General features: G+C 37.6%; 1 protein-coding gene and 1 long non-coding RNA gene across 2 annotated transcripts; both read right to left on the bottom strand.

Annotated features, from left to right (window-relative positions):
- Positions 1–12,574: 12,574 nt before the first annotated feature.
- On the bottom strand, positions 12,575–16,176 carry LOC106081739 (eukaryotic translation initiation factor 4E-binding protein). Its single transcript, XM_013243916.2, has 2 exons — positions 15,671–16,176; positions 12,575–13,431 (listed from the first exon to the last, which is right to left on the bottom strand). The coding sequence occupies exons 1-2, from the start codon at positions 15,807–15,809 to the stop codon at positions 13,223–13,225; spliced, it is 348 nt and encodes a 115-aa protein (XP_013099370.1). The 5' UTR covers positions 15,810–16,176; the 3' UTR covers positions 12,575–13,222.
- Positions 16,177–17,765: 1,589 nt separating this feature from the next.
- Positions 17,766–58,872, bottom strand: LOC131995852 (uncharacterized). The gene is made up of 3 exons (XR_009397651.1): positions 58,748–58,872; positions 40,416–40,575; positions 17,766–17,976 (listed from the first exon to the last, which is right to left on the bottom strand). It is a non-coding gene; the product is annotated as an uncharacterized LOC131995852 (long non-coding RNA).
- Positions 58,873–72,089: the final 13,217 nt, after the last annotated feature.

Here is a 72,089-nt window from a genome sequence, read left to right as displayed (position 1 = left end):
AAAAATTTGGAAAAAATATTTAACAAAAATTTTACTCCGAAAATGCTGTATCTCCTTCAATTATTCGAATTTCGGAGAACACAATACAGCCATCGATTCGTGACGCTGCCTAGAATCGCTTTGAATACTAATTTTCTTAGAAATTCCACTTTCGATTTTTTGTGCATTTTCGACCATGGGCTATAGCCCATTAAAAATTTGGAAAATATATTTAACGAAAAATTTACTCCGAAAATGCTGTATATCCTTCAATTATTCGAATTTCGGAGAACATTGCACATCCATCGATTCGTGACGATGCAAAGAATCGCTTTGAATACTAATTTTCTTAGAAATTCCACTTTCGATTTTTTGTGCATTTTCGACCATTGACTATAGCCCATTAAAAATTTGGAAAAAATATTTAACAAAAATTTTACTCCGAAAATGCTGTATCTCCTTCAATTATTCGAATTTCGGAGAACACTGCACATCCATTGATTCGAGACGCTGCCTAGAATCGCTTTGAATACTAATTTTCTTAGAAATGCCACTTTCGATTTTTTGTGCATTTTCGACCATGGGCTATAGCCCATTAAAAATTTGGAAAAAATATTTAACAAAAATTTTACTCCGAAAATGCTGTATCTCCTTTAATTATTCTAATTTCGGAGAACACAATACAGCCATCGATTCGTGACGCTACCTAGAATCACTTTGAATTTTCGATCATGGGCTATAGCCCATTAAAAATTTGGAAAAATTATTTAAGAAAAATTTTACTCCGAAAATGCTGTATCTCCTTCAATTATTCGAATTTCGGAGAACACAATACAGCCATCGATTCGTGACGCTGCCTTGAATAACTTTGAATACTAATTTTCTTAGAAATTCCACCTTCGATTTTTTGTACATATTCGACCATGGGCTATAGCCCATTAAAAATTTAGAAAAAATATTTAACAAAAATTTTACTCCGAAAATGCTGTATCTCCTTCAATTATTCGAATTTCAGAGAACTCTACACATCCATCGATTCGTGACGCTGCCTAGAATCGCTTTGAATACTAATTTTCTTAGAAATTCCACTTTCGATTTTTTGTGCATTTTCGACCATGGGCTATAGCCCATTAAAAATTTGGAAAATATATTTAACGAAAAATTTACTCCGAAAATGCTGTATCTCCTTCAATTATTCGAATTTCGGAGAACACTGCACATCCATCGATTCGAGACGCTGCTTAGAATCGCTTTGAATACTAATTTTCTTAGAAATTCCACTTTCGATTTTTTGTGCATTTTTCGACAATGGGCTATAGCCCATTAAAAATTTGGAAAAAATACTTAACAAGAATTTTACTCCGAAAATGCTGTATCTTCTTCAATTATTCGAATTTCGGAGAACACTGCACATCCATCTATTCGTGACGCTGCCTAGAATCGAATGGGCTATAGCCCATTAAAAATTTGGAAAAAATATTTAACAAAAATTTTACTCCGAAAATGCTGTATCTCCTTCAATTATTCGAATTTCAGAGAACACTACACATCCATCGATTCGTGACGCTGCCTAGAATCGCTTTGAATACTAATTTTCTTAGAAATTCCACTTTCGATTTTTTGTGCATTTTCGACCATGGGCTATAGCCCATTAAAAATTTGGAAAATATATTTAACGAAAAATTTACTCCGAAAATGCTGTATATCCTTCAATTATTCGAATTTCGGAGAACATTGCACATCCATCGATTCGTGACGATGCAAAGAATCGCTTTGAATACTAATTTTCTTAGAAATTCCACTTTCGATTTTTTGTGCATTTTCGACCATTGACTATAGCCCATTAAAAATTTGGAAAAAATATTTAACAAAAATTTTACTCCGAAAATGCTGTATCTCCTTCAATTATTCGAATTTCGGAGAACACTGCACATCCATTGATTCGAGACGCTGCCTAGAATCGCTTTGAATACTAATTTTCTTAGAAATGCCACTTTCGATTTTTTGTGCATTTTCGACCATGGACTATAGCCCATTAAAAATTTGGAAAAAATATTTAACAAAAATTTTACTCCGAAAATGCTGTATCTCCTTCAATTATTCGAATTTCGGAGAACACAATACAGCCATCGATTCGTGACGCTGCCTAGAATCACTTTGAATACTAATTTTCTTAGAAATTCCACCTTCGATTTTTTGTACATATTCGACCATGGGCTATAGCCCATTAAAAATTTAGAAAATATTTAACAAAAATTTTACTCCGAAAATGCTGTATCTCCTTCAATTATTCGAATTTCAGAGAACACTACACATCCATCGATTCGTGACGCTGCCTAGAATCGCTTTGAATACTAATTTTCTTAGAAATTCCACTTTCGATTTTTTGTGCATTTTCGACCATGGGCTATAGCCCATTAAAAATTTGGAAAATATATTTAACGAAAAATTTACTCCGAAAATGCTGTATATCCTTCAATTATTCGAATTTCGGAGAACATTGCACATCCATCGATTCGAGACGCTGCCTAGAATCGTTTTGAATACTAATTTCTTTAGAAATTCCACTTTCGATTTTTTGTGCATTTTTCGACCATGGGCTATAGCCCATTAAAAATTTGGAAAAAACATTTAACAAAATTATTATCAATTATTCGAATTTCAGAGAACACTTCACATCCATCGATTCGTGACGCTGCCTAGAATCGCTTTGAATACTAATTTTCTTAGAAATTCCACTTTCGATTATATGTGCATTTTTCGACCATGGGCTATAGCCCATTAAAAATTTGGAAAAGATACTTAACAAGAATTTTACCCCGAAAATGCTGTATCTCCTTCAATTATTCGAATTTCGGAAAACACTACACATCCATCGATTCGAGACGCTGCCTAGAATCGCTTTGAATACTAATTTCTATAGAAATTCCACTTTCGATTTTTTGTGCATTTTTCGACAATGGGCTATAGCCCATTAAAAATTTGGAAAAAATACTTAACAAAAATTTTACTCCGAAAATGCTGTATCTCCTTCAATTATTCGAATTTCAGAGAAAACTACATATCCATCGATTCGCGACGCTGCCTAGAATCGCTTTGAATACTAATTTTCTTAGAAATTCCACTTTCGATTTTTTGTGCATTTTCGACAATGTGCATTTTTTTGTGCATTTTCGTTAAAAATTTGGAAAAAATATTTAACAAAATTATTATCAATTATTCGAATTTCAGAGAACACTACACATCCATCGATTCGTGACGCTGCATAGAATCGCTTTGAATACTAATTTTCTTAGAAATTCCACTTTCGATTTTTTGTGCATTTTTCGACAATGGGCTATAGCCCATTAAAAATTTGGAAAAAATATTTAACGAAAAATTTACTCCGAAAATGCTGTATCTCCTTCAATTATTCGAATTTCGGAGAACATTGCACATCCATCGATTCGAGACGCTGCCTAGAATCGCTTTGAATACTAATTTTCTTAGAAATTCCACTTTCGATTTTTTGTGCATTTTTCGACAATGGGCTATAGCCCATTAAAAATTTGGAAAAAATATTTAACAAAAATTTACTCCGAAAATGCTGTATCTCCTTCAATTATTCGAATTTCGGAGAACACTACACATCCATCGATTCGAGACGCTGCTTAGAATCGCTTTGAATACTAATTTTCTTAGAAATTCCACTTTCGATTTTTTGTGCATTTTTCGACAATGGGCTATAGCCCATTAAAAATTTTGAAAAAATATTTAACAAAAAATTTACTCCGAAAATGCTGTATCTCCTTCAATTATTCGAATTTCGGAGAACACTACACATCCATCGATTCGAGACGCTGCCTAGAATCGCTTTGAATACTAATTTCTTTAGAAATTCCACTTTCGATTATATGTGCATTTTTCGACCATGGGCTCTAGCCCATTAAAAATTTGGAAAAAATATTTAACAAAAAATTTACTCCGAAAATGCTGTATCTCCTTCAATTATTCGAACTTCGGACAACACTACACATCCATCGATTCGAGACGCTGCCTAGAATCGATTTAAATACTAATTTTCTTAGAAATTCCACTTTCGATTTTTTGTGCATTTTTCGACCTTGGGCTATAGCCCATTAAAAATTTGGAAAAGATACTTAACAAGAATTTTACTCCGAAAATGCTGTATCTCCTTCAATTATTCGAATTTCGGAGAACACTGCACATCCATCGATTCGTGACGCTGCCTACAATCGCTTTGAATACTAATTTTCATAGAAATTCCACTTTCGATTTTTTGTGCATTTTCGACCATGGGCTATAGCCTATTGAAAATTTGGAAAAAAATATTTAACAAAAATTTTACCGCGAAAATGCTGTATCTCCTTCAAATATTCAAATTTCGGAGAACACTACACATCCATCGATTCGTGACGCTGCCTAGAATCGCTTTGGATACTAATTTTCTTAGAAATTCCACTTTCGATTTTTTGTGCATTTTCGACCATGGGCTATAGCCCATTAAAAATTTGGAAAAAATATTTAACAAAAATTTTACTCCGAAAATGCTGTATCTCCTTCAATTATTCGAATTTCGGAGAACACTGCACATCCATCGATTCGAGACGCTGCCTAGAATCGCTTTGAATATTAATTTTCTTAGAAATTCCACTTTCGATTTTTTGTGCATTTTCGACCATGGGCTATAGACCATTAAAAATTTGGAAAAAATATTTACCAAAGATTTTACTCCGAAAATGCTGTATCTCCTTCAATTATTCGAATTTCGGAGAACACTGCACATCCATCGATTCGTGACGCTGCCTAGAATCGCTTTGAATACTAATATTCTCAGAAATTCCACTTTCGATTTTTTGTGCATTTTCGACCATGGGCTATAGCCCATTAAAAATTTGGAAAAAATACTTAACAATAATTTTACTCCGAAAATGCTGTATCTCCTTCAATTATTCGAATTTCGGAGAACACTACACATCCATCGATTCGAGACGCTGCCTAGAATCGCTTTGAATACTAATTTCTTTAGAAATTCCACTTTCGATTATATGTGCATTTTTCGACCATGGGCTCTAGCCCATTAAAAATTTGGAAAAAATATTTAACAAAAAATTTACTCCGAAAATGCTGTATCTCCTTCAATTATTCGAACTTCGGACAACACTACACATCCATCGATTCGAGACGCTGCCTAGAATCGATTTAAATACTAATTTTCTTAGAAATTCCACTTTCGATTTTTTGTGCATTTTTCGACCTTGGGCTATAGCCCATTAAAAATTTGGAAAAGATACTTAACAAGAATTTTACTCCGAAAATGCTGTATCTCCTTCAATTATTCGAATTTCGGAGAACACTGCACATCCATCGATTCGTGACGCTGCCTACAATCGCTTTGAATACTAATTTTCATAGAAATTCCACTTTCGATTTTTTGTGCATTTTCGACCATGGGCTATAGCCTATTGAAAATTTGGAAAAAAATATTTAACAAAAATTTTACCGCGAAAATGCTGTATCTCCTTCAAATATTCAAATTTCGGAGAACACTACACATCCATCGATTCGTGACGCTGCCTAGAATCGCTTTGGATACTAATTTTCTTAGAAATTCCACTTTCGATTTTTTGTGCATTTTCGACCATGGGCTATAGCCCATTAAAAATTTGGAAAAAATATTTAACAAAAATTTTACTCCGAAAATGCTGTATCTCCTTCAATTATTCGAATTTCGGAGAACACTGCACATCCATCGATTCGAGACGCTGCCTAGAATCGCTTTGAATATTAATTTTCTTAGAAATTCCACTTTCGATTTTTTGTGCATTTTCGACCATGGGCTATAGACCATTAAAAATTTGGAAAAAATATTTACCAAAGATTTTACTCCGAAAATGCTGTATCTCCTTCAATTATTCGAATTTCGGAGAACACTGCACATCCATCGATTCGTGACGCTGCCTAGAATCGCTTTGAATACTAATATTCTCAGAAATTCCACTTTCGATTTTTTGTGCATTTTCGACCATGGGCTATAGCCCATTAAAAATTTGGAAAAAATACTTAACAATAATTTTACTCCGAAAATGCTGTATCTCCTTCAATTATTCGAATTTCGGAGAACACTGCACATCCATCGATTCGTGACGCTGCCTAGAATCGCTTTGAATACTAACTTTCTTAGAAATTCCACTTTCGATTTTTTGTGCATTTTCGACCATGGGCTATAGACCATTAAAAATTTGGAAAAAATATTTACCAAAGATTTTACTCCGAAAATGCTGTATCTCCTTCAATTATTCGAATTTCGGAGAACACCATACATCCATCGATTGGCGACGCCGCTTAGAATCGCTTTGAATACCCATTTTCTTGTGCATTTTTCGACCGTGGGCTATAGCCCATTAAAAATTTGGAAAAAATATTTAACAAAAATTTTACTCCGAAAATGCTGTATCTCCTTCAATTATTCGATTTACATTCATCGATTTGTGACGCTGGCTAGAATCGCTTTGATTAGTAATTTTCTTAGAAATTCCACTTTCGATTTTTTGTGCATAGCCCATTAAAAATTTGGAAAAGATACTTAACAATAATTTTATTTCGAAAATGCAGTATCTCCTTCAATTATTCGAATTTCGGAGAACATTGCACATCCATCGATTCGAGACGCTGCCTAGAATCGCTTTGAATACTAATTTTCTTAGAAATTCCACTTTCGATTTTTTGTGCATTTGTCGACCGTGGGCTATAGCCCATTGAAAATTTGGAAAAAATATTTAACAAAAATTTTACTTCGAAAATGCTGTATCTCCTTCAATTATTCGAATTTCGAAGAACACTACACATCCATCGATTCGTGACGCTGCCTAGAATCGCTTTGAATACTAATTTATTTAGAAATTCCCATTAAAAATTTGGAGAAAATATTTAACAAAAAATTTACTCCGAAAATGCTGTATCTCCTTCAATTATACGAATTTCGGAGAACACTGCACATCCATCGATTCGAGACGCTGCCTAGAATCGCTTTGAATACTAATTTCTATAGAAATTCCACTTTCGATTTTTTGTGAATTTTTCGACCATGGGCTATAGCCCATTGAAAATTTGGAAAAAATATTTAACAAAAATTTTACTTCGAAAATGCTGTATCTCCTTCAATTATTCGAATTTCGAAGAACACTACACATCCATCGATTCGTGACGCTGCCTAGAATCGCTTTGAATACTAATTTATTTAGAAATTCCCATTAAAAATTTGGAGAAAATATTTAACAAAAAATTTACTCCGAAAATGCTGTATCTCCTTCAATTATTCGAATTTCGGAGAACACTGCACATCCATCGATTCGAGACGCTGCCTAGAATCGCATTGAATACTAATTTTCTTAGAAATTCCACATTCGATTTTTTGTGAATTTTTCAACCATGGGCGTATGTGGCGTATGATTTTTGTAAACTGAAATATTATGTATACGCTTAGTTGCCAGGCCCTCTATAATGCACTCGTTTTGTTGAAACTTTAAATTGCCACATAGTGGAGTGTGGCGGATAAATGTCCACATCCTCTTTTCGACCTTACCAAAATTCCCAAATTATACATTTATAAACCGTCCCAATATAACTTTACAAAATTCAGTAACGGATATGGTGTAGCACCAACTCAACCATGCTATGTGTAATAGCAAAAACAATCGACAACAGATATTCAGACAAAGCAAACACTAAAAATGGAACTCTTATCAATTGCTGCTGTTACTTGTTGTCTTTTGTATGGTTAACGAGTAGAAGGAAACAGACAACTTGATAAGTGATAAAAGGTTCTCAAGGCTGTTGGCAACATTTATCATTTGCCACAAAGAAAATCGTTGTCATTTTTAAGCTTGAGCGAACTTTGAATAAGTCTTCATTTATTTTAAATGAGAGATTTTAAGGAGTCTTTGATTTTTTTGAACAAGTTCAATAAACTTTCTTTTTGTTTGAAATTTTCACCAAAAAAATGGGGTCTATTTTCTGATGCTGTTTAATTAGAGTTAACCTTATCAATCATGGGCAGCAATGATAAGAAGCATGACATTGTTTGTCATATAGAACAAGTTGGAGGCAAAAATGTCTTACTTCGAGGAGATGTTTTTGGGAAATTGGGAGCACTTTGTAATGATAAAAAAACACAAGAAAAACCAAGAAACAAAAATTTAATAAAATTAAAAATTTAAAGGAATTTTCCATGTTAATCGAATTTGAAATAATTTTTTTACAAACCAAATTAAGTCGGTTGAAAATTGTAGCTACTACGGCCATTTAAGTGCCAATCGGGCGAAACATATATATGGGAGCCATACCCAAATCTAAACTAATTTTGATGAAATCTTGCAGGTATGTTGAGATCAGTAACAAAACATTCCATGCCAAATTTTGTGCAGATTACTTGAAAATTGTACGGCCATTAAAGTGCAAATCGGGCGATACATATATATGGGAGCTATATCTAAATCTGAATCGATTTTGATGAAATCTTGCAGATATGTTGAGATCAGTAACAAAACAATCCGGGCCAAATTTTGTGCAGATCGGTTGAAAATTGTAGCAACTACGGCCATTTAAGTGGAAATCGGACGATACATATATATGGGAGCTATATCTAAATCTGAACCGATTTCGATGAAATTGTGCAGATATGTTAAGATCAGTAACAAAACAATCCGAGCCGAATTTTGTGCAGATCGGTTGAAATTTGTAGCTACTACGGCCATTTAAGTGGAAATCGGGCGATACATATATATGGGAGCTATATCTAAATCTGAACCGATTTCGATGAAATTGTGCAGATATGTTAAGATCAGTAACAAAACAATCCGAGCCGAATTTTGTGCAGATCGGTTGAAATTTGTAGCTACTACGGCCATTTAAGTGGAAATCGGGCGATACATATATATGGGAGCTATATCTAAATCTGAACCGATTTCGATGAAATTGTGCAGATATGTTAAGATAAGTAACAAAACAATTTATGTCAAATTTTGTGCAGATCGGTTGAAAATTGAAGTTACTACGGCCATTAATGAGCAAATCAGGCGATAAATATATATGGGAGCTATATCAAAATCTGAACCGATTTTGATGATATCTTGCAGATTTGTTAAGATAAGTAACAAAACAATCCACGCCAAATTTTGTGCAGATCGGTTGAAAATTGCAGTTACTACGGCCATTTAAATAGAAATCGGGTGATACATATATATGGGAGCTATATCTAAATCTGAACCAATTTTGATGAAATCTTGCAGATATGTTAAGATCAGTAACAAAACAAACCGGGCCAAATTTTGTGCAAATCGGTTGAAAATTGTACTTACTACGGCCAGTTAAGTGCGAATCGGGCGATACATATATATGGAAGCTATATCTAAATCTGAACAGATTTTCATGAAATCTTGCAGATTTGTTAAGATCAGTAACAAAACAATCCGGACCGAATTTTGTGCAGATCGGTTGAAATTTGTAGCTACTACGGCCATTTGAGTGGAAATCGGGCGATACATATATATGGGAGCTATATCTAAATCTGAACCAATTTTTATCAAAGACAATAGAGTCCAACCTTGGCCTAAAAAAGTGGCATGTGCAAAATTTTGTTATAATTGGACAACAGAGACAGAGTTGTTGAAAGTCATAACAGAACACTACATGCAAGATTTCAGTCAAATCGGACAAAAAATGGCGACTTGTAAGGGCTCAAGAAGTCAAATCGGGATATCGGCTTATATGGGGGCTATATCAGGTTAAAGACCGATTTGGAACGTACTTGGCACAGTAGTTGGAAGTCATAACACAACACTACGCGCACAATTTCAGCCAAATCAGATAAAAATTGCGGCCTGTAAGAGCTCAAGAAGTTAAATCGGGAGATCGGTTAATATGGGGGCTATATCAGGTTTTAGACCGACTTGGAACGTACTTGGCACAGTAGTTGGAAGTAATAACAGAACACCGCATGCAAAATTTCAGCAAGTTCGTCCGCTTAAAAATTCCCTGGGATATCTCTGTGGCCCGGCACCCAGAACAGATGCATTTTCAACTGTTCAGCCATCTCATTAAGTGATCTGCGATAGTCGAGGGCGGACCATAGTCAAGGCCAGATCACAACACCATATAGCATTATAGGTCGGACAACTGTAGTATATACCCAATGCATGATGCGCGGTCAAAACCCACAACTTTTGCCCATGGCTCTCTTGCAGATGTATAGGGCAAGATTTGCCTATTTGGATGTTGGATTTGAAGTTCAGTTTCCTGTCCAGCAAAACACCCAGATATTTTGCGCTTTCTGCAAATGGAACATTCTCTCCTCCCAAGGAGACAGGTGGCACTGGAGGTAACTTGTATATACTGCTGAAAAGAACTATTTCTGTCTTCTATTGGGTTGCCCAAAAAGTAATTGCGGATTTTTTAAAAGAAAGTAAATGCATTTTTAATAAAACCACACACCCATGGTTCCAGGATCCAAGAACCAAGTCAAATCCCCCTGCCATCAGCAGGACCTTTAGTGCCGCCGAAGCGGCCTTAAAATGATGGAGATTTATCTGTAGAAATCGGATCATAGTCAGGATATAGATCTTCCACCACTATTGAGTTAGCCTCGTCTTCTGATTCCGCCAGAAGTTCATCCTCACAAGATTCGTTTGATTCTGTCATGATGAGCTTTCGTACGCATCCAGGGGCAGGTGAGAAAGCAGTGGAACAACTCTTTCTCAGGACACTGGACACTTGCGGTGTGGACGATTCCTCCTTAGATGCTTCACTAGCTGATGCTGTCGGAGTACTTTTTGGGTTTCGTCCTTCCCCGCTGGCCTATGAGCCCAGTCCAAACGGATGACCCACCCACACAGGGCTTGGCAGATAAAAGTACCTTATATCTGGAGATCGGCCTATATCCAAACATGGTCCGATCTGAACGATATTCAACATAAACTCGCTGTGCCAAATTTCATCGAAATAGGATGAAAGATGCTTCTTTTAGAGCTCAAAACTCTATATCGGTTTATATGGCAGCTACATCCAAATATGGTTCGATCTGAACGATATTCAACAAATGGGTTAAGAGGGATACCAAAACTCGCTGTGCGAAATTTCATCGGAATAGGATGAAAAATGCTCCTTCTATAGGCTCATTACACTATATCGGGAGATCGGTCTATATGGCAGCAATATCCAAAAATGGTCCGATCTGAAGCACATTTGCGAGGAATGGGTAGGGGTCTACCAGAACTCACTGTGCAAAATTCATCAAAATCGGGTAATAAATTGATCTTTTATGGCCTGAATACCCTAGAAGAATGCCCGAGAGAAGAGAGTTTGGTCTGTACGACTTCCACTCTGCCCATCTACCAGACACCGAATACTATGAAAGTGTTCAAAGACCGGTTGAGGACAGTTGTATGGTATTCAACTCCAGTTAGATCCAGAATCTTCAGCAACAGTGTAGAGATTCCATCGGGGCCCAACGACTTGGATGATTTAGCAACATAGATGACATTCGTGATGGCTGTCCATCGGCTCGAGTTAAGGTGGCCCCGCGGCATAAGGTGGCCCCCAATCGTTTTCCCAAAAATTTGGCATTTTACTCCTTCTTAGGCCAGCGTAGCGCAAAGGTTAGCATGTCCGCCTATGTCGTTGAACGCCAGGGTTCGAATCCTGGCGTGACCATCAGAAAAACATTTTCAGCGGTGGTTTTTCCCTCCTAATACTGGCAACATTTGTGAGGTACTATGTAAAACTTCTCTCCAAAGAGGTGTCGCACTGCGGCACACCGTTCGGACTCGGCTATAAAAAGGAGGCCCCTTATCATTGAGCTTAAACATGAATCGGACTGCACTGATTGAAATGTGAGAAGTTTGCCCCTGTTCCTTAGTGGAATGTTCATGGGCAAAATTTGCATTTACTTCCTCTTATCCCAGTTTTTGTTATTTAACAAAATTAAATAAAAAACAAAGGCAATTTATTAAATAAATATTATTTAATTTTTATTTTTAATTAAATTTTTTTAATTTTTTTTTTGTATTAAATTTTTTCGAAATTTTTTACAAAATTTTAGTTAACTAATTTTTATTTTAATTAAAAACAGACTAATACAGAGTTTTCTCTACAGTTTTAATATGTTTGACTAACAGTTTTTCAAAAAAGAGAGAATTGATTTTTTGTTTAATAAATATTTAATTTTATTTTTCTTTAATTTTTTGTTTTTAATAATTTTTTAATTTTTTTTTTGAATTTTTACAATTTTTTATAAAAAAATATTTTCTTAAATTCTAAATATTAAGCCATAATAATAATGATGATGTTTTATTTATTTGCAAATAAGGAAATAATATTTAATTTCAATTTAAAAAAAAAAATAAAAAATTTTTACAACAAAATTTCTCAAATAAAAAAAGGAACAAATTAAAAGTACAAAATATAACTTGGATTCGATGATTTTTTTTAGGGGGAGGCGGGTTTCAATACACAAACGGAGTCCAGTCAATATGACCGAAAATAACAAATTATATTAAATTTTTCTTTTAAACGAATAAAAAGTTTAAAGTTATTTAAAAAAAAAAAAGGAAATAAAAAAGAAACACAAACTTAAACTAAATGCTTTTTGTTTTCTTCAGGATGGTTGGGGAAGGCGGCGCAAACTTATTAACTAATTAATATGATGATGACTACAAAAGGAGACGGCATACCAAAAAAAAAGTTTTGAAAACTTTTTTTTTTTGGTATTTTTGTGTATTTTATGTATTTTTGTATTCTTTGAAAAAAGGAAACTGTTTTCTGTTTTTTTTTTGCTTTTTTTTTTGTAGTGAACACAACACTGGTATAAATGGGAATTTACACCTATCCTTGTGTAGAAATATTGAGAAAACAGTTTTGGAATTTTTAGCGAAGTACAAAGTTGATGGTTGTTCATGTTCCATAGTTAAACAGTAGGCGCATATATGTGGTTGTTATTATTTGGAATTATTGGTTACCAATAATCCATATCATGGGGTTTCTTTCTTTGTTAGTTCCTTAAAGCATCTGGGCTTAATTACAATTAGTCTGTTGACCCCCCTTTTGGTGTTGTTAGAGGTGCGGGGGCCATTGGTGATGGTGATGATCATAGTTTGTGATGAATTTTGGTTTTCCTTTTCTTTACTAATTGGCAGGGATTTTGTTTTTATGCTTAAATGTATACCCCATATATTCATGTATATGAGAATTACAATTCCAATTGGAATTGTTCTTGATCCTCGATCTTCATGGATTCTGTCTTCTTCACCAAATCCGATGGTGGTGGCACACACTTGCGGAAGGGAGTTCTGGGGGTACCCTTCAGCAAGCAGCTGGGAATATTGGAGGGTGGTGATTGACTCAAAGGTGACTGGCGGAGATTTTTGAGGAAAGTACGCTCATAAATCAATTTGGTGCCTAAAAAGAGAAGGAAAAGCAAAAAATAGTTATTAAAAAAATTTAAAAAAATTAAAAAAAATAAAAGTCAACGGAGCTCAATTTTACTAAAATGTGTATTTCACCACCATTGTTGACCTTGCCCAATAGTTTGCTAAAGACTCTTGTCTAATTTTCTTATATAATTCCTAACCATAAGCACCACTGACCCCGATAACTACTAATTTATTTATTAGTCAGAAATTTTGCAATTGCGACACCTTTTCACTATCTTATCAACAATTTTTGTGTTCCACAAACAACAAAGTGACTCATATCTTGAGTAAGGTTAGGACCCTAGCATGAAATAAGTGTTTCTTAGAGAGGTATCAGGCCCCTTAATTAAAAAAAATGTGATTAATAATGCGATTGGTGTTTTAGCCTCTGAATTTGACGTCAATTTCCTTATAGTGATACAAATTTAAAAAAAATATTGCATCATTTTATTGCCAAAATTTCACAAGGTCATTAAAAGATTTGATAACAAAAATGAAAAAAAAAAATTGCTCGAGCCGGACTTATTTCGCTTATTTATAGTAAATGGAACATGAAATAAATTATTGGACTGCATTATCTAGAATTTAGAAAATAATGTTAATAAGGAAATGGCATGGCGAAAAATTAAAAAAACCCACAAAAATTGCATCAGATTTTTCGTCAAACTGTGATGACATTTAATAATTTTAGGTATTTTTTCCACATTATAGTCAAAGCAAAAGCATTGGAAACTAATTTCCCTCAAACTGTAGAGGAAAACTGAACATTTTAGGATTTTTCGAGATATTCACCACATTTTTTATATTCACCACTATAAGTGGTGAATTTGGAATAAGTCAAGTTTTGGTACCAAACATGAGGTGTCACAACAAATTTGAAATTTTGTGATTATTTAACATATTCTCCACATTTTTTATATTCACCACTCTGTGGTGGATTTGAAATTTATTAAGGTTTACTACAAAATATGTTGTGATATGAAAATTTTAACATTGTTTTATCAAATGTTAGGGGAAAACTGGACATTTTGGAATTTTTTGACACATTCACCACCATCATATGTGGTGAGTTTGAATTAAGTTAAATTTTGGTAAAAAATTTTAAAATTTATGATTATTTAACATATTCTCCACATTGTTTATATTCACCACTGTGGTGGATTTGAAATTTATTAAGATTTACTACAAAATATGGTGTGCTTTGAAATTATTAACTTTGTTTTATCAAATGTTAAGAAAAATATATTTTGATCATGCACACCACACTGCATGTGGAATATATTAATATTTTTTTTAACTTCGTTATTTTTAGTTATTTATGTAAAAAACACTTCACTGTTTTTTATTGAGGTTATTTGTATATTTTTCATACACAAAATCTTTTGGCTGAAAATCTTTTTCCTTTTACTATTTTTTTAAGCAATTTGCATTAATTACCAAATGTTACCACAAAAATTTAAAAAATTTTGTAATATATATCACTATACTTTAAAATATAATGAGTTTCAAATATACTATGTTTGTTTTAGTAAAAATTGTTTTTACCACTCAATGTGCTGGCTACAAAAAAAAAATCTTGAAAAAATTTTCAATGTATCAAATTTAGGCAAATTTTCAAATTTTTTAAACTTTCTTCCATTATTTATCAATAAAATATATTCACCACTCAGTGAACTTGAAAAGTTTAGATATTCGTGATTTTAAATTTAAAAAAAAAAAATCCTAAACAAATTTGGCCAATTTACAAATTTCACCACAAAAACTGAACTTTTTATAATTAAACTTTTTCTATGTCTTCAAAAGTTTTCCAAATTATCTGTTTGCCTCCAATATTGAATATTTAATAATTTTTCACCACATTTCACCAAAACTTTATATTCACCATTCCATATGTTGGCTACATAAAAGCCTTGAAATGCACAAAATGTGTTGGACTTTGATTGTCTTTTATAGTTTTGTTTATATTCTAATATAACATATTAATTCACCATTCCATGTGGTGGCTTTTGGCTATGGTAGCACTTTTTTAACTTTATTTTATCACTTCTTAAAATTCTATAAACTTTTACCTAGAGCACATCTTTGCTTTATTTTATTTTCACCTCACCTTAAAAACTGACCTTGGCTAAAATGTTCTCCCTAACCTTGAAATTTACATTTGAAAAAACTGAACTCCTTTATGTTTTTATTGAAAATTGCCTATAATTTTTGTTCAAAATACTTACCACCAGGAGTAGTTGAGTACAAGGTACCACCGGGTGTTGATGAATAGACTTCCGGCATTTGAATGGGATCGGAAATGGTGATTCTCTTGGTCTTCTGGGGCACATTCATGGCTTGACGGGCAGTGGGTGAAGCAGACATGTTGACTTAGTTTGGTTTTGTTTCTTTTTTTTAACAATTAGAAAATACTAATTTTTTCCTTTCACTAAAGGTTTCACTTGGTGAATTAATTGCTAGTTTTTTGGTATATCACTTTTTTTTAAGATCTTTTTTTAAAAGAATCTTTTCTTTAGGGCTATTGATTTTCTTTTTTCAAGAACACTATTTTCACTTCAAATTCTTTTTGAGAGAATTGAAAAACGCTATGAATTTCCTTCTGTTTAGAACTGACTGACGGTTGAGTACACAACAATAATATCAGAGGGTTATATTCTGCTGCTTGTGTGCTAAGCGCGCTACAACTGACTGTTTTGAAAGTCGTTGGTGAAATGTTGTTCTGTGGGGTGTTTCATGCCGGTATTTATATGGCTGGCGAACGTGCCAGAAAGCACCGGCAAAATGTGGCGAGCATAAGAAATGAGTGGGTATGTGTGTTTGTGTGCGCGCATATACGCCGCCAAACAAACAATTCTTCACCCATATTCTAAGCAAGGGAGAGACAGCAGAGCCGAGGACAATAGCAGAGACGTGTACTTTCTTTTTACTCTCTCTCAACAGGCATGCTGACTGGGTTTCTTTCTCTCTCTCTCTCGCTCTTTAGCTCACACTTATTTCTTTCTCCCCTTTTGTTTGAAATAACAAATGTAAGGTAGTGTTAGATTTTCAATGGCGTGTTTTTTTGTTATTGGCATATACATACTTACCTACTTAATGAATGCATGGTGAGATGGTGTTGGAGGGATACGAGTATTGTTGTTTTTCAAAGAGTTGTTTTTGTTGATGGCTTGGCTTGTTGATGTTTATATTTTCGTTTCTCTGTTGCTGCTGCTGCGGCTGCGGCTGCCTTTGGCTCTGCTCCCCCTGTTTAGTAGGTTTTTTATACCATTTGTTGAGCATTTTTTTGATGATAAAAACAAACGTCAACGTCAACGTACTACGTACAACGTGTTTATTAGGCCCCAAATACATATAAAATCTATTGCGCACTCTTTTTTTGCTAGCTGAAATATTTTAGAAGCATTGAAAAACAACAACAAATTCTGCTTGCTGGTGGCTGTTTGTTGTTTATATGTTCTTGATGAGTGTTGCGGTTTGTAAGGCTTCTCTCAAAAAACAAATTTTTGAACTTAGAACGCTTAGAGTATACACAGATAGGTATTATGGAGAAAAACATGTTTTCCGCCCAATTCTATATTCTAAAGTTTAATAACAATTACTCACAGTTAATAATATTGTGGCATCGATATCGGTAGTGAAAAATACAGCAGATGTGTCAAGTGTTGAAAGAAATTGAAAATCCTTTGCTAATTTGTTAAATATTTCAATTTTTCCAAAATTAAAAGAAATAGATTTTTGTTGAAAAAAATCATTAATTTTTAATTTTTTGTTTATATAAATCTATTGCTTTTTTTTTCTAATAATCATTAACTGTGTGACTGTGTTTGCTTAAATTTATTTCCATACCGGCATTTGTGTATTTTTCACCCAATTTCGTGCATATGAAATGTCACTGCCCCCTGTATGGTATCGTTGTATTTGGCCCCAAGGTCATTTTTCCATTCATTGACTTTGGTAAAAAAAATAGCGAAAAATAACCAAAAAACCCGATATTCGTATTCTATGACATGTGGAGGGAAACCAAACCAACAACAACAACCAAATGTGAAATTATTGTTTGTAAACAATTTGTTTTTCTCATTATTTACCGTTATCGCTGCTCAACAAACAAATTGTTGTTGCTTTTGTTTGTGTGGTTCTCTTTCAAATAAATTTTATGCAACATATACCTACAAATATATATAGAAATGTGAATTAGCTTAACCAAAATTGTAAAACGTAATAATTTTATGGACTTTTTTAACGATTTCGCAAAATTTTCCAAACCAATCAACTGTTCTCTGTACACGAAAACAATGAAAAAAAAAATGCTAGAATGTATGAAAGATTTTCTTATTTTAAATAAAAATTATAAATGGCATTAAAGTGTTAATAAGAGTAACGGTAGATTTCCTAGTGCGTTCAAAGCTCGGCAAGCCAAGTTCTGCTTGAGTGCAGGGCACCTTTTCTCCGATGCTATTGTAGAAGACCTTGTATCAACATATCAGGGAATAATCAGCACGTTTAAAGAAATAAATCGGCAGTTTCGGCACTACAATTCAAAAAATCGGCAAAATATTGAAAATTTTTTTTAACAAAATAACGCCAAGTTGTGCTTAAAAAAACTATTAAAAACGCCTTAATTTCGGCGGAACTATATCCAAAGCGGGAAAGAAACTTTTTGTCAGCTCAATCGTAATCAATCAATCGTTTAAAATCTACGTTATGTTTTTGATCAAGAAGTTCCAAGGGGAGATCGGTCTTTATAGCAGCTTTATCTAAATATGGACCGATTTAGACCTATTTGGCATGGATTTCAAGGGTCTAATACCGGCCTAAGTACTACATTTTTGCAATAAGAAATCGAATAAGGAGATTTATATACAAGGCAGCTATATGCAGTGGCACGGAAAAGTCTACATACCCCACTGCAAAAACACGTTTTAGTAAACGATTTTTATGCCCACCACCATAGGATGGGGCTATACTAATCAAGACATTCCGTTTCTAACACCTCGAAATATTCATCTAAGACCCCATAAAGTATAAATATTCTTGATTGTCTCGACATTCTGGGTCGATCTAGCCACGTCCGTCCGTCCGACCAAGCGTCCGTCTGTCGAAATCATGATAGCGGTCGAACACGTAAACTTAGCCGATTGAAATTTTGCACAGGTACTTAAGAGTAGTGTAGGTTATTTGGGACTGCAAATGGGCCATATTGGTTCAGATTTGGATATAGCTCCCATGTTAACCGATCTCCCGATTTGACTTCTTGAGCCCCCGAAGCCGCAATTTGTGTCGGATTTGGATGAAATTTTGCACATAGTGTTCTGTTATGGCATTCAACAACTGCGCCTAGTACGGCTCAAATTGGTCAAAAACATGATACAGCTCCCATGTGTACCGATCTCTCGGTTTGAATTCTTGAGCCCTTACAAGCCGCAATTTTTGTCATATTTGGCTGAAATTTTGCTCATAGTGTTCTGTTATGACTTCCAACAACTGCGCCTAGTGCGGTCGAAATCGGTCAAAAACATGATATAGCTCCCATATAAACCGATTTCCCGATTTAATTTTTTGAGACCCTGGAAGCTGCAATTTTTGTCCGATTTGGATGAAATTTTGCACATAGTGTTCTGCTATGACTTCCAACAACTGTGCCAAGTATGGTCCGAATCGGTATATAACCTGAAATAGCTGCCATAAAAATCGATCTAGGGTCTTGACCTCTTGAGCCACTAGAGGGCGCAATTCCTATCAGATTTTGCTGAAATTTAGCATGACGTGATACGTTATGATTTCCAACAACTGTGCTAAGTGTGGTGCAAATCATTCCATAACATGATATAGCGGCCATATAAACCGATCTATAATCTAGACTTCTTGAGCCACTAGAGGGCGTAATTTCTATCCGATTTAGCTGACATTTGGTAAAAGGTGTTTTCTTATGATTTCCAACAACTGTGCTAAGTTTGATTGAAATCGGTCTATAACCTAATATAGCTGTCATATAAACCGATCTGGGGTTTTGACTTCTTGAGCCTCTAGAGGGCGCAATTCTTATCCGTTTTGGTTGAAATTTTGCATGACGTGTTTCGTTATGATTTCCAACAACTGTGACAAATATGGTTCAAATAGGTCCATAAACTGTTATAGCTGCCAAATAAACAGATATGGCATCTTGATTTCTTGAGCCTCTAAAGAAAACAATTATTATCCGATTTATATGAAAGTTCGCATCAGGTGTTTTGGTTTCATTCCCAATAACTGTGTCAAGAATGGTTCAAATCGCTTCATTACCTTATATGATCTCCCGATTAGACTTCTTGAGCCTATAGAGGGCGTAATTCTTATCCGATTTGCCTAAAATTTTGTACAACGACATTCCTATAACCTTCAATTGTTAAATATGCTAAATGCGGTCTAAATCGGTCTATAATCTGATATAGCTCCCATAAATCGATCTCCCGATATTACTTCTCGAGCTCCTATAGGGCGCAATTCTTATCCGATTTGGCTGAAATTTTGCACAATGACTTCTACTATGGTTTCCAAACCAAGTATGGTTTGAATGATTTCTTGAGCCTCTAAAGAAAACAATTATTATCCGATTTATATGAAAGTTCGCATCAGGTGTTTTGGTTTCATTCCCAATAACTGTGTCAAGAATGGTTCAAATCGCTTCATTACCTTATATGATCTCCCGATTAGACTTCTTGAGCCTATAGAGGGCGCAATTCTTATCCGATTTGCCTAAAATTTTGTACAACGACATTCCTATGACCTTCAATTGTTAAATATGCTAAATGCGGTCTAAATCGGTCTATAATCTGATATAGCTCCCATAAATCGATCTCCCGATATTACTTCTCGAGCTCCTATATGGCGCAATTCTTATCCGATTTGGCTGAAATTTTGCACAATGACTTCTACTATGGTCTCCAAACCAAGTCTGGTTTGAATCGGTCCATTACCTGATATGGCTTTAATAGCATGGCAATTTTTATCCCTTATCCTTTGTTTGCCTATAAAGAGATACTGGGCAAAGAACTTGACAAATTCGATCCATGTTGAAGGGTATATAAGATTCGGCACGGCTGAATTTTTTCATCCCAATTTTTTTTCATTCAGTCTTGAAAATAACATCGGGGTAATGGCAACCTTCTTGAGGTGCGCTATGGTCCTTGGTCGATCAATATAAACCGGGGATTTCAAATAACCCAATTAAAAAAAATCGCATGAGCTCAAATCTGGAGAGAGTGCCGACCATTGGAGATCGCCTCTGAGAGAGATGAGACAGTCGAGGAAATGTTGTCGTAACAAATTCATTGAGTGTCGTGCTGTGTTTGCAGAAACCACATCTTTCAAACGACAGAGGTCTCATAAATTACCGCGGAGAATACACACCTATCTGCCTCACTCTTTTTAAAGTTCCAGATTTCTGACAGTCCGTTGAAGTCCAATTAGCGACACATTCACAATCCCGAAATGGGTTAACCCACGACAGAATCGAGTTACTGCCAGGAACGAAACTGTGGGGAATTTCACAGTGAACGTGGAAGGCACGTTGCGGAATAACAGGAGAGCGACCGTTAGAAAAGAAGCTCTCTACGGCGAAGGCCCAATGCTCCCTAGACCAGAATATGATGGCAAGTAACTGGAAAGAGAAACAAACTTGGCGACTTGCAACTCCAGATGTGCCCGCTCTCGACTCCTTGCTCGGGAATTTTTTCGAATAAGTAAGTTTCTCTGGATGACCCTATGCTATGCAAATTGGCCCATGAACATTCCATTAAGAAACAGGGACAAACTTCTCACTTTTCAATTAGAAGTTTGCCCCTGTTTAGACTCAATGATAATGGACCACCTTTTTATAGTCGAGTGCGAACGGCGTGCATTGTGACACCTCTTTGGGGAGAAGTTTTTACATGGCATGGTATACCACAAATGACGCCAGCATTAAAAGGGCATAACCACCGTTTAGAATTTTTCTGATATTCACGGTGTGATTTGAACCCAGGCGTTAGCGTCATAGGCAAACAAGCTAACCTCTGCGCTACGGTGACCTCGGATCCTTCCGTTGGCCAATATGGGACTTTATTTATTAATCTAAAATTGTTGACCATTTTTATCTACGACTGAATTTTTTCAAATTTCATCGAAACGCCCACTTTGTTATTGTTTTGCACATTAATACGTCCTTATATCACAGACACACACACACACACACATGCACACAAACCCTCTTGAGCTAAAGCACCAGCCAAGAGGGTATTAACAAAACAAATTTAACGATATTTCGTCATTTTATTTTAAATTCACAATATTTGTTTTTTTTTGCTTTTTTCGTGTGTATTTTATAAACAAACGTAATTTGCAATTTATGTAACAATGTATTTTTTGTTATTTTTTTTATACCAATCACCGAATGATGGAGGTATATGCATATTGTCATTCCGTTTGTAACTCCCCCAAATATGCGTTTAAGGCCCCATAAAGCATATATATTCTTGATCGTCTTAAAAATCGAAGACGATCTAGCCATGTCCATCCGTCTGTCTGTTGAAATCACGCTATAGTCCTTAACAGTAGAGACATTGAGCTGCAGCTTTACACATTTACTTATTTTGTCCATAGGCAGTTTAAGTTCGAAGATGGGCTATTTTGGACTATATCTTCATATAGGCCCCATATATTGTATACCGATCTGCCGATTTAAGGTCTTAGGCCCATTAAAGCACATTTATTATTCGATTGTGCTGAAATTTGGCCTAATGTATTGCCGTAGGCTCCTCGACATTAGTACCGAGTATGGTCAAGATCGGGATATATTTGAATATAGTCGCCATAGAGACTGATATCCCGATTTAAGGTTTTGGGCTCATAAAAGGCTCAGTTTTTATCTGATTTCACTAAAATTGGCGAATGTCAGGATTTTCGAAATTCGTGCCCTATAAGGTTCAGATCTTTCCATATTCGGATATAGCTGCCATATAGACCGATCTCCCGATTTCACTGAAATTTGGCACAATGTGTTGCCTTAGGCTCCTCGAAATTCGTACCGAGTATGGTCACTCATATTAAGGTCTTGGGCCCATAATAGGTGCATTTATTATGCGATTTCGCTGAAATTTGGCATAATGTGTTGTCTTAGGATCCTCGATATTCGTACTGAGTATGGTCAAGATCATGGTAGTTTTGGATATAGCTGCCATATAGACCGATCTCCCGATTTAAGATCTTAGGCCCATAAAAGGCTCAGTTTTAATCCGATTTCGCTGAAATTTGGCATAATGTGTTGTCTCAGGGTCCCCGATATTCGTACTGAGTATGGTCAAGATCATGCTAGTTTTGGATATAGCTGCCATATAGACCGATCTCCCGATTTTAAATCTTAGGCCCATAAAAGGCTCAGTTTTTATCCGATTTCGCTGAAATTTGGCATAATGTGTTGTCTCAGGCTCCTCTATATTCGTACCGAGTATGGCAAAGATCGCGCTATATTTGGATATAGCTGCCATATAAACCGATCTCCCGATTTAAGATATTGGGCTCATAAAAGGCTCCGTTTTTATCCGATTTCGCTGAAATCTAGCATAATGTGTTGCCTTAGGCTCCTCGACATTTGTACCGAGTATGGTCAAAATCGGGCTATATTTGGATATAGCTGCCATATAAACCGATCTCCCGATTTAAGGTCTTAGGCCCAAAAAAGGGACATTAATTATCCGATTTCGCTGAAATTTGGCATAATGTGTTGCCTTAGGATCCTCGACATTCATACCGAGTATGGTCAAAATCGGGCTATATTTAGATATAGCTGCCATATAGACCGATATCCCGATTGAAGATGTTGGGCCCATAAAAGGCTCAGTTTTTATCCGATTTCGCTGAAATTTGGCATAATGCGTTGCCTTAGGCTCCTCGACATTCGTACCGAGTATGGTCAAAATCGGGCTATATTTAGATATAGCTGCCATATATACCGATGTCCCGATTTAAGGTCTTAGGCCCAAAAAAGGGACATTAATAATCCGATATCGCTGAAATCTAGCATAATGTGTTGCCTTAGGCTCCTCGACATTTGTACTGAGTATGGTCAAAATCGGGCTATATTTGGATATAGCTGCCATATAGACCGATCTCCCGATTTAAGGTCTTGGGCTCATAAAAGATACATTTATTATACGATATCGCTGAAATTTGACATAATGAGTTGTCTCAGGCTCCTCGATATTCGTACCGAGTATGGTCAAAATTGGGCTATATTTAGATATAGCTGCAATATAGACCGATGTCCCGATTTGAGGTCTTGGTCCCATAAAAGAGGCATTTATTATCCGATATCTCTGAAATCTAGCGTAATGTGTTGCCTTAGGCTCCTCGACATTTGTACCGAGTATGGTCAAAATCGGGCTATATTTGGATATAGCTGCCATATAAACCGATCTTCTGATTGAGGATCTTGTGCCAAAAAAGGCGCATTTACTGTCCGATATCTCTGAAGTCTAGCATAATGTGTTGCCTTAGGCTCCTCGACATTCGTACCGAGTATGGTCAAGATCGGGCTATATTTGGGTATAGCCGCCATATAGACCGATATCCCGATTTAAGGTCTTGGGCCCATAAAAGGCGCATTTATTTTCCGATATCGCTAAAATCTAGTATAATGTGTTGCCTTAGGCTCCTCGACATTCGTACCAAGTATGGTCAAAATCGGGCTATATTTAGATATAGCTGCCATATAGACCGATATCCCGATTTAAAGTCTAGGGCCCATAAAAGAGGCATTTATTACCCGATTTCGCTGAAATGTGGCATCGTGATGTAGGTTGGGCTCTTCAATATCCGTGTTCAATATGGCCTCGATCTTTCCATATTTGGATATAGCTGTCATATAGACCGATCTCCCGATTTCAGGTCTTGGGCCCATAAAACATCGTTTATTACTGAATTTCGCTGAAGTTTGGCACAGCTAGCTGTGTTAGGCGCTTCGATACTCTCGTTCATTATGGCCCACATCGGTCTATATTTGGAGTTGGTTTAAATTGGACCATATTTCGATACACCTGTTATGGGTTTATAAATGATAAATTTTTCACCGAATTTTGATGAAAGTTGGTCAACATATATACCCGAAATGAAGGGTATTCCAAATCCGATCCGGCCGAACTGAATGCCTTTTTACTTGTTTTGAGTACAAAACAATTCCTTGAAACGCAAATTTGTGTAAATAATTTTTGCAAACGCATAATTCATGAATTATACCAGAGTCTATTCTCATTGGCCAAAGGGTGGGCCAGAAGTAATGAAATTCAATTGCCATAACCTATACACCCACATAAAAATTCCCATTAAAAATTGCAAGGGGTACGTAAAGTTGCCATTATCATGCCATGATCCAGAGTACAAAGCTGAAGCATGCTATAGACACATTCGGTGTGTGTGTGTGTGTGGTGGCCCACATCCATCATTTCAAGCTCAATTGGGTTTGTCTGCGTGCCACTTAAACCAATCCCAAGTGACAAGGTCATCAACAGTTTGATGGTGTAACTTTACAGAATTTTGTTTTTTTGTAAAAATTTGAACAAAAATTTTGTAAGGCTACATCAACATAGTTTTGCAATGTGCATACATTAAATTGAGCTTTTACCACTCCTTTGCTTTTTGAAGTCATTGACATAAGGCGATTATGGAAGACCTTTTGCCATGATGCGTGAAGCATTCAATGTGGTGACAAAGGCAAGCAATGAAAAACACAAAATTCAAAACAGTTGGTAATCAACTTGACAGGGGAATTAGGTTTTATCTCAAACATTAATCTATTCGAACATATGACAATATTTTAGGTAAAGGCAAAATAAAAAAAAATATTTTTTAAAATAATAAAAAAACAACCAAACTGGAGATTAGTCTCAATGGAATTCTCTCAAAATATACATGATTTTTTTTTTTTTTAAACAATTGTTAACTAATATTTTAATGAAAAATTTATATGAATTTATTTAAAAAATAAATAAATGTAAAAAAAATTATAAAGACAAAATCCTAAAGAAATGTTCTAGAATGACAACATTTCTACCCCATTTTTCTAAAGACATTATTTCTAAGTAATTTTTCAGACAAAATGTTCAAAATATTTTCAATAAAAACAAAAAATTCAGATTTCATTGCAGGATATTGTCCGGCTTTAGACCATTGTTTAATGCATTTTATACAAAGGAAAGTAAAGCAAAAAACCTTTAAAAGTCAGCAAAAAGTGTGTTGTTGCTAGAAGCATTTGACTGGTTAACCCGTATCGCGAATTTAATTTCGACCAGGAAATATCATCAGCGGACGATGCCAAATGGATCGTGGTGCTTTACAACCATCTTAACTAGAATAGATTGTAAAGCACACATCTGAAAAAAGAAAGCGCAAAGCAAGGACTACAAAAAAATTTTTTTTTTTAAAAATTGCTACGAACTAACCACCCTCGACAACCCAGTCTATTAGCTGTACTTTTCCCATTGCATGTGTTTTTGTATAATGACAGATTTTTTGTCTACACAATTACACTACTCCCATGGTATACACATGATTCTGTGCATCTGTTGGAAGTTGCATTGATGGTTTCGAATGATACACAACGGCAACGGCTCACGCTGTGGCTCCGTGTGCCAGAAGCGAATCCCGGCTGGGTTCTGCGGAATTTTTTCATTTTCATACTTTTGCCTGTTAGGGCGAAGATCATTTAATTTTCAATCTTAGTTCGTTTCTCTTTCGAGACGAGCTCAATGATCGGAGATTTTTCTTAACAAATGGAAAAGGAAATCCAGTTGTTTGCCTGTCAGGGCGAAGATCATTTAATTTTCAATTTTAGTTCGTTTCTCTTTCGAGACGAACTCACTGATCGGAGATTTTTCTTAACAAATGGAAAAGGAAATCCAGAGATCGCAGCACACACCAACCACTATGGGATGCGTTTCGAAATTTGGTTTAGAATTACCCATAAGCCATATAAGGTGTGAATGCTTCAAGGGCCGTACTTTGATATGTTGTAGTTATATCGAATTCATTGCGAAATTGCCTTTATGATATAGGTACTACCCTCGATACCATGCTCGACACCCTGTCTGCTAGCGGTTCTTTTCCAAAGAATGTGTTTTAGTGTTGTAGTGGTAGATTTTTTGTCCACGCAACTACATGACTCCCATGCCACTCTGTATCTTTCGGAAGTTTTGTCAATGGCTTCGAACGCTAGGCAATGGCAGCTGCTCTTGATTTGGTTCCGAGCATCCAGGTTCGCATACGGGGCGGACTCCGCCAAATTCTTATTTTTCAATTTTTTTTTTTTTTGCCTATTAAGGCGAAGATCATTTTAGTTTATAATTCACATTTTTGTTCCTCTTTCGAGACGAGCTAAATATGTATACAGAGAAAGACCATAGTAAAAGTCATTGTGTTAAATGTCAGCCAATTCGAAAAAGAATTGCAGTCTTTACGGGCTCAAGAAGTATAATAGGGAGTTCGGTTTACATGGGAGCTGTATCAGGCTATTGACCGATTCAGATCATATTTGGCACGTATGTTAGAGGTCATGGGAGAAGACGTTGTATAAAATTTTAGGCAAATCGGATAATAATTGAGCATTCTAGAGTCTCAATAAATCAAGATCCCAGATCGGTTTATATGGTAGCTATGTCAGGTTCTACACCGATTTAAACCATATTTGGCACAATTGATGGAAGTCATAACGAAACACGCCTTGCTAAATTTTTGCCAAAACGGATAAGAATTGCGCCCTCTGGAGGCTCAAGAAGTCAAGACTTCTTATAACCACGGTTTATATGACAGCTATATCAGGTTATGGACCGATTTGGACCATACTTTGGACAGTTGTTGAAAATCATAAAGAAACACATCATGCAAAATTTCAGCCAATTCGGATTAGAATTGCGCCCTCTAGTGGCTCAAGAAGTCAAGATCCAAGAACTGTTTATATCGCACCTATATCAAAACATGGACCGATATGGCCCATTTACAATCCCAACCGACCTACACTAATAGGAAGCGACTAGCTTTAGTCGTTCGAAAGTTAACGTGCTTTTTCCAAGTTTTCCAAGGAAAATTTCCCAGCTCTGACAGAGCTAATATGGTCTCTGTCTAGATCTTGTACATGTGTCCTTTGATTCGTCACCAGCCCCAAAAACATAATAGCCTTGCGTCCGAACTGGTCAGCGCATAAACCTAGGTGGGGATTGCAAATGGTTCATATCGGTTCAGATTTGGGTATAGTTCCCATATAAACCGATCGGCCAATTTGATTTCTTGAGCCCTTACAGGACGCAATTTTTATCCGACTTTGCTGAAATTTTGCACATAGTTTTGTGCTATGACTTCTACTAATTGTACCAAGTACGGTCCAAATCGGTCTATAACCTGATATAGCTCCCATATAAACCGATCGGCCGATTTGTTTTCTTGAGCTCTGTAAGGGCGCACTTTTCATCCGATTTGGCTGAAATTTTGCACACAGTGTTTTGTTATGACTTCCAACAACTGCGTCTAGTACGGTCCAAATCGGACAAGAACCTGGTATAGCTCTCGTATAAACCGATCTTCCGATTTGACTTCTGGAGCCCTTACAAGCCGCAATTTTCATCCGATTTGGCTGAAATTTTGCATATAGTGTTTTATTATGACTTCCAACACGTGTGCCAAGTATGGTCCAAATCGGTCTAAAACCTGATATAGCTCCCATGTAAATCGATCTTCCGATTTGTTTTCTTGAGCCCTGTAAGGGCGCACTTTTCATCCGATTTGGCTGAAATTTTGCACACAGTGTTTTGTTATGACTTCCAACAACTGCGTCTAGTACGGTCCAAATCGGACAAGAACCTGGTATAGCTCTCGTATAAACCGATCTTCCGATTTGACTTCTTGAGACCCTGGATTCAGCAATTTTTTTCCGATTTGGCTGAAAATTTTCACACAGTGTTCTATTATGACTTTCAACAATTGTGCCTAGTACGGTCCAAATCGGTTAAGAACCTGGTATAGCTCCCATTTAAACCGATCTCCCGATTTGACTTCTTGAGCCCTTACAAGCCGCAATTTTCATCCGATTTGGCTGAAATTTTGCATATAGTATTTTATTATGACTTCCAACACGTGTGCCAAGTATTGTCCAAATCGGTCTTAAACCTGATATAGCTCCCATGTAAATCGAACTTCCGATTTGACTTCTTGAGACCCTGGATGCCGCAATTTTTGTCCGATTCAGCTAAAATTTTGCATATAGTGTTGTGTTATGACTTCCAAAGACTATGCCAAGTACGGTCCAAATCGGTCTATAACCTGATATAGCTCCCATATAAACCGATCTGCCGATTTTACTTCTTACAAGCCACCATTTTTGTACAATCTGTAAACATATTTTGTATTGACTTTAAGCAGACCCCATCTAACAAACTCTTGAGACATTTTTCGCACAAAAAAAACTATAATTAACATAAATGAAATACCTATTTCCAAGCCATAAAATAAAAACATTCTTCTCTTCTAGGTAACATAAATAACGCACGCATGTTTGGGGACTTCACATACGTAGGTAGGTAGGTAGGTAGGTAGATAATTTAATCAAGTCCCCAAAATATTAGCCTGCTGCCAACGTAGAGATCAAAGGCCAAGGCAAAAACATTAACCTGTCTGTGATCAATGGAACAACAGCTCCCGGCAGAGCAACGTGTTTCTTATTCTTTCGATGCAATAACAATTCTTAAAAAAAAAAAATCACCAAAACAATGTGTGCGTCATAGAGAGAATAGCAAGCAATCGGTCGGTCGATCGATTGGTGGTTGCTTGGTTGGATGGTTCGTTTTGTCGTCTGTGATAAGGCGTAAATGTCAACACCATCATCATCATCATCATCAGCGCCATCATTGCCCGCTGACACACCTCTCCTATCGCGAAATCTTGGCTTGCTAGCTGCTGGCTGATTAGTTGACGCAAAAGTAGCCCAAATTTCGGGTGCTGACACCAACAAGTACCGGCGAAAAATGACAAAAACAAAATAAAAATTCTTGAACTACTCATCCCCTTAGCCATCACTAGTAGTAGTAGCAGCAGCACCAACAGCAGCAGCAGCAGCAGCAGCAGCACAGCTTATGGGGTATATGGGGGATGATGCAATTTTGCAAAAAAGCGAAAACATGTTTGACAGTCTTGCGTGGCTTGTTGTTGTTGACTTGGCCAGCCAGCCAGTCAAAGCGATGCGGTAGCAAAATAGCGACAACGAATTTAAGATGCAAATTATCGCTTTATCTGTATTTGAACGCATATCGTTGGACTATGCGGATCACAATATCAAAAACAGTATTTGCATTCGTATTTTGATGCTTACATCATTTTGGGGGTCTTGAAAAGAAAGTTAGTGTTTCAAAGACCAACCATAGGCAGCTAGGTTTCTCTCAATGAGCCAGAGCCAGAGCCAGGTAGAAGAAGAGTCAGACAAAGAGTTAAAATATATAATATACCCACCCCCATAGGATAGGGGGGTTTTATTCATTTAGTCATTCTGTTTGCAACACATTGAAATATCCATTTCCGACCCTACAAAGTATATATATTTTTGAGATCGTCGCAAAAATTCTAAGGCGATTTAACGATGTCCGTGTGTCTGTCCGTCCGTGCATCCGTCAGTTGTCATCACGCTACAGTCTTCAAAAATTGAGATATTATGTTGAAATATTGCGTATTTCTTCCATATGCGGACGGCCCAAAAAAATGTTGGGCCTTATGTCAGCTTTACAGGAGGTCATAACACCCAATCTTTATGCGGGAATTGTGACCTCCATACAGGCGGAGAAAACGCCCCATAACGAAGATGACCGAATCTTGGGAACCCACCACCATAGATTCTGCTAAGATATGGGAGCTATATCTGGTTATAGACCAATTTGGAGCGTATTTGTTGTTGAGTTGTTAAGAGTCATAACAGAACACGATATGCAAAATTTCAGCCAAATCGGATGAAAATTGGGGCTTCCAGAGGCTCAAGAAATCAAATCGGGAGATCGGTTTATATGGGAGCTATATCAGATTGTGTTTCGCATTTATTATCCGATTTCGAAATTCGAAACAGTGAGTTGTTTGAAGCCTCCCGAGATCCGACTCAAATATGAATCAGATCGGACCATATTTAGATATAACCGCCATATAGAGCGATCGGCCGATTGAGGGCCTTCAGCCCATAAAAGTCGTCGCAATTATTATCCGATTTCGCTGAAAATTGAAACAGTGAGGTGTTTTAAGCATCCCGATATCCGACTTAAATATTGTTCAGATCGGACCGTATTTAGATATAGCTGCCAAGTCGACCCATCTGCCGATTTAGGGTCTTGAGCCCACAAAAGCTGCATTTATTTCCCGATTTCACTGAAACTTAAAACAGTGAGTTGTTTTAAGCCTTCCGTTATCACACCTAAATATGGTCTAGATCGGATAATTTTTAGATATAGATGCCATATAAACCGATTTGCCGATTTAGGGTCTTCAGCCCATAAAAGCTGTAATTATTATCCAATTTCGCCGAAATTTGAAGTAGTGAGTTATTTTAAGCCTCCCGATATCCGATTAAAATATGGTTCAGATCGGTCTATATTCAGATATAGCTGCCATATAGACCCATCTGCCGATTAAGAGTACTAAGCCCATAAAAGCTGCATTTATTACCCGATTTCGCTGAAGTTTGAAATAGCGAATTGATTAAAGCCTACCGATATCCGTCTTAAATATGGTTCAGATCTATCTTTATTCAGATATAGCTGCCATATAGACCGATCTGTCGATTAAGGGTCCTAAACCCATAAAAGCTGCATTTATTACCCGATTTCGCTGGAATTTCATATAGTGACTTGTAATACCCTCCACCATAGGATGGAGCCATACAAATTTCATCATTCCGTTTGTAACACCTCGAAATATTCGTCTAAGATCCCATAAAGTATATATATTCTTGATCGTCATGACATTTTAAGTCGATCTAGCCATGTCCGTCCGTCCGTCCATACGTCTGTCGAAAGTACGCTAACTTTCAAAGGAGTAAAGCTAGGCGCTTGAAACTTTGCCCATATACTTCCTCTCAGTGTGGGTCGGTTGGGATTTCAAATGGGCCATATCGGTATATGTTTTGATATAGCTACCATATACACCGATCTTGGATCTTGACTTCTTGAGCCATTAGAGGGCGCAATTCTTATCCGATTTGGCTGAAATTTTGCCTGATGTATTTTGTTACGACTTCCAACAACTGTGCTTAGTATGGTTCAGATCGGTACATAACCTGATACAGCTACCATACAAACCAATCTTCCGATTTGACTTCTTGGGCCATTAGAGGGCGCAATTCTTATCCGATTTGGCTGAAATTTTGCATGAAGTATTTTGTTGCGACTTCCAACAACTGTGCTTAGTATGGTTCAGATCGGTACATAACCTGATACAGCTACCATACAAACCGATCTTCCGATTTGACTTCTTGGGTCAGTAGAGGGCGCAATTTGTATCCAATTTGGCTGAAATTTTCCATGAAGTATTATGTTATGACTTCCTACAACTGTGCCAAGTATGGTTCAAATCGGTCCATAACCTGATATAGCTACCATATAAACTGGGATCTTGACGTCCAAGGCCTCTAGAGGGCGCAATTCTTATCCGATTTGGCTGAAATTGTGCATAGTGTTTTGTTATGACTTTAAGGATGTAGAATGACTTTAACAAACAGACGGAAGGGTATATCTAGATCATCTACGTATAACGTAATGTAATTTGATGTGTTCAAAATGGAATGCCGAAATGGCCAATTGTTCGACGGTGGCTAAAAATACACACTATATACCAGATTTTGTCTTGTAGAACATTTAGTAGGTTTTGATCTGTTTTGATAGGATTTTTCTTAAATTTTGGCCACTTGTTTCAAAGCTCAATGTTTATTGAAGCAGAGTATATTATAGACATAACAAAGTTCAGCACAGTCTTGAAAAATGATCCTTTATTTAAATATTTATACACACATAAAATTTTATATTTAATCTATTCGCATTGATTACTAAAAGACCCCATCTAATATACACGCATAAGACATTTTTCGCTCAAAAAACAAAAAAACTATAATTAACATAAACAAATATTTCTGGCCCATTAAATAAAAATATTTTTATATTTGAAATAAATAAAATACACGTGTTTGGCGACTTGACATACATAAAGTCGCCAATGGCATCATAAAAGCCCCCAAAATATTGAAAATTACAGTCTATCTAAGCAATATGCTCTATTTTCTTTTTGCCATTAGATCTATGGTCTAGGGACTATCTCCTTCTTCCATTATATTGGGTTGCCCAAAAAATGATTGCGGATTTTTCATATAGTCGACGTAAAGAATTTTTTTTCACAGCTTGTGACTCTGTAATTTCATTCTTTCTTCTGTCAGTTATCAGCTGTTACTTTTAGCTTGCTTTAGAAAAAAAGTGTAAAAAAAGTATATTTGATTAAAGTTCATTCTAAGTTTTATTAAAAATGCATTTACTTTCTTTTAAAAAATCCGCAATTACTTTTTGGGCAACCCAATAGTTTCATTCCTCTCACTTGGACTCAACAAGGGCTAAAAGAGGCGAACTGACTGCAATTCTTATCCGATTAGGCTGAAATTTTGCATAAGGTGTTTTGTTGTGACTTCCGATATGTTTCAAGTCGGTCAATAACCTGATATAGCTGCCGTATAAACCGATCTTGGATATTGACTTCTTTAGCCTCTAGAGGGCGCAATTATTATCCGATTTTGATTAAAATTTGCATGAAGTGTTTTGTTTTGGCTCGTAACAACTATGCCAAGTACTGTCAAAATCGGTCTATAACCTGATATAGCTCCCATATAAACCGATCTCCCGATTTGACTTCTTAAGCCTCTAGAGGGCGCAATTCTCATGCGATTTGGTTGAAATGGTTGTCTGGTCTGAATCGGTCTATAGCTTGGTGCAGCTCCCATATGTTTCAAGTCGGTCAATAACCTGATATAGCTGCCGTATAAACCGATCTAGGATATTTACTTCTTTTGCCTGAAGAGGGCGTAATTATTATCCGATTTTGACTTAAAATTTTGACTTTGACTTTTGATTTTGACTTAAAATATGGTCTGAATCGGTCTATAGCTTGGTGCAGCTCCCATTTAAACCGATCTCCCGATTTTACTTCTTGAGGCTCTAAGTAAAATCGGTCCATCTCTAGATAAAGCTGGCTTATAGTCCAATCCTTTAATTTAGGATCTTAAGCCTATAACTGCTGCATAACCTGATATAGCTGCCGTATAAACCGATCTAGGATATTGACTTCTTTAGCTTCTAGAGGGCGCAATTATGATCCGATTTTGACTTAAAATGTGCATGAAGTGTTTTGTTTTGGCTCGTAACAACTATGCCAAGTATGGTTCAAATCGGTCTATAACCTGATATAGCTCCCATATAAACCGATCTTCCGATTTGACTTCTTGAGCCCTTAAAAGCCGCTATTTTTGTCCGATTTGGCTGAAATTTTGCATGTGGTGTTTCGTTATGACTGTCAACAACTGTGCCATATATGGTCCAATTCAATCTATAACCTAATATAGCTCCCATATAAACCGATCTCACGATTTGACTTCTTAGGTTCTTACAAGCCGCAATATTTGTCCGACTTGGCTGATATTTTGAATGTGCTGTTCTATTACCACTTCCAAAAACTGTGCTAAATACGCTCCAAATCGGTCTATAACCTGATATAGCTGCCGTATAAATCGATCTTCTGATGTGACTTCTTGAGCCACTAGAGGGCGCAATTTTTTTTATTAAATTTTTCTGAAATTGTGCATGAAGTATTGTTGACTTCTAAGGCCTCAAGAGGGCAAAATTCTTATCGGATTTGGCTGAAATTTTGCATGAGGTGTTTTGTTATGACTTCCAACAACGGTGCTAAGTATGGTTCAAATTGGTCCATAACCTGATATAGCTACCATGCAAACCGATATGGGATCTTGACTTCTAAGACCTCTAGAGGGCGCAATATTTGTCCGATTTGGCTGAACTTTGGCATGCGGTGTTCTGTTAAGACTTCCAACAACTGAGCAAAGTACGGTCCAAATCGGTTTATAAGCTGATATAGCTCCCACATATGCCGATCTCCCGATTTGACTTCTTAGGTCCTTACAAGCCGCAATTTTTGTCCGACTTCGCTGAAAACTGTGCCAAATACGCTCCAAATCGGTCTATAAGCTGATATTGCTGCCATATAAACCGATCTTCTGATGTGGCTTCTTGAACCACTAGAGGGCGCAATTTTTATCCGATTTTGCTGAAATTGTGCATGAAGTATTGTTGACTTCTAAGGCCTCAAGAGGGCAAAATTCTTATCCGATTTGGCTGAAATTTTGTATGAGGTGTTTTGTCATGACTTCCAACAACGGTGCTACGTATGGTTCAAATAGCTACCATGTAAACCGATATGGGATCTTGACTTAGACCTCTAGAGGGCGCAATATTGTCCGATTTGGCTGAACTTTGGCATGCGGTGTTCTGTTAAGACTTTCAACAACTGAGCCAAGTACGGTCCAAATCGGTTTATAACCGAACATAGCTCCCACATAAGCCAATCTCCCGATTTCACTTCTTAGGTCCTTACAAGCCGCAATTTTTGTCCGGGTGAAATTTAGCATGTGGTGTTCTGTTATGATTTCTAAAAACTGCGATATGTACGATCTAAATCGGTTTATAATCTGAAATTGCTCCTATTTAAACTGATATCCCGATTTGACTCTGGTCTCTCGATCTTCCTTGGTTATGTATTAATTTTTAGCAGAATCCATGGTGGTGGGCACCCAAGATTCGGCCCGGCCGAACTTAGCACGATTTTAATTGTTTTTATTTTTAATTTCGTTTTTGTTTTTTATTAATTTATTCGTCATCAAAATCGGACAAGGAAAGGTAATCAAAATCGGACAAGGAAATTCCTCGATTCCTTACTTAGACTTATTGCAAATGCAAATTTTGCCCATGATTATCCCACTAAGAAACAGGGACAAACTTCTCACATATCAATGAGTGCAGTCCGATTCAAGTTTAAGCTCAATGATAAGGGAGCTCTTTTTTAAATAAAAGCAATAAAAAGTAGGGTCCAAGTACCCAAGAAGTCGCCGTAACCCCAAAACTCCTTCAAGCAGACAAATTGAACGTTCATATCAATATGGAGCTCAAATGAAAGTAATTCGGGAGTAGATTACGAATCTGGCATACAAACCAGATCTTAGTGTAGGGGGTCACCCCATCCCCCCAGAAACGCCCCAAATGGGTATGTTGGCCAATCACGACCATATGGGACTCGGTTTGTTTGTTTGTTTCATATAGAGTCAAAAACAGCAGAACTGTTTTTCCGAGTCCGAACGGCGTGCCACAGTGCAACACCTCTTTGGAGAGAAGTTTTACAGGGCATAGTACCTAACAAATGTTGCCAGCATTAGGAGGGAAAAACCAGCGCTGAAATTTTTTTTCTGATGGTCTCGCCAGGATTTGAACCAAGGCGTTCAGCGTCAAATATTATTCCCAATATTTAATTTCATTGCAAACTTGGTACGTAAATAATTTTTTTTTTTGTATAAAAGGCATAGCAAATAATTTATTTTAATGCAGCCTTTGGTTACGAGTACATTATTAAACTGTTTAGTCTGCTGAAGTATTTTTAGACAACAAATGGAAATGTTATCTATTGTGCTCTATTAATGAAAGATATTTTTTTTTTATAATGCCATCTGTATGACTAATAGAATAAATAAATTATCATAACCACCCATTGTAGGCGTTCCATTTTATTCTGGATTCTGAAGTTGACTAAGTACAATAGAATTGTATTGTTATAGGATAGTGTCACTGACAATTGATGTGTGAGTACCTATAGACGATTATTGATATCTTGAAAAAGTATTTTATTTAATACTGATAAGAGTTGTTATAAACGATGAATCTTCTGAGAGGGAGTTTTCATATAACTAACTTTAACTAACATTTGAAAGACTGATAAATACTTTAAATTGAAAGGGTAAGAATACTGTGAATACTTTGATATGTACTCGTATGGGGTCTATGCAAGCTACTTCCAATCATTTTCCCCATATCATATTCCTCATATCAAAAAAAAAAATACATTTCTATAAAACGTAATTTTTTATATACCATTCCAGCTTTCTTCTTTAATGTGGAATTCGGCGCCAACTTGTCTTTCCAAAGTACAAACTGAACGGCCAAAGTGTTGCTGTTATTGGTCAATGGCATAAAGAGTGATGTCTGAGATGGTTTTTTCTCATGGAAGTGATTTTAAATACTTTACGCAGCAGTGTAATGATATTGGGTTGCCCAAAAAGTAATTGCGGATTTTTCATATAGTCGGCGTTGACAAATTTTTTCACAGCTTGTGACTCTGTAATTGCATTCTTTCTTCTGTCAGTTGTCAGCTGTAACTTTTAGCTTGCTTTAGAAAAAAAGTGTAAAAAAAGTATATTTGATTAAAGTTCATTCTAATTTTTATTAAAAATGCATTTACTTTCTTTTAAAAAATCCGCAATTACTTTTTGGGCAACCCAATATTAAGTTACACTAATTAAATTATTTGTCGTTTGTTTCACTTTCGAGACGAGCTTAATGATCCAAGATTTTTGTAATGGAAAAGCAAAGCCAGAGATCACAACAATGACTCTTGAAGAATCCATACCTACTATAATTGAATAGTCTTCCAATCTAAGACGAGGCCGAAAAGCTTCCCATTGTGGTTGGAGTGTTGTGATCTTTGGCTTTCTTTTTCCATTGCAAAAATCTTCTTTCGTTAGGCTCAACTCGAAAGTATAACAAACCAAAAATTTGTGAAATAAAATGATTTTCGCCCTAACAGGCACAAAAGTTGAAGGGAAGTTCGGCCGGGCCGATTCTCATATACCCATACCACCATAGATTGCATTTGTCGAGTTCTTTTCCCGATATCTCTTTTCAGGCAAACAAAGGATAAAAGAAAAGAATTGCAATAACATTGGAGCTATATCAAGTTATGGTCCGATTCGGACCATAATTCAATAGAATGTTGGAGACTATGGTAGAAGTCTTTGTGGTTGAAATTTTAACCAATTCGAGTAAGAATTGCGCCCTTTAGGGGCTCAAGAAGTAAAATAGCGAGATCGGTTTATATGGGAGCTGCATCAGGCTATACACCGAAACGGACCTTATTAAACACGTATGTTGAAGGTCATGGGAGAAGCAGTTGCACAAAACTTCAGCCAAATGGGATAATAATTACGCTCTCTGGAAGCTCAAGAAGTCATGATCCCAGATCGGTTTATGTGGCAGCTATATCAGGTTTTAGATCGATTTAAACCATTTTTGGCACAATTATTGGAAGTCATAATGAAACACCTCATGCAAAATTTCAGCCAAATCGGAAAAAGAATTGTGCCCTATAGTGGCTCAAGAAGTCACATCAGAAGATCGGTTTATAAGGCAGCTATATCAGGTAATGGACCGATTTGAACCATACTCAGCACACATATTGGAAGTCATTCCAAAACACGTCATGGAAAATTTCAGCAAAATCGGATAAAAATTGCGCCCTCTAGTGGCTCAAGAAATCACATCAGAAGATCGGTTTGTATGGCAGCTATATCAGGTTATGGACCGATTCGCACCGTACTTGGTACAGTTGTTGGAAGTCATAACAGAAGACTACAAGCACAGTTGTTTGAAGTGATATCAAAACACCAAGTGCAAAATTTCAGTCAAATCGGATGAGAATTGCGCCCTCTAGGGGCTCAAGAAGTCAAGACCCAAGATCGATTTATATGGCAGCTATATCAAAACATGGACCGATTTGAACCATACTTAGCACAGTTATAAGAAGTCATTACAAAACACGTCATGCAAAATTTCAGCCAAATCGGATAAAAATTGCGCCCTCTAGTGGCCCAAGAAGTCACATCAGAAGATCGGTTTATATGGCAGCTATATCAGGTTATGGACCGATTTGGACCGTACTTGGTACAGTTTTTGGAAGTCATAACAGAAGATTACAAGCACAGTTGTTGGAAGTGATATCAAGACACCAATTGCAAAATTTCAGTCAAATCGGACGAGAATTGCGCCCTCTAGGGGCTCAAGAAGTCAAAACCCAAGATCGGTTTATATGGCAGCTATAACAAAACATGGATCGATTTGAATCATACTTAGCGCAGTTCTTGGAAGTGATACCCAAACACCACGTGTAAAATTTCAGTCAAATGGGATGAGAATTGCGCCCTCTAGAGGCTCAAGAAGTCAAGACCTAAGATCGGTTTATAGGGCAGCTATATCAAAACATGGACCGATTCGGCCCATTTACAATCCCAACCGACCTACACTAATAGAAAGTATTTGTGCAAAATTTCAAGCATCTAGCTTTACTCTTTCGAAAGTTAGCGTGCTTTCGACAGACAGACGGACGGACGGACATGGCTAGTTCGACTTAAAATATCATGACGATGTTACAAACAGAATGACGAAATTAGTATACCCCCATCCCCCCCATGGTGAAGGGTATAAAAATATGGATGTTATAACATCTCTTTTCTCTATTGTCTATGAAGTGTGGCTTACACCTGTCTCGAATATGTTCTATTGCAATTTCTTAGTTCGATGTTTCTAAACAAATTTTGAGCTATTTTGAACAGTCTGCTCATTTGTCACAGTGAGTGCAAGGTGTGTAAGCTCTTCTATGGCAGTGTGATGCTTTTCAAGAGTATAATTTCATCATCTATGGCATTACATTTGTAATAATAACTTCCCTTTTGAACATACAGCAGATGGCTTCCAATTTCCCTTTTCGAACCACTTGACTTTTGCGTGACATGACAATACCAATGTCACAATGCCTCTCCAGATTTACCTGAGGCTATAAAAGTTTATTCAGTTAAATACAGACGTGATGTTTGATCTTTTCAATTGCAAACCTACGGCTGTCCTCATCACAGTTTCATTTGATGGCTTTTCCTTTCCTTGAATTATATACCCCTCATAGATTTGACTTGGTTGCGAAGATGTGTTGTTATTGTTTTGAACGTTGAATTTTTATTTAAATTTGTTTTTTTTGAAAAAAACTGCGCTATACTGCAATGCTGATTGAATCAAATTTGCAAATTATTGTAGCTGCCGTCTGCCATCATAATCATCATTGTAATGGGGAACAAACAGAACATGTCTAATCGTTTTGTTTCACAACAGTATTTCACTTTCTAAGACGCAGAAAGCAACAGTGAATTGTATGTTTATAAGGAAAGAGACAGTGGTTTACGGAGGCAGTAGGATTAAGGCAATCGTGCCTTATACAACAATGATACCGAAATGTAATTCCCCTGGCAAAAAATTTATTTAAACATATCACGTTTCGAGTAGGAGGGAGCTTTGACCAGACTTGACAGTTGATAGTTCAAGAGTTCTCTTCTCAGATATCCACTTGAGGTTTACACGTGTGGCTTCAATTCTGACATCTCTGTAATGACGTCAAAAAGTTGTTGGTTTTGGGGATTACTAGAATTTCTCTTGCTTGGTATGTTACGAACAAGTTTTGAGGTATGAGCAGCATCACAATGTAAATATTTTGAGGTTTTTTGTCTCATTTTGGACCACTGTGCCGCCATAAACTGTATTTCATTGATAGAGACCACCAAGCATCGAAATAAAATGCACTCACATTTGTGCTATTCTTTAATAAAAACAACATTAAAATTTGCATAATTGCCACTAGAAAAGTGGAATAAACAAAACAACCACTTCTAAGACGTATTTGCTGTTAGAAAACAAAAATATTTTTGATATCCAATATCCCCAACTAGTCGACGAACTTAGCTTGAAAACGAAAAAAAAAAAAACATTTCCACTATAAAAACAAAAACGCCATAGTTCAACTTACCGGCGTCCGTCACCATTCATTGTTTTAAATGGCATTTTGTTTTGATAGTGCCGTTTTGGTGTTGTTTATACAATTTTTTCGTTGTTTTTAATCATACGAGTCGTTACAAAAAATTCACTTCCACAAACATTCAAATACCATGGCTTCTCGTTGACGTCAACTGTGGAAAAATTTTAAAAAGAATTCAATAAAATAGGTGGAAATACAAGCACATTCTAGTCTGCAGTTATAAACAGCATATTAATGTGCCAATGGTAGGGGTAGGTGTATTACTCATACCATGTCTGATAGGGTTATAATGGTAAAAACTTAATTCAGCCCCGCTGAATTAGGTTTTCTTTAAGAAACCTTCAATTCAACCCGGCTGAATTAGGTTTTCTTTAGGAAACCTTCAATTCAGCCCGGCTGAATTAGGATTTCCCATAGGAAAACTTCAATTCAGCCCGGCTGAATTAGGTTTTCTATAGGAAAACTTCAATTCAGCCCGGCTGAATTAGGTTTTCTATAGGAAAACTTCAATTCAGCCCGGCTGAATTAGGTTTTCTATAGGAAAACTTCAATTCAGCCCGGCTGAATTAGGTTTTCTATAGGAAAACTTCAATTCAGCCCGGCTGAATTAGGTTTTCTATAGGAAAACTTCAATTCAGCCCGGCTGAATTAGGTTTTCTATAGGAAAACTTCAATTCAGCCCGGCTGAATTAGGTTTTCTATAGGAAAACTTCAATTCAGCCCGGCTGAATTAGGTTTTCTATAGGAAAACTTCAATTCAGCCCGGCTGAATTAGGTTTTCTATAGGAAAACTTCAATTCAGCCCGGCTGAATTAGGTTTTCTATAGGAAAACTTCAATTCAGCCCGGCTGAATTAGGTTTTCTATAGGAAACCTTCAATTCAGCCCGGCTGAATTAGGTTTTCTATAGGAAAACTTCAATTCAGCCCGGCTGAATTAGGTTTTCTATAGGAAAACTTCAATTCAGCCCGGCTGAATTAGGTTTTCCCATAGGAAAACTTAAATTCAGCCTGGCTGAATTAGGTTTTCCCATAGGAAAACTTAAATTCAGCCTGGCTGAATTAGGTTTTCCCATAAGAAAACTTAAATTCAGCCTGGCTGAATTAGGTTTTCCCATAGGAAAACTTAAATTCAGCCTGGCTGAATTAGGTTTTCCCATAGGAAAACTTAAATTCAGCCTGGCTGAATTAGGTTTTCCCATAGGAAAACTTAAATTCAGCCTAGATGAATTAGGTTTTCTATAGGAAAACTTCAATTCAGCCCGGCTGAATTAGGTTTTCTATAGGAAAACTTCAATTCAGCCCGGCTGAATTAGGTTTTCTATAGGAAAACTTCAATTCAGCCCGGCTGAATTAGGTTTTCTATAGGAAAACTTCAATTCAGCCCGGCTGAATTAGGTTTTCTATAGAAAAACTTCAATTCAGCCCGGCTGAATTAGGTTTTCTATACGAAAACTTCAATTCAGCCCGGCTGAATTAGGTTTTCTATAGGAAAACTTCAATTCAGCCCGGCTGAATTAGGTTTTCTATAGGAAAACTTCAATTCAGCCCGGCTGAATTAGGTTTTCTATAGGAAAACTTCAATTCAGCCCGGCTGTATTAGGTTTTCTATAGGAAAACTTCAATTCAGCCGGGCTGAATTAGGTTTTCTATAGGAAAACTTCAATTCAGCCTGGCTGAATTAGGTTTTCCCATAGGAAAACTTCAATTCAGCCTGGCTGAATTAGGTTTTCCCATAGGAAAACTTAAATTCAGCCTGGCTGAATTAGGTTTTCCCCATAGGAAAACTTAAATTCAGCCTGGCTGAATTAGGTTTTCCCCATAGGAAAACTTAAATTCAGCCTGGCTGAATTAGGTTTTCCCCATAGGAAAACTTAAATTCAGCCTGGCTGAATTAGGTTTTCCCCATAGGAAAACTTAAATTCAGCCTGGCTGAATAAGGTTTTCCCATAGGAAAACTTAAATTCAGCCTTGCTGAATTAGGTTTTCCCATAGGAAAACTTAAATTCAGCCTGGCTGAATTAGGTTTTCCCATAGGAAAACTTAAATTCAGCCTGGCTGAATTAGGTTTTCCCATAGGAAAACTTAAATTCAGCCTGGCTGAATTAGGTTTTCCCATAGGAAAACTTAAATTCAGCCTGGCTGAATTAGGTTTTCCCATAGGAAAACTTAAATTTAGCCTGGCTGAATTAGGTTTTCCCATAGGAAAACTTAAATTCAGCCTGGCTGAATTAGGTTTTCCCATAGGAAAACTTAAATTCAGCCTGGCTAAATTAGGTTTTCCCATAGGAAAACTTAAATTCAGCCTGGCTGAATTAGGTTTTCCCATAGGAAAAATTAAATTTAGCCAGGCTGAATTAGGTTTTCTATAGGAAAACTTCAATTCAGCCCGGCTGAATTAGGTTTTCTATAGGAAACTTTAATTCAGCCTGTCTGAATTAGGATTTCCCATAGGAAAACTTAAATTCAGCCTGGCTGAATTAGGTTTTCCCATAGGAAAACTTAAATTCAGCCTGGCTGAATTAGGTTTTCCCATAGGAAAACTTAAATTCAGCCTGGCTGAATTAGGTTTTCCCTATAGGAAAACTTAAATTCAGCCTGGCTGAATTAGGTTTTCCCGATAGGAAAACTTAAATTCAGCCTGGCTGAATTAGGGTTTCCCATAGGAAAACTTAAATTCAGCCTGGCTGAATTAGGGTTTCCCATAGGAAAACTTAAATTCAGCCTGGCTGAATTAGGGTTTCCCATAGGAAAACTTAAATTTAGCCTGGCTGAATTAGGTTTTCCCATAGGAAAACTTAAATTCAGCCTGGCTGAATTAGGTTTTCCCATAGGAAAACTTAAATTCAGCATGGCTGAATTAGGTTTTCCCATAGGAAAACTTAAATTCAGCCTGGCTGAATTAGGTTTTCCCATAGGAAAACTTAAATTCAGCCTGGCTGAATTAGGTTTTCCCATAGGAAAACTTAAATTCAGCCCGGCTGAATTAGGTTTTCCCATAGGAAAACTGCAATTCAGCCCGGCTGAATTAGGTTTTCCCATAGGAAAACTGCAATTCAGCCCGGCTGAATTAGGTTTTCCCATAGGAAAACTGCAATTCAGCCCGGCTGAATTAGGTTTTCCCATAGGAAAACTGCAATTCAGCCCGGCTGAATTAGGTTTTCCCATAGGAAAACTGCAATTCAGCCCGGCTGAATTAGGTTTTCGCGATAGGAAAACTTAAATTCAGCCTGGCTGAATTAGGTTTTCCCGATAGGAAAACTTAAATTCAGCCTGGCTGAATTAGGTTTTCCCGATAGGAAAACTTAAATTCAGCCTGGCTGAATTAGGTTTTCCCGATAGGAAAACTTAAATTCAGCCTGGCTGAATTAGGTTTTCCCGATAGGAAAACTTAAATTCAGCCTGGCTGAATTAGGTTTTCCCGATAGGAAAACTTAAATTCAGCCTGGCTGAATTAGGTTTTCCCGATAGGAAAACTTAAATTCAGCCTGGCTGAATTAGGTTTTCCCGATAGGAAAACTTAAATTCAGCCTGGCTGAATTAGGTTTTCCCGATAGGAAAACTTAAATTCAGCCTGGCTGAATTAGGTTTTCCCGATAGGAAAACTTAAATTCAGCCTGGCTGAATTAGGTTTTCCCGATAGGAAAACTTAAATTCAGCCTGGCTGAATTAGGTTTTCCCGATAGGAAAACTTAAATTCAGCCTGGCTGAATTAGGTTTTCCCGATAGGAAAACTTAAATTCAGCCTGGCTGAATTAGGTTTTCCCGATAGGAAAACTGAAATTCAGGAAAACTTAAATTCAGCCTGGCTGAATTAGGTTTTCCCCATAGGAAAACTTAAATTCAGCCTGGCTGAATTAGGTTTCCCTTATTACGTAAGCAGAATTAAGGTTTTCCTAGAAAAACCTTAGTCGGCCCCGTGAAGAAGTGTTTCTCATCGGTTTTCCCATTTCTTGGAAAACTGAAAATAACACTTTTTGACCTCCCACTGCGTAAAAACTGCGTGTCTTTCATACTTTAAGCACATGTGTTTATGGCCTTATGGTGGATACGGCCAAAACATATTCGGACAATTTGGTAGAGAACCCCCTCAAAGCATTTAGCAGAAACATACAATACAATACATATCATTCATAGAAATTGCTCTTGTGAGCGTGTGAGCGAATTGTTTGCACGCCTTCTCTCAATAAATTTTAATTAGCACTCTTGCTCTCTTGGCCCCTCTTAAATGTACTGTTGCTTTAAAAGTTCATTCCTTTTCTCATACCTAGACTGATCATGTTGGCTGATAGCAGGCTATTACATGGTATGGGCTGCAAAAAGTGTAGGGGGGTAGGGGGTTTGAAGTGTGTAAAGTTAAGCGATGAAGAGGGCGTCTCATACATTGTTATTTGTTTTTGTTCTAAACCAAACACCAAAATAAAGTGCCACACAGCAACATGTCAAATTTTTATGTCTACGACGCCATTCGCAAATCGTGGTGTCAAAGTGGGGGCGTTTGGCATGCTCTTGACGCAGTCATGTTGGGCATGGTGTAAATAAATATTTTATCGACGCGTGTGGGGAATATTTTGATGATCGTCGCACTTACTAGATATCGACATACATACATACCAATCACATACATACACACATACATACACATGTATTTGCCAAACAAATTATGTTCCCATGGCACTGCCTCTAGGTACGTTGTCTTTACGCTAATGCATACTAATTTATCGATAACACAAAATGTTTAAAATTCTCAACGCACTTTTGCATGTATGTTGGCATGTTATTAAACTTTTATAGTTCCATTATAAGAATGTGATCATTTTTCTTTGGCAAGTTAGCAGGAAGTACAGTGGTGAGTCCTTGAAAAGAAACCGCTACATTAAAAACGGCAACAAATCACAAGTATTTTGTATTCACCGCAGTCTAGAGATACTTTTGTTCAAAGTCTGTAAGATAGGGAGGAAATTACCGCTGCCGATCCCAGCTGTGGGAGGAATGTTTCAAAAGTGACTGAACCAGGTATATGTAGATAACCGTAGAATCGGGAAAACTTCTTTCGCAGTGAGTGGGAACATTTTTATACCCACCACCATAGGATAGGGGGTATATTCATTTAGACATTCCGTTTGCAACACATCGAAATATCCATTTCAGACCCTACAAAGTATACAAATTTCTGATCGTCGTCGGGGGTGGGGTGGCCAACCAGACACTTGGCCCTTAAATTAAATATAAGCTTCGTGCTCTACTTTCAATTACATTTTATGTAAGCCCCATATTGGCATGATCGGTTACTCAGTTCTGCTTGAGGGCAGGTTGGACCCCAGGGTCTTTGTCCCGAAATTGTGTATCAATTTCCACCCTAAATATCTTTTATATAAACGAAGGTGTTTTGGGGAGGGCCAGCTCCCCAACCACATGGCTCTTTAATTGGATATCAAATTCGCTTTTTTCTCTCAAGCACCTTTCGTTTGAGCTCAAAATTGTCGTGATTGGTCTATATATCCATTTGGCGGGTTTTGGTCGGCCCCCGGGGCACCTGACCCCTTAGTGACTGTAAGAGTGCAAAAAATTTTCGAACGAATCGCATTACAAATCTGCAAGATCTGAGTAATGAGAAGGGCTTTTTAGGGGTGGGATGGCACCTCAGATATTTCGACTCAAATATGGATATCAAATTCTTGCTGCACTTCCAAATACCTTTAATTTGAAACCCCATATTGCAATGGTCGATAAATATGAACCGGTACTTTGCCCTGAAAATATATATCAAATTCGTTCTTTTCTCCCAATAACGTTGATTTGAGCTCCATATTGCCATAATAGGAAATGAAGTTCAATTTAGGGGGTGCTTTAGGGCGGACGCTTGGCTCCAAAATTGGATTTCAAATTCGATTTCTACTCTCAAATACCTTTCATTTGAGTCTCATATTGTCATAATGGGTCAATGAACCTATTTGACGTATTTTTAGGAGGAAAAGCGCCACCTAGACTTGAAGGCAAACTTTAATATTATATTCGTAATCTACTCCCAAATACCTTTCATATGAGTCCCAGCAATGGTCGGCTAATATGCCCATTTAGGGGTACTTGGGGGTGGGGCGACCACCCATTACTTGGACCTAATTTATTATACCATATTTGTAATCTGCTGTCTCGTATTGACATGAACTTCGAATATATATGTTTAGAGAAGTGTTGGGGTTGGGGAGGCCCGCTGGGTACTTGCAACCACATTTTTATACGATATTCGTTTTCTAGTCTCCAATACCTTTGATTTGATACCCCTACTGTGCCCATCGGACCAATTTTGATTATGGGTGGCGTTGTAGGGGTAAGGGGGAGGGTCCGCCCCCATCCGATATATAAAATTATAAATCGCTTGAGCAGAGTCCCATATAGTCATAATGGATCTAAAGCCCATTTGGGGGGCCGGATGACCCCCTATACTTCTATCTAATTTTTTATGCCAGATTCGAAATCTACTTCCGAATACCTTTCATTTGAGCCCCATATATTGACATGAACGTCCAATATGACTGTTTGGGGGAGTTTTAGGATTGGGGCGGCCCGATGGGTACTTAAACTCAAATCTAAATATCATTTTCGCATTCTACTCTCCAATACATTTCATTTGATCCGATCTACTTTTGATTTTGGGTGGTGTTTTAGGGGTAACAGGGGAGGGTCCCCCCCGTTCAAATATCAATAAATTATAAAGCCTATTCCTCCTTCCTTACCATATTCGTAATCTACTCTGGAATACCTTTCATTTGAGTCCCATATTGTCAAATTAACCTATTTCAAGGGGTTTTGGGGCTGGGGCGCTTCCTGGTACCTGGACCCAACTTTTATTATGCGATTCGTACTCTACTCTACTTGAATACCTATCATTTGAATCCCATATTGTCCCGATCGCTCCACTTTTATTTTTGGGTAGTACTTTCGGGGTAAGGGGGAAGGTCTGTCCCCTATGTTTCCTTCCAGACCAACTTACACAATCTGTGAAAATTTCAAGGTAATCGGTTCAGACGTTTTTGGGTCTATACAGAACAAACAAACACAAATTGATTTTTATATATAAGACTAACTGGAGCCCTATTCAGTCACGTCAGGAAATAAGTCCTGTTTGGGGGTGATGGTACGGCCTTTCAGATATTTCGCGCCATTGTGGATATTATATTGGTGCTCTTCTCCCAAATACCCTTCATGGGAGCCGTATATTGCTATGGTCGGTAAATATGTCCGGTATGGGGAAGTTTTTGAGAGTGAGGCGGATCCCCATATATCAAATTCGTGCTCTGGTCTCAAATACGTTTTATTTATGTCAAATATTGTCATTATTGGTTTATATTCCATTTGGCTGGTGGCTTCGGAGGTAGGGCGGTCCCCTAGATATACCACCCATCCCCGAGATCTGGGGTTTTTGGAAAAGGGTAAGGGGAGGGTCCGCCCATTAAAGTTTGAATGTTAGATCTACTTCATTCTCTTTGCCCTCTGACACGACCTTTGGCGTTGCATTTATTGGGGGGAGAGGGTCGGTCCCCCCGACGCTAAGAACCAAACGACAATTAATTTGAGTCTTTTATTGTCGCGATGTACCGTCCTGCGGAACGGTAGTACGTGAGCCAGATACTTAAATCCTTACACCAACATTAGATTCGAAATATACTGTCATAGACCTTTCTTTTAATTGACATATTATCCCGATCGAACTACATGTCCTATTGAAGGCAGGCCCAGACTCTGTCCTAATTGTGCATACCAGATTCGTAGTCAAGTCCCAAAGACCTTTCATTCGATACCCATTTTGTGACGTTGGACATTTATGCCAATTTTGCGGGGTGGGGAGGCGCCTCAGACACCAAGGAATACATTTTTATATCAGGACTCCAGCTTTAAATTGCTTTCATATGGATATATGTTCTCAATCGGTAAATTTGTCCTGGTGAGGGGATACCCATATTATTCAAAGCGGTTAAAGTGTCCTGTTCGGTGGTGTTTTTGGGGGTAGGAGCCCCCCGACGCTTAGGGTAACATTTTAATGCCAAGTTCGTACTCTACTCTCAAATACCTTTCATTTGATACTCATATTACCCAAAGTGGTGAAAGTTTCCTTTTGGGGCTTTTTTGGGCGTGGGGGAACTCCCGAAAATTAAGAGTGAAATGTGTATATCAACTTCGTACTCTACTCTTAAATACTTTTCATTTGATACCCATATTGTCCCAATCGGTGCACATGTCCGTTCGGGTGAGTTTTGGGATGGGGCGTCCCCCCAGATTATTTGACTCTAAAATTTTTTACCAATTTCGCGTTTTTGAGGAACCATAAGGTGGCATACAAAATTTCGCTTAAATCGTTGCATGCATAAATAAAATGTTTTTTAAACAATTTGAATGCGTAATAACCTGTTCAAATACTCGAAAGCGTTTTTCATTTTTCATTTTTCATTTTCAAATGCAAATATTGGGTTGCCCAAAAAGTAGTTGCGGATTTTTCATATAGTCGGCGTTGACAAATTTTTCACAGCTTGTGACTCTGTAATTGCATTCTTTCTTCTGTCAGTTATCAGCTGTTACTTTTAGCTTGCTTTAGAAAAAAAGTGTAAAAAAAGTATATTTGATTAAAGTTCATTCTAAGTTTTATTAAAAATGCATTTACTTTCTTTTAAAAAATCCGCAATTACTTTTTGGGCAACCAATAGGACAAATTCTAAGGACATTCTACATCAAAAAACATCACAGTCTCTTGTGTGGAAAACGATGCCGATTTGGTGTATTCATGTGAAAACCACTTCTGGGAATCAATGGATATGAAATCTTTTGCTAAATACAAAGAATTGAGGTTGGTCACGGTGTTTTAATGATTTTTTTTTGTTCATTAGGTGGTGGAATAGTCAATAACGGTCTGGTACTAAAAGCAATAATGGTCTGGTGCTAAAAACAATAACAGATTGGTATTAAAACTAATACCAGTTCGGTAATAAGGCTAGTACCAAACCGTACTTGATCATTTTGTATTTCATCCATACCAGCCGGTATTGTTTTTGTACGGTGTTGCTTTACTATCAATACCGTATGGTATTGAAATGAGCATGTTTGGTATCAACTTTTCTCAGGGTGCATAAAAGCTGCATTTATTACCCGATTTCGCTGGAATTTGACACAGTGACTTGTATTACGGTCCAAACCATCTAGTATTGTTTTTGTACCATACGGTGTTGCTTTACTATGAATACCGTATGGTATTGAAATGAGCATGTTTGGTATCAACTTTTCTCAGGGTGCATAAAAGCTGCATTTATTACCCGATTTCGCTGGAATTTGACACAGTGACTTGTATTACGGTACTTATCATTTTATGTTTCATCCATACCATCCAGTATTGTTTTTGTACCATACGGTGTTGCTTTACTATCAATACCGTATGGTATTGAAATGAGCATGTTTGGTAGCAAATTTTCTCAGGGTGCATAAAAGCTGCATTTATTACCCGATTTCGCCGGAATTTGACATAGTGACTTGTCTTACGCCTCCCATCATCCGACCATCATCCGACAATATTTAGATATAGCTGCCATATAGAGCGATCTTCCAATTTAGGATGTTAATCCCATAAAAAGCGGGACCTGAATGAAATATGATCCATAACAGCCCCCATTTGCATAATATTATGGATATGGTAGTGGAGTTGTTGGAGGCCACCGTACCGCAGAAGTTAGCATGTCCGCCTATGGTGCTGAACGCCTGGGTTCGAATACTGGCGAGGCCATGAGAAAAAAATTTCAGCGGTGGTGTTCCCCTCCTAATGCTGACAATATTTGTGAGGTACTATGCCATCTAAAACTTCTCTCCAAAGAGGTGTCGCACTACGGCACGCCGTTCGGACTCGGCTATAAAAAGCAGGTCCCTTATCATTGAGCTTAAAACTTGAATCGGACTGCACTCATTGATATGTGAGAAGTTTTCCCCTGTTCCTTAGTGGAATGTTCATGGGCAAAATTTGCATTTGCAGTAGAGTTGTTATAAAATAGGATGGTTAATTTATCCATGGTGGTGGGTATACTAAGTTCGGCAAGGCCGAACTTAACACCTTTGTACTTGTTTGTATATCAAAAGTAGATAATATCCGTAAAGATGGAAAAATGTAACAATACTTTTATTTGAAAATGTTTGAACTTTGAGCTTTAAAATAGACTGATCCTCCACTTACAGCCATAGTATATTAAATGGCAAAAGTAACAGGGTGCCGTGGTTTACCAAAAATCAAGACACATCTATTGGTTGCCCAAAAAGTAATTGCGGATTTTTTAAAAGAAAGTAAATGCATTTTTAATAAAACTTAGAATGAACTTTAATCAAATATACTTTTTTACACTTTTTTTCTAAAGCACGCTAAAAGTAACAGCTGATAACTGACAGAAAAAAGAATGCAATTACAGAGTCACAAGCTGTGAAAAATTTTGTCAACGCCGACTATATGAAAAATACGCAATTACTTTTTGGGCAACCCAATATTATTATATCAAAATGTTATATATAAGCCTTTCGTTCCTTCATTTCCTCTTCATTTCGATAGATCAATTGCTCTTATGCCATTTATATACTCATTACACAATATTGTCCAGCCAATTATGCCCACACAATAGGTCAAGGTTAGAGAACAAAAGCTGCTCATCAGCAGCAATTAAATCACTTAATTAAAATTTATCCACAGCGTCGTCACATGGTTTAGAATAGAAGAAAAACGCAATATAGCACAAAATATAAAAAAAATCAAAAAACAAAAATATTAAAAAAAAAATTCAAAAGCTTTGGAAAAAAACAAAATATTTCTCTCAAGAGAAAAAAAAAAAAATAACACGCATTAATTGCAATTTAAAATTAACCAAAGTTCAAAAAGGGGGTGTGTGTTATTAGCAAAGACAAAATCTGGTAACTGTTTGTTATTGTGCCTACACTGCAAAAAAAAAAAAAAAACAAACAACAAAATAAAAAAAAGCTAACAACCAAAAACGCATTAAGTTCGTCCGTACTGAACTTTGGATACTCCCACCTCGGATATATGTACTAGGGTACATATACCCCCACCCCCACCCCCACCACGGATATATGTACTAGGGTAGAGCGAATGGCACATTTTAAGGGGCTCTTCGCGTTTCTGATTCTTGGGATTGTACTGCGTAAAAAAATCCACTAGACCATATGTCTACGATGAAAATCGAGCCTCCAGATTTTGACTTGCAGTTTTTTTCTAAATTTTGTTTTTACGTTTTTACGACATTTTGGCCTATAATAGCCAAACATTTGAAATTCGCTATCCGATACTAAGAAAATAAAGGGTGATTTTTTTGAGGTTAGGATTTTCATGCATTAGTATTTGACAGATCACGTGGGATTTCAGACATGGTGTCAAAGAGAAAGATGCTCAGTATGCTTTGACATTTCATCATGAATAGACTTACTAACGAGCAACGCTTGCAAATCATTGAATTTTATTACCAAAATCAGTGTTCGGTTCGAAATGTGTTCATTCACCGTAACGTTGCGTCCAACAGCATCTTTGAAAAAATACGGTCCAATGATTCCACCAGCGTACAAACCACACCAAACAGTGCATTTTTCGGGATGCATGGGCAGTTATTGAACGGCTTCTGGTTGCTCTTCACTCCAAATGCGGCAATTTTGCTTATTTACGTAGCCATTCAACCAGAAATGAGCCTCATCGCTGAACAAAATTTGTCGATAAAAAAGCGGATTTTCTGCCAACTTTTCTAGGGCCCATTCACTGAAAATGATTTGCAAGCGTTGCTCGTTAGTAAGTCTATTCATGATGAAATGTCAAAGCATACTGAGCATCTTTCTCTTTGACACCATGTCTAAAATCCCACGTGATCTGTCAAATACTAATGCATGAAAATCCTAACCTCAAAAAAATCACCCTTTAGTTAAGAAATCTCTTAGTTTGTATCTCAAAGTGGAGGGTTTATTCCGTAAACGTTTTTCTCTGACATCTTTTGTTTTTATACCCTACACCACTGCTGTGGTATAGGGTTTTATAACTTGGTGAATTTGTTTGTAACACCCAGAAGGAAGAGAGATAGACCCATTGATAAATATACCGATCAACTGAGAATCACTTTCTGATTCGATTTAGCTATGTCCGTCTGTCGCAATTTTCATCCGATCGTCCTCAAATTTGGTACAGGCATGTTTTTTGGCCAAGAGACGAAGCCTATTGAAATTGGAAAAAATCAGTTCAGATTTGTATATATATATATACGTTCTTCCGATTTGCAGTAGTAATGCCGATTCTCTCAAACTTTATCAGGAAGGATTTTCTAGAAATCGGTTCAGATTTAGATATAGCTTGCATATAAACATATCGCCCGATTTCAACTTTTAGAGTCACAGCAAGCGCATTTGTTGACCAATGTTACCAAAATTTTGCACACCGCTTTCTCGGCAACTACCACAATATCTGAGAAGTTTGGTCGAAACCGGTTTAGATTTAGATATAGATCCCATATATGTGTTTGTCCCGGTTTTGTTACTGGTGAATTTCATGGAAATCGGTTCAGATATAGATATAGCTCTCATAAATATGTTCGTCAGATTTTGGGTAATTTGCAATGATGAGAACTACTATGAGAAACAAAGGAATTGTAAAAACGGACCCACCCCCCAACGTTGACGACCCACGCAAACGAAAAAAGGACCATGATTTGCGGATCTGCTCATGCAATGTCCTCACTCCTTATAGAGAAGGTGCATATGACCGCGGCCCCGCCCATGATATTAAAATCGTTCTGAGAGATTTTAATGCCAAGATAGGGAAGGAAGACATTCTTGGTCCAACAGTCGGAAAGTTTAGGCTCCACAAGATAACGTCCAGTATTGGGTTGAGGCTGATAGATTTCGCCGCGGCAAAAAACATGGATTTCAACATTAAAATATTCACAAAGCCACATGACTGTCGCCCGATCAAAACACGAGGCACCAAATGGATCACGTTGTGATAGATGAAAGGTATTCATCCAGCGTGTTCAGATCACTACCTTGTTGCAGCAAAGGTTCGCACCCGTTTGAACATGGCGAGGAAAGTACGATCTGACACTGCACGGAAGGTGGACATTGAAAAGCTGCAAACACAACAAATGGCAGCGGCATACTCCACTCGACTGACGCAACTGCTTGATGAAAGCACTCCTAGTTCCGATGATATAATGGCTCTGTGGCAAACTATTGTCCACCCCATGGAAAATACCGCGAAATCCGTACTTGGGTATCGGAAGCCTCCCCCAAGAAACCAATGGTACGACCAAGAGTGTTGAGATGCTACTGCAATCGGTAGCAACGCGCCAGATGAACGACAGAAATCGGGAGAAAGGCCGGAAAGGCTGACTCCTTGAGATGTACAGGAGTCAGAAGGAAATCCAGAAAGTTTACCAAAGAATTAAACATTAAACCGATGGCTTTGGTGCAGGCACATCCTCCTGCAGAGACAAAGAAGGAAATCTGGTAGCCGACACAGATAACATGCTGAGGATATGGAAAGAACATTTTATCCAACAGCTAGTGTCCGACGTTGGCGGCGAAGAGAATACCGCAGAACCAATCTATGATGATGATATAGAATGTTTACCTCCTAGTCAGAAGTAGCAGTGACCCGATTAAATAACAAAAAGGCAGCAGGAGCCGACGGCTTACCCGCTGAACTATTTAAGACCGGAGGCGTCACGCTGATAAGGCGTATGCATCAGCTTATCTGCGCTATCTAGCTAGAAGAACGCATACCCGATGATTGGAACCTCACCATACTATGCCCCGTACACAAGAAAGGAGACAAGACGGAATGTGCCAACTACAGAGGAATAAGTCTCCTCCCCATCGCATACAAGATACTCTCGAGCATACTGTGTAAAAGATTAAAACCTAAAGTCAATGAAATAATTGTGCCCTATCAATGCGGCTTTGGACCTGGTAAATCCACCCTATACCAGATGTTCACACTGCGCCCAATCCTGGAAAAAAAAACCCGAGAAGGACAAATCAACACCTACCATCTCTTTGTTGACCACAAAGCCGCCTTCGTTACCCCTTTACGTTCAAAGATAGTTCAAGCTATTGCTGAGTTTGGTATCCCTGCAACATTAATAAGACTCTGCAGAATGACACTTGCTGATACGCGTTCCTCAGTAAGAATAGGAAAGAATCTCTCCGAACCATTCAATACCAAACGAGGTTTCAGACAAGGAGACTGCCTATCGTGTGATCTCTTTAATATCCTGCTGGAAAAGATTATACGAGATTAAGATGTGAATAGATATGGCACACTAATCACAAGAGAACACATGCTACTCGCCTATGCCGACGACATAGACGTCATAGGTCGGTCACCGGAAGTAGGAACTGCAGCCTTTGAAAGAATCGAAAGAGAGTGAGTGAAAATGGGTCTGGCAGTAAATGGAGATAAGATGTACAACCAAGCAGATAAAGAAAGTTGGGAACCACAACTTTGAGAATGTCAGTAACTTCATCTACCTCAGCACCACCGTAACCGAAACGAATGACACCAGTTTTGAGATAAAGCGAAGAATAATACAGGCAAACAGATGCTAATTAGGATTGAGTAAGCAGTTTGGAAACAAGGCCACCCCTCGACAGACGAAGATTACACTATACAAAACTTTGGTACTACCCATGTTGTTATATGGTGCGGAAGCATGGGTACTTGTGATATAAGACGAGGCAGTGCTTGGAGTATTTGAGAGAAAGAGTCTTCGTAAAATATATGGACCAGTTTGCGTTAATGGAGAATATAGGCAACTTACTAATCACGAACTGTATGAGCTGTATGACGATGATAACATAGTTACACGCATCAAAATTCAACGCCTGCATTGGCTAGGTCATGTTATCAGAATGGATGAATAAGCTCCAGCAAAGAAGTCTTTTGAACGCAAACACGGTGGTACACGCAAACCGGGAAGACCAAAAGCCCGATGGAAAGATCAAGTGTAGGAAGACATCTAGAAACTTGGTGTCGGAGATTTTAGAACACCCTAAATCTAGAGCTGGTAAACTATAGATAATCGCAACAATCGATATTTCTAATAATAAATATCGATAGTATCGATACTATCGTTAATTTCTCATCACCTATATTTCAAACGAAAATGAGAAGTAAAAATCAGAAGATCTATTTATATAGAAGTAATATCAAGACACTGGTCGAATAAAACCAAATTTAATAAAAGTCAGTTTTAAGTCATGAGAGAAATCATTGTACAAAACTTTAGCCCAATCGGATGAAAATTGCGCCCTCTATAGGCGTATAGTGTCTTATATGATACATTCAGTATAGAATCGCTAAATTTTGTTAAATTTTGCAAAAAATTGAACTCTGCCGATATTATCGATAGGAAAAATATCAATCGATAGTCAGAAAAAAAAATAAATTATCGATAGTGCCATCGCTATTTTGCTAGCTCTACCTAAATCGGCAGATCAACTAATATGGCAGCTCTACACAAACATAGTCCGACTTGGCCCGTTCAAGAACTTATCCTGCGAATGAACAAAAAACCAATCTGTGGCAAATTTCAGCTCAATAACGATATTTTTGAACGCTCTGGTGTGATTACAACTGGCAGAAGGCCATACAGACAGACACACCAACACTGTTAAATCGTAAAAATACTTTATGGGGTCGGAATTAGATATTTAGTTATGTTGCAAACAGAATGACTAAATGAATATACCCCCCTATACTATAGTATTGAGTATAAACAAGTAAAAGCGTGATAAGTTCGGCCGGACCGAATCTTATATACCCTCCACCATGGATCGCATTTGTCGAGTTCTTTTCCCGGCATTCTTAGGCAAAAAAGCATAAAAGAAAAAGATTTGCTTTGCTGCTAGAGCGATATCACGATATGGTCCGGAACAGATAACAATTCAATTATATGTTGGAGACCTGCGTAAAAATTCAGCCAATTCAAATAAGAATTTGGGGCTCAAGAAGTAAAATAGAGAAATCGATTAATATGGGAGCTGTATCAGGCTATAGACCGATTCAGACCATAGTAAACACGTACGTTGATGGTCATGAGAGTATCTGTCGTACAAAATTTCAGGCACATCGGATAGTAATTGCGACCTTTAGAGGCTCAAGAAGTCAAGATCCCAGATCGGTTTATATGGCAGCTATAGCAGGTTATGAACCGATTTGAACCTTATTCGGCACAGTTGTTGAAAGTCATGATAAAATACTTATTGCAAAATTTCATCCAAATTGAATAAGAATTGCGCCCTCTAGAAGCTCAAGAAGTCAAGTCCCCAGATCGGTTTATATGACAGATATATCAGGTTATGGACTGATTTGAACCATACTTGGCACAGTTGTTGGAAGTCATAGCGAAACACGTCGTGCAAAATTTCATTCCAATCGGATAAGAATTGCGCCCTCTAGAGGCTCAAGAAATCAAGACCCAAGATCGGTTTATATGACAGCTATGTCAGGTTATGGACCGATTTGAACCATACTTGGCACAGTTGTTGGAAGTCATAGCGAAACACGACGTGCAAAATTTCATTCCAATCGGATAAGAATTGCGCCCTCTAGAGGCTCAAGAAGTCAAGTCCCCAGATCGGTTTATATGACAGATATATAAGGTTATAAACCGATTTGAACCATACTTGGCACAGTTGTTGGAAGTCATAGCGAAACACGTCGTGCAAAATTTCATTCCAATCGGATAAGAATTGCGCCCTCTAGAGGCTTAAGAAGTCAAGACCCAAGATCGGTTTATAGGGCAGCTATATCAGGTTATGAACCGATTTGAACCATACTTGGCACAGTTGTTGGAAGTCATAGCGAAACACGTCGTGCAAAATTTCATTCCAATCGGATAAGAATTGCGCCCTCTAGAGGCTTAAGAAGTCAAGACCCAAGATCGGTTTATAGGGCACCTATATCAGGTTATGGACCGATTACAACCATACTTGGCATAGTTATTGGATATCATAACAAAACACGTCGTGCAAAATTTCATTCCAATCGGATAAGAATTGCGCCCTCTTGAGGCTCAAGAAGTCAAGACCCAAGATCGGTTTATATGACAGCTATATCAGGTTATGGACCGATTTGAACCATACTTAGTACAGTTATTGGAAGTCATAGCGAAACATGTCTTGCATAATTTCAGCCTAACCGGATTAGAATTGCGCCCTCTAGAGGCTCAAGAATTCAAGACCCAAGATCGGTTTATAGGGCAGCTATATCAGGTTATGGACCGATTTGAACCATACTTGGCACAGTTGTTGGAAGTCATAGCGAAACACTTCGTGCAAAATTTCATCCAAATTGAATAAGAATCGCGCCCTCTAGAAGCTCAAGAAGTCAAATCCCCAAATCGGTTTATATGACAGCTATATGATAGGTTATGAACCGATTTGAACCATACTTGGCACAGTTGTTGGAAGTCATAGCGAAACACGTCGTGCTAAATTTCATTCCAATCGAATAAGAATTGCGCCCTCTAGAGGCTCAAGAAGTCAAGACCCAAGATCGGTTTATATGACAGCTATATCAGGTTATGGACCGATTTGAACCATACTTGGTACAGTTATCGGAAGTCATAGCGAAACATGTCTTGCATAATTTCAGCCTAACCGGATTGGAATTGCGCCCTCTAGAGGCTCAAGAAGTAAAGACCCAAGATCGGTTTATAGGGCAGCTATATCATAACCTGGACCGATATGACCCATTTACAATCCCAACCGACCTACACTAATAAGAAGTATTTGTGCAAAATTTCAAGCGGCTAGCTTTACTCCTTCGAAAGTTTGTGTGCTTTCGACAGACAGACGGACGGACGGACGGACGGACAGACTATATGGGGTCTTAGACGAATATTTCGAATAGTTACAAACAGAATGACGAAATTAGTTTACCCCCATCTAATCCTCAGTGTATGACATTACGATTTTAGTTATTAATTAAATACAGCTATTAGCATATTCATGGGTGTAACTTGAGTACAACTATGCCACAACAAATAGTTGTGATTTAGAAAAGGTACCAAGTCTACAATGGAAAATTTCAACAATTATCATGGAACAGACAGTTAAAGCTCTTTATATTAAGAAGACCTATAATAGAAAAACTTGTTCCAAAACAGCTTGTAAAATAGTTTCAGTTATATGACCACAGTGGTTGCTGCGTCATCAAGCTTCCGATTTCATATCAAAACTAGACTTATACTATATTCAAAATGAAACAAAACTGTTAAAGTACAATGCATGTATGTACACCCATACTTACAAATGTACACTAAAATATGCAAAAAGAAAAAAATCCAGCGCTTCGTTTTTATTGTTATTGCATATTTTTTTTTTTTTTATAATTGTGGTTGCTGTTGTTTTTGTTGGACTAGGTTTGCGACTGGGTTGATGAATAAACAAACGATTTACGATGGTTCTTGAACTGTGGGCAAATACAACTGCCAACCGGTTAAAGCCGGTTCAGTTCATTGGATTATAAACAAACAATAAATAATTCGCATTGTTTTTGTTTTGCTTAATTTTTTTTTTGTGTATTTTGTTTTTGTTTTTGTTTTTGTTTTCTTTAAAATCATGTGTGTAAGTGCAAAAATGTATTCAACAATTATAGGTGGTTATCAAGTGTCAATACAGAATATTGTCGAGTAGGGAAACACAAAAAAAAAAAAAATTCATTGTCCAACTCATTATCGGAACTAGAATTGGAAATGGAAGCGATTATGGGGTGGGCGCATATAAGTCCACAATCAACATGTGGTTTTCTTCGATTCTGTCAAGGTTATAGCTTTTTAAAAAAAATAAGAAATTATTTAAATGTTTAATGCTTATGTTATAAGAATGAGGGCTAAATGCTACAGAGGCAATCGAAGGGAAAGGTATGCAAGAAATGGCCAATAAATAGGAACATTAAACAAGTAAAAGCGTGCGAAATTCGGCCGGGCCGAATCTTATATACCCTCCACCATGGATCGCATTTGTCGAGCTCTTGCTACGGTATCTCTTTTTAGGCAAACAAAGGATATAAGAAAAGAATTGCTATGTTATTGGAACAATGACTAGTTCGACTTAAAATATCATGACGATCAAGAATATATATTCTTCATGGGGTCTTAGACCAATATTTCGAGGAGTTACAAACAGAATGACGAAATAAGTATTCCCCCATCCTATGGTGGTGGCTAAATGTAAGGGCTAGAACCCGAGCAAGTGTTATAAAACATGCAGGAAAGGGTAGAAGGAACTTTCAGGATTCTGTTTCGAATTTGTTGATGATATTGGACCTATGGCTAAGAAATTTCGAATACTGCGCATGTACTGTTGTATTGAATCCCTTGCGAAAATTTACCTACTCCAAACAGTTATTGGTAGCAGCTATTATCTTTATTAAGCATCAACCAAATGTAACATTGTTTTTTCTTAATGTAGAAATAATTCGAAATAAAGTCGTCAATAGGTGAAATCAAACTAGAGGTTCAAGAAGTCAAGACCCAAGATCGGTTTATATGGCAGCTATATCAGGTTATGGACCGATTTAAACCATACTTGGCACAGTTGTTGGATATAATAACAAAACACGTCGTGCAAAATTTCATTTCAATCGGATAAGAATTGCGCACTCTAGAGGCTCAAGAAGTCAAGACCCAAGATCGGCTTATATGGCAGCTATTTCAGGTTATGAACCGATTTGTACCATACTTGGCACAGTTGTTGGATATCATAACAAAACACGTCGTGCAAAATTTCATTTCAATCGGATAAGAATTGCGCACTCTAGAGGCTCAAGAAGTCAAGACCCAAGATCGGCTTATATGGCAGCTATATCAGGTTATGAACCGATTTGTACCATACTTGGCACAGTTGTTGGATATCATAACAAAACACGTCGTGCAAAATTTCATTGTGATCGGATAAGAATTGCGCACGCTAGAGGCTCAAGAATCAAGACCGAAGATCGGTTTATATGGCAGCTATATCAGGTTATGGACCGATTTAAACCATACTTGGCACAGTTGTTGGAAATCATAGCAAAACACATCGTGCAAAATTTCATTCCAATCGGATAAGAATTGCGCATTCTAGAGGCTCAAGAAGTCAAGACCCAAGATCGGTTTATATGGCAGCTATATCAAAACATGGACCGATATGGCCCATTTACAATACCAACCGACCTACACTAATAAGAAGTATTTGTGCAAAATTTCAAGCGGCTAGCTTTACTCCTTCGGAAGTTAGCGTGCTTTCGACAGACAGACGGACGGACGGACATGGCTAGATCGACATAAAATGTTACGACGATCAAGAATATATATACTTTATGGGGTCTCAGACGAATATTTCGAGTAGTTACAAACAAAATGACGAAATTAGTATACCCCCCATCTTATGGTGGAGGGTATAAAAATTGAAATTGGACCCGGGAAGGACTTGGGGGATCTTGAGGATTTTGAACCTGCTTTAACCTTAGGCAATATGGGTACCAAATGAGAGGTATAAAGGATTAGATTATGAAAACCCAATTTTCTTTTTTATTCAAAATTTAGGATGACGAGGAGGAGGAGGAGAATGGTGGTGAGTATGAAGACATCACATCGTGAGTGTATAGGGTGCCCACATTAAATTTACTGCTGAGGGCATTCAAATGTGATTGCCACATCCACGCGGTAATCCCTGGGTAGCGTCAACGAAAATAATAGGGAGCACGTCCTGACCCGTGAGGGCATTTTTGGTCGCTGGGGGATCGAAGGGCCTTTGCTCCAGAAACGGACTTCAGAATCTAATAACTGGGCTCAGAGCTTGAAATGCGCCCAATAAAGTATATTTTTCCCAAAATATACTTTATAGAGCGCATTTCCAAAACCAAAATTGGTTTTAAAATTAGTTTTCGAATCTCAAATCTCTTTTCATTTGAGCCACATATTGAAATGGTCGGTAAATATTTACCCTTTGGGGGGTTTGCGAGGAAAGAGCGGCGCCCCAAAAAAATCGTCCCACATTTGGATATCAGATTGGTACTCCTAAATACCTTTACTTGAGCCCCATATTGCGATGGTCAGTACATGATTGCTGTTTGTGGTCTATTTTGGGAAAGGAGTAGACCCATAGAAAATTGGTCCCGAAACTGGGTATCAATTTCGTGCTCTACCCCCCAATACCTTTCAGTTGGGCCCCACATTGTCATGGTCGGTAAAAATGCGCGATTTAGGAGCCCTGAAAATATATCAGCAATGTGCTCTATTCTCATATATTTGAACCCAATATTGCCATTGGCCTAAAAATTGGATATAAAAGTCGTTTTCTCATCTCAAATACCATTCACTTAAGCCCCTTATTGAAAAAGCCAGCAAATATGTCTGGTTTGTGGTATGGGCCCTAAAAACTACGAATATGGAGCTCCACTGTCTTGAAGACCCAAATTGTCTTGGTGAGCAAAAACGTCCTACTTGGGGGGTTCTTATGGTGGTGGGACATCCCCTAGACAGTTGCTCCCGAATGTTGAAATCACATTCATGGTCTACTCCCAAATACCCTTCATTTGAGCTCCATTTTTCCATAGTCGGCAAACATGTCCGGTTTGGGGAGTGTTTTAGGGGATGGGGCAGCCATTTAGTGACTCGGCTTTGAAAATATATCTCAGATTCGGGTTCCACTCTAAAATACCTCTTATTTAAGCCTCATATTGCAGTGGTCAGCAAATATTGGGTTGCCCAAAAAGTAATTGCGGATTTTTTAAAAGAAAGTAAATGCATTTTTAATAAAACTTAGAATGAACTTTAATCAAATATATTTTTTTACATTTTTTTTCTAAAGCAAGCTAAAAGTCACAGCTGATTACTGACAGAAGAAAGAATGCAATTACAGAGTCACAAGCCGTTAAAAAAATTGGTCAAAGCCGACTATTTGCAAAATCCGCAATTACTTTTTGGGCAACCCAATACTTCCCATATGGGTGGTGTTATGGGGGCGGGGTGGTCCCATAGACACATATAAGATTCGCGCTTCCAAAAACCTTTTAGTTGAGCCCCATATTGCTATGGCCGTAAATTTGTCTTCTTTGGGGGACGTTCTCGGGGATGGGCGGCCTCCCAAACACTTCCCAAATCCCAAAATCTGGATATCAGATTCTTATTCTACACTCAAATGCCTTTAATTTAAGTGCCATATTGCCGTGGTCAGTAAATAAGTCCTATTTGGGGGTTGTTTTGGGGAAGGGGTGGACCCCGAGAAACTTTGCCCCAAGTTTGGATATCAGATTCATATTTTACTCGCAAATACCTTTCATTTGAGTCCCATATTGCCATGGTCGGTAAGTATGTTCGATTTAGGGGTGTTTTGGGGGTTGGTGTGGTCCCCCAAACACTTGGTCCAAGAATTAGATATCAGATACGTTTTCTAATCTTAAATACCTTTCATTTGAGTCCCATATTGTCGTGATTGGTGTATATAGATATTTGGTAAGTTTTGGTGGGGATATTTGGTAAGTTTGGTCTATATGGCAGCTATATCTACATATCACCCGATCGGAACCATCTTTGGATTTGCTGTCGGGAGGCTTAAAACAACTCACTGTATCAAATTTCACCGATATCGGGTAATAAATAAAGCTTTTATGGGCTTTAGACCCTTTATCGGCAGATCGGTCTATATGGCAGCTATATCTACATATAGCCCGATCGGAACCATTTTTAGATTTGGTGTTGGGAGGCTTTAAATAACTCACTGTTTCAAATTTCACAAATATCGGGTAATAAATAAAGCTTTTATAGGATTAAAACCCTTTGTCGGAAGATCGGTCCATATGGCGGCTATATCTTTCAGAAATAAAATTTCACAGAAATCGGGTAACAAATATAGTTTTTATAGGCTTCCGACCTCTTATCGGCAGATCGGTCTATATGACAACTATATCTAATATAGTCCGATCTGATTTATATTTAGGTCCCCCTAAGAGGACAAATTTACGACAATGCAGGGCTCAAATGAAAGTTATTTGGGAGTAAATCATGAATCTGATATCATGATTCGGGAAAAAATGTCATGTGGCCACCCTACCCCTTAACACCACCCAAATTGGAAGTATTTGCTGGCCATTGCAATATGGGGCTCAAATAAGAGGTATTTTAGAGTAGGACACGAATCTGATATATATTTTCAAGGCTGAGTCACTGAGTGGCTCACCCCCACAACCCAAACCGGTCATGTTTGTTGACTTTGGAAATATGGGGCTCAAATGAAAGGTATTTGGGAGTTGACGACGAATATGATATCAACATTTGGGACCAAATGTCCAGGGGACGTCCCACCACCATAACAACCGCCAAATACGACGTATTTGCTCACCATGACAATTTAGGTCTTCAAGAGAGTGGAGATTGATAGTTCTTAGGGTCTATACCCCAAACCTTATCATTGAGCTTAAAGTTGAATCGGACTGCACTCATTGATAGGTGAGAAGTTTGCCCGCTGTTCCTTAGTTGAAAGTTCATGGGAAAAATTTGCAATTTGCTTCATATCCCAAACCGGACATATTTGCTGACTTTTGCAATAAGGGTTTTAAATGAAAGGTATTTGGGATTAGAAAACGAATTTGATATCCAATTTCGAGGCCAATGGCAATATGGGATTCAAATAAATGATAGAATGATACATAGATATATGAGAATAGAGCCGATGCTGATATGGTTTCAGGGCTAAGTGTTTGGGGGACCACCCCACTCGCCAAACACCCCTAAATCGGGCATATTTATCGACCATGTCAGTGTGGGGCACAAATGAAAGCTATTGGGGAGTAGAGCACGAAATTGATGCCCACTTTTGGGACCAATTTTCTGGGAGTCCATCCCTTTCCCTAAATACCTCACAAACAGCAACTATTTTCTAACCATCGCAATGTGGGGCTCAAAAAAAGGTATTTGGATGTAGAATACGAATATCCAAATGCGGGACCATGTATTCCCCAAAACTCCCCCCAAAAATCGCTCTACGGATGACCTCATGGCACTTCTATCGGAACGTTGGAGTCGCTCAATCCACCAGTTTGGTGAGAGTAAGGTTGTGGCTCTGGATATCTCCAAGACATTTGATAGGGTCTGGCACGGTGCACTACTATCAAAGCTTGTTGCATTTGGTGTCGGTAATGGCTTCGTTCGATTTATATCGAGCCCTTACCCTAATTTTCAGAAACGCCAGATCTCGGAGATAGGTGGTGCGATTTAAGCGATATTTTGTGTGCTCTCTTAAAGTAACCTAAAAATAAAAATTAATTTGGTATCCAAATTTCGGATGGGGTACCTAGGGGGGGAGCCCCACCCCCCAAAACCTACCAAATATATATATAGACCCATCAGGACAATATGGGACTCAAATGAAAGGTATTTAAGAGTAGAAAACGTATCTGATATCCAATTGCCGGACCAAGTGCTAGGGGAACCACCCCAAGCCCCAAAACACCCCTAAATCGGACATATTTACCGACCATGGCAATATGGGACTCAAATGAAAGGTATTTGAAGGTAGAATACGAATCTGATATCCAAATATGGGACCATGTGTTTGGGGGAGCCTCATCCTGTAAACTCCTCTTAAGCCAATGGCAATATGGGGTTTAAATAAATGGTATTTGAGAGAAGAGCACGATGCTAATATTTGTTAAGGGCCAAGTATCTGGGGGACCACATTTTCCCCGAAAACACCACTAAATCAGACATCATGAGAATATCGGGCTGAAATGAAATATTTTAAGAATGGAGTACACCTTACATCCAAATTTAAATTCGTAGACCAATATAGATCATATACCATTCAGATAAAGGCACTTATATTGTTAAACTGTTAGTCAAGTTAGCATGATATTTCACTAAAAAATTGTCGAAAATAAATATTCCAAGGAAACTTTTGTTCCATATAAAGTAAAAGAAGGCGCAGCGGAGCGGGCCCGGGTCAGCTAGTCATAAATATACGTTCTACAGGACACGTATAACTGTGGAAAGATACAAGGACACAAAACATAGGAGTCAACACAGGAAAGAATTTCACCTACCTATTAAGGGATAGACATACAATAAGCAATAGATTAGAATCATACATTAACAAGAACTTCCTGGCTGTAGTCATTATTGAATGACCCACATACAACTAACGTACGATATTGAAAGACATCATTACCTGTAGGCACCCTTTTTCTTGTAAAAGATGGATATGAAAATTAGTCATTTTCATGCCAGATACCCAAAAGGCAAAATATCAGATTTGGACGGCTAAATATGAAATTCGGACTAATATTTTGTTTGTGGACAATGAATAATTATTATTCTCAATCACCCTTTTGGTTACAGATTCCCTAGTCCATGTTTGACTCATGATTAGAAGGTCTTAGCAACTGACATGTCCTTCTTTGTGCCTTCATAGGAAATTTCCAGGCACACAAAACACAGAAGCCAACAAAGTGACTACGTGATGCCCATAACGTTTGCTGTGTAGGTGTTTGGTAAAGAATTTCACCTACCTGTTTAGGGATGGGCATTCAATAAGCAACAGATTACAATCATGCATTCAAAAGGACGAACTTCCTGGCTGTAGAGTACTAATTGAATGGCCTACAAACAACAATCGTTAAAGGACATTGTAACCCGTGGGCACCCCTTTTGTTGTAAAACAGAAGGTAAATACCAGAAAACCAGAAGGCCAAGCATGGAATTTAGACTAATAATTTGCTTGTGGACAATGGATAATTATTATTATTATGTGCCATCCGGTTTACTAAAGACTTTTAAATCCATGTTTTGAATGATTTATTTGAAGGCCTTAGCAACTGAAATCTTCCCCTTTGTTTCATTTAAAAATGTTTCTATCTAAAATTCAAACATTGTTTCAAAAATTCGAGGAATTCATTCAATTTGGATGTTGACTAAAAATTCAGCTTTCATACTTCAGTACCGAAAGAGGGAAACAAGAATTCTAGAAAACACATTTTTATACCCACCACCGTATGTAACACCTCGAAATATTGATCTAGGACCCCATCTTATATTGGGTTGCCCAAAAAGTAATTGCGGATTTTTTAATAGAAAGTAAATGCATTTTTAATAAAACTTAGAATGAACTTTAATCAAATATACTTTTTTTACACTTTTTTTCTAAAGCAAGCTAAAAGTAACAGCTGATAACTGATAGAAGAAAGAATGCAATTACAGAGTCACAAGCTGTGAAAAAATTTGTCAACGCCGACTATATGAAAAATCCGCAATTACTTTTTGGGCAACACAATATATAAAAATCAATATGTGTTTGTTTGTAGGTTTATATGTTCCTTATAGACTCAGAAACGACTGAACCGATTTTTTTTAGAAATTTTCACTGATGGTGCATAATGATCCCGTGGTGAAAATAGGGTACTAAATTATTTTGATATCTGAAGGGGGAGCGGACCCTCCCCCTTACCTTAATTTTCAGAAACGCCAGATCTCGGAGATGGGTGGTGCGATTTAAGCGAAATTTTGTGTGCTCCCTTATGGTAATCTACTAACAAAAATTTGGTAATCAAATTTCGGATAGGGTACCTAGTGTGAGCGCCCCATCCCAAAACCTACCAAATATATATATATACACCTATCACGACAATATGAGACTAAAATGAAAAGTATTTAATATTAGAAAACGTATCTGATATCCAATTGTCGGACCAAGTGTGTGGGTCATGTTTGCCGACTATGGAAAAATGGAGCTCAAATGATCTCCACTGTCTTGAAGACCCAAATTGTCTTGGTAAGCAAACACGTCCTACTTGGGGTTGTTATGGTGGTAGGACGTCCCCTAGACAGTTGGTCCCGAATGTTGATGTCAGATTCATGGTCTGGGAGAAAGTCCCCTAGAACATCTCCCAGTCAGATTCATGGTAGGACGTCCCCTAGACAGTTGATCCCGATGTCAGATTCAAGGTCTGGGAGAAGACTAGGGGACGTCCTACCACCATAACAACCCCAAGTAGGAAGTGTTTGCTTACCAAGACAATTTGGATCTTCAAGACAATGGAGCTCGATAGTCATAGTTTTGGGGCCATAACCCAAACCGGACATATTTGCTAACTTTTGCAATAAGGGACTGAAATGAATGGTATTTGAGATCAGAAAACGAATTTGATATACAATTTTGAGGCCAATGGCAATATGGGGTTCTAATATATGAGAATAGAGCACGTTGCTAATATATTTCCTGGAATTAGGGTTTGGGGGACCACCCCACTCCCCAAAACTCCCCTAAATCGAGCATATTTACCGACTAGTCAATGTGGGGCTTTAATGAAAGGAATTGGGGGGTAGAGAGCAAGAACTGATACCCACGTTCGGGACCAATTTTCTAGGGGTTTTCCCCTTTCCCAAAATATCCCACAAACAGCAATTTTTTACTGACCACCGCAATATGGGGCTCAAATAAAAGTATTTGGAAGTAGAATACGAATGTGATATCCAAATGTCGGACCATGTATTTTAGGCATCATCCCTTACCCAAAACACCCCCCAAAGGGTAAAAATTTTTCGACCATGCCAATATGTGGCTCAAATGAAAGGCAGTTGAGATTAGAAAACGAATTTGATAACCAATCTTGGGGCCATGTGTTTGGGGGACGCCTCATCCTGGAAACTATCCTCAAAACCAATTGCAATATGGGGTTTAAATAAATGGTATTTGAGAGAAGAGCACGATGCTGATATTTTTTTCAGGGCCAAGAGTCTGGGACCACCTCACCCCCGAAAACACCCCTAAATCAGACATCATAAGAATATCGGGCTGAAATAAAGTATTTTAAGAATGTGGTATACCTCTTACATCCAAACTTAAATTCGTAGACCAATAAAGATGGGATTCAGATAAAAGCACTTATATTGCTAAACTGTTTGTCAAGCGATATACTTTTTTCGTAGCATGGTATTTCACTAAAAGCTCTTAAATTGTTAAAAATAAATATTCCAAGGAAAATCTTGTTCCATATAAAGTAAAAGTGGTCGCAGCGGAACGGGCCCGGTCCAGCTCGACATACTGAATCGATCTAGTCATGTCCGTCCGTCCGTCTATCGAAATCACGATAGCGGAAGAATGCGTAAATCTAGCCGTTGGGGATTACAAATGGGCCATATGGGTTCAGATTTGGATATAGCTCCCATATAAACTGATCTCCCGATTTGACTTCTTGAGCCCCTGGAAGCCTCAATTTTCATCCGATTTGGCTGAAATTATCCACAAAGTGTTCTGTTATGACTTCCAACCACTGTGCTAAGTACGGTTCAAATCGGACAAGAACCTGAAATAGCCCCCATATAAACCGATATCCCGATTTGACTTTTTGACCCCATGGAAGCCTCAATGTTTGTCCGATTTGGCTGAAATTTTGCATGTGGTGTTCTGTTAAGAACACAGTGAAAAATGTCCAAGCAATTCTACAAAGTCGAAAATTGTTTGAAAATCCCAAAACCATCAAAATTCAAAAATTATTAAAGACTTTTTTTCATGATCTCATCATTTTTTTTTCGGACACCAATATCAACTGTACCACATTTTATCAACCCCATTATGGTCTATAGATGTTTCGCTAAAGTGTGCTATAAAATGGCCAGAAAACTAAAACGCAATTTTTCCTCAATTGTCTTAAGCATGGCCGGTTATCTACGATTACCTTAGAAAATACATATCGTAGGCTGAAACAGGAGAAAATTTATTTTCTAGAACGCAATTTAGAAACCATGCAAGGCGCAGGTACAAACAAAAAGGAAAGCCACCACTTTGCACAATGCCTAGATGGTGAAAAGAGGCCAAACTCAAGGCAATGTTCTCTTATGTTCATTCGTTCATGGCCGGTCATTGAACAAAACGGAAACTTCCCCTAAGCTGTTGCATTGAACAGTGCCGCCGATTGTGCTGCATCATAACCTGGTGACATGTATTGTTGCGTAATTTTTACAAGGCTATGTTACTGTATGGCACAGTGGTTTTACAAAAAACAATTAAAGGACGATAAGTTCATTACTCCCTGGGGGCAAATTTGCAAACATATATTTTATGAGGCCAACGTAGCGCAGAGGTTAGCTTGTCCGCCTATGAGTCTGAACTCCTGTGTTCGAATCGCGGCAGTAACATCCGAAAATTATTCAACGATGGTTATCCCCTCCTAGTACTTTGAGGTACTTTGCCAAGTAAAAACTTCTCCCCAAAGATGTGTCGCTCTGCGGCATGCCCCTCTGACTCGGCTATAAAAAGGAGGTACCTTATCATTCAGCTTAAAATTGAATCGGACAGCACACATTGATTTGTGAGAAGCTTGCCCCAGCTTCTTAATGAAATGTTCATGGGCAAATTTGCAAAAATTCGCATTTGCATGAATTGAGTCCAATTGACGGCTTTAAATACCATTTTTCTGGGAAAATCAATCAAGATTGAATTATTCAGATCGCCATTGACTAATAAGGATTTTGAGCAAGAACTTCCAGCAGATATATGGTCTAAAACAATCCGACCTTTTCATTATTTAAGAATTGTATGGCAATTTTTTTTATATTTTTGACAATTTTCTTACTTTTAGCATTTTTATGAGAAAATTTCTGGTATTACTGTGCATCTATGCAGCGTCCTTTAAATTCTTCAATACACTCTCTGTATCTCAACAAGGGATGCCCTAATATTACGTCGTAAAGAAAACAAAAGAAAGCGTGAGAAATTTATATATGTGTGTAGGTATTAGCTTGCCACATCTCTCTCTTTCTTTCTCTCTCTCACTGGTTTACGCATGAGGGTCGACCGAGCAATAAGCTCTGTCAAGTGTTACACACCCCACAGCAGAGACTTTACAATGCTGCCAGCATAACGAACAGCGCTGTTGGCCTACGTGACGATTTACATGTGACGACAACAAACAAACCGGCGTGGACTACCCCACGTTAATGGTTACAATAACGGTGTTGTTCTTGTATTCATACATCTCTTCCGTTATCGTCACAAACGAGAGATACGCACAGTGGTGTTCTTGTTGTTGTTCTTCATTTAGAGGGTGATATGTATGTTTTTGTTTTTCTCACCCAAAAAGAATGTAAATATCAATGAAGAAGAAGAAGCAGCACCAGCAGCACAACATGTGACAGTTGAATCATAATTTATTTGGTGAATTGTTAATGAATTTGGAATTTTTTTTTTTTCAAATAGCAGCAGCAGCAGCAGCTAAAAACAAAAGTTGAGACAAATAATAAACAAGTTTGTTGTCTAAATACTTTTTTTTATATTGAGTTTTTTTCCATTGATAAAGCTTCTTATAATTTTCATCACAGACATTATTTCCATTCATTAGAATATTTCATCATCCACACAGACATGAAAGAAGTCAAATTATTTTGAAAATATTTCGAATCGTATTAACCTAAATTTAGAATGTTCTATAATATACTACAATGGATAGCTAGTATTTAAATCTGTTTTATGTCTTTCGCCCTCTCTCTCTCTCTTTCTCTGTTGGCTTAGCTAAAGCCTTAATGATTAACGAGTATGATGGCGCCACGGTCTGGTAACTTTAAATTAGAAAAAAAAACAGATGGGACAATGCCCCTTTTACGAATTTATAAACCTATAAACAGTTTGTGTAGGTCAATTGGCCTAGTGGTGGTACAAAACTATAGAAACTTCTTTTACATTAAATCGACAAAGATCCCATCGAGCATTTAAAGTAGCTAATGAAAGACGCAATAGCGCGTTTTGGAACTTATAAATATAAAGGGAAGTTGAGAGGTAAGATTCAAAACAGTATTGTAGCCATTAGGCATCTAAACCTAACTTTGATTAGTAAGGCATCTACGTTGCGCAAACAGTTCTCCTAGTATACTTGCAAGCCGACTTCCCTAAGGAGAAAGAACGTGACTTGCATCGAAAACAACCAGAAGATTGTGGAACTACTGATGGAGACGCAGTTTCTGGGAAAACTGTAGAAAATTGCAAGTTTGCCCTTTAACATTCCACTAAGGAACAGGGGCAAACTTCTCACATAACAATGAGTGCAGTCCGATTCAAGTTTAAGCTCAATGCCAGGGGCCTCCTTTTTATAGCCGAGTCCGAAGGGCGTGCCGCATGGCAACACCTCTATGGAGAGAAGTTTAACGTGACATAGTACCTCGCAAATGTTGCCAGCATTAGGAGGGAAAAACCACCGCTGAAATTTTTTTCTAATGATCTCGCCGGGATTCGAACCCAGGCCTTCAGTGCATAGGCGGACATGCTTACCTCTGCGCTATGGTGGCCACCGCTTTCACTGCTGCTTTGGATTCTTGTAGTTGATGTGATTCTGTTTATATTGGAAGAGAAAGGGGTGAAAGTGTGTGCTTATCCAAATGACCTTGTCATTCACGCTACGGGTAAATTTCTAGACACTATATCAGACATTCATAGTGGTGCTCCTGGGTGCGGGCTAAAGGTGAATCTTAGAAAGATGAAACGGGTCTTGTTTACAAGGAAAAGAAGGATTCCGGAGTTCGAACTGCCCACGGTAACTTTGGAGTTGGCTAAATCAGCTAAATTTCTGGGTGTTATTCTTGATAGTAAATTGGACTGGAACTTGAACCGAGCATCGCGGGTAA

The sequence above is a fragment of the Stomoxys calcitrans genome, chromosome 3 (assembly GCF_963082655.1).
Source record: "Stomoxys calcitrans chromosome 3, idStoCalc2.1, whole genome shotgun sequence".
NCBI classification, from domain to species: domain Eukaryota; kingdom Metazoa; phylum Arthropoda; class Insecta; order Diptera; family Muscidae; genus Stomoxys; species Stomoxys calcitrans.
Note: the sequence above shows the minus strand (reverse complement) of the source record. Positions and strands in the feature narration are given on the sequence as shown.

Excerpts from the sequence above, each read along its gene's own strand:
- LOC106081739 (XM_013243916.2), bottom strand. The coding sequence starts at position 15,809 with ATGTCTGCTTCACCCACTGCCCGTCAAGCCATGAATGTGCCCCAGAAG. Across the intron at positions 13,432-15,670 it reads GTACTCAACTACTCCTGGTG|GCACCAAATTGATTTATGAG; the intron begins GTAAGTATTTTG and ends TTCTCTTTTTAG.